The following is a 72,089-nucleotide window of genomic DNA, read 5'->3' as shown; positions in this document are numbered from 1 at the left end:
TGCAAGTCGGGATTAGCGATCACGACCTGATCTTTGTTGTGAGGAAACAAAAGCTACCGAGACCTAAGGCAAGAACAATAGAATTCAGATCCCTGAAGTATTTGGACTCGAACACATTTCTTTCTGATCTCAGAAACGTCCCCTGGGACAGCGCTTATATTTATGACAACATCGATGATATATGGGCACATTGGTCTGGCCTATATAAACAAGTCCTAGACGAGCACGCACCTGTAAAACGAATACAGCTTCGTAATAACCAATTGCCGTGGATCAGCCCAGACATTCAAAAGCAGATTCGCATACGAAACCGACTCTACAAGAAATTCCGTCGCGCGCCAACAGACTCAAACTGGTGTAAGTACAAAGAACAACGGAACAGAGTTACAGGTCTAAAGAGAAGAGCAGTCAAAAATTTCTGCGCCGATGCAGCCTCAGGAACATCATCTGCTGGTTTATTCTGGAAAAAGATGAAACCTCTTCTTCCGAACAACAAATCTAACACTGATGGCACAGCTAACATCCATCTTCTGGATGATGGGAAACTCGTATCTAATCCCAGCAACGTATTTAACGACTTCTTTGTAAATCCAAGAATACAGGACTCAGCCTTGAGCTTAACGGAAGAGAATTTCGGCGACCATCCTAGCATAGCAGCAATTAAAAGCAAATCATACAACCTTGACTTTGCTTTTAAGGAAATCAACAAGGAAACCTTAACCAACTACGTATTAAAAATGAATGCCAAGAAATCCACTGGCCCCGACGGTTTCTCTCCAAAGATTGTTAAACTTTCCGCTATAGCCGTGGCTACTCCGTTAACGTCTTTGTTTAATTACTGTATTCGCACGAGTACTCTGCCCAAAGAATGGAAAATGAGTAATGTCACCCCCATCCATAAGAAGGGCGATGTGACCGATAAAAACAATTACCGACCAGTCAGCGTTATCTCTGCAATCTCTAAACTATTTGAGAAAGTGCTGTTTGACCAGATGTACGCCTCCTTTGCACCAATTTTCTCGCCCAACATGTTGGGTTTTCTTAAGGGACACTCCTGCGCTACAGCGTTGATCAAATTAACAGATGATTGGAGACACGCACTTGATGAAAAAAAAGAAGTGGGTGTAGTTGCTATCGATCTCTCCAAGGCCTTCGACTGCATTTGCCACAATCTGCTGCTAGCAAAGTTAAAAGCGTATGGCTTGCAAGAACCAGCCCTACAACTTTTAAGATCATTTTTGCATGACCGTAAACAAAGGGTAATATGCAATAATACATGTTCTAGCTGGTCACTTTTACAGTGCGGCGTCCCGCAGGGAAGTCTCCTTAGCCCCTTACTGTTTAACATCTTTATGAACGACATGAACGAATCTGTTTCCGTCTCTTCCCTCCGCCTCTACGCGGATGATACAACCGAATATATGGCGGACGAAAGTCCTCTTGTGCTTCAACACGTCTTAAATCAAGACATGGAAAAACTATCTACCTGGCTTAACTACAACTATCTTCAAGCCAATGGGGACAAGACACAAGCAATGATTCTTGGGAATTCAACATACAATTACGATTTGGAGTTTGATGGCACCTTAATCGATATCAAAGAACATTTAAAGATCCTTGGAGTATGTCTGGACAATAAGTTATCTTTCAAAGAACACACAAATGTAATGCTGAAAAGAGTATACGCTAAGATTGCCGCACTTTGTCGCCTCAAGCGCTTAGTACCCATAGATACTTTATTACTTTTATAGAGGAGCTTTATAATACCGCATTTTGAGTATTGTAATTCTTTACTGATTGGTACAGGTAAAACGCTCAACAAAAAAGTGGAAGACGCTAACTACTACGGTCTACGAACAGTAATGAACACGGGGAAAACTTCTAATTATGAGTCATTACTCAAACTGCTGGGCATGAGAACGCTAGAACATAGACATATTGAACAATCTCTGATAATATTTTTTAAGTGTTTTAAAGAAAATGGCCCACGTTATATCACCAACTTATTCAAGCCCCGGGTCACGCCATACAATCTTAGAAGCAGCGGGCTAAACGTAGAACAACGCCCTTACAATAGTAGATTCTTCCACGGCTCGTATTCTTATATCATCTCTAGAATTTGGAATCAGTTACTGCCGGCAGCAAAAAATGCAGCAAACATTCCAGCTTTTATCAATCATCTTAATACAATAAACTTTGGTGGCTGCCAATGCAGTTCTTGTCTTAAATGATTTCTTTACATGTTGTATTTTTATCGTTTTTTAATATTGTATTTTCAGTGCTTATGTTTAAGATATTAATAGTATGATAATTTTGTATTTTTTAATATATAGTTTTTAAATCTTTTTTTTTAACATGTGTGTCAAACACTTTTATCATGAGCCCCTGGCTCGGGAGACTTGGGCAACCACTCCCCGTGTTTTTGACGTAAAATAAATTACCTTACCTTACCTTTACCTTACCTCCCTTCGCTTGCACTTGCACATTCGTCACTCAGTCTGCCTTTGGCTTCGTGAGAGACTGAGCAAAGGTTTCTGCCTCTCACTTTGTGTGTGAAATGACTAAGTGAAGGTCGACTTGCAGCAAGTCTAATCATACGACGCAATGGCGAAAGCCCTCCAAAATTAAAAAGTATGTGGGGCCACGCAAAAGTTTTTAGCCACAACAAAGATGTTGTCAACCATGAAGTGGACTGCTGTAGCCAAGGAATTTTGGAAGAGCATAAGAAGAAAGGCCACGGTGGAGTTTCATACCTCTATACAAGTGTGGTGAGTTATTCTGCACAGTGATGAGCGAAGATTGACTTGTGACAAGACTTGGGGTGCTTTCCATTATCCCAAACAGACCAGTCAGAGATCAGTGGGAATACCCGAGGAAAATGGAACATTTTCTGATCAAACTGGGCCAACCAATAGGAATGGCTCTTGCCACTTTTTACTCCTTTTCCGCATTCCCTAATTAGGGCAAAGAACCGGTTTGTCAAAAATGGAACGGCGAATTTTGGTCAAAATAACTGGACCACCTCCAGAGGTGATCCCAAATATTCTGGTCTGAAGAAACTGAAACGGACCTTTCCATTTGAATTCCGACCAAAATTTCCAGAACCTTTGGCATAATGGAAAGCATCCTTGCATTTATATCCTGCAAAGCATAGATTTTATAATCAGAAGTTTCGACAATTCTCTTTTAGGGTATTACAAAATTACGAAGTCGTGAACAACAGTGTCACAACCAACAACGACATTTTTGCTCATGCAAATCGAGAAAAAGAAAAACTTTTGATGATAAGTCCAGTTGATGAGATCACGTCCTATATCATTTTCCGTGCCGTGCGTGACCTTTCTGGTGGTGCCGTCAAAAAGGTCAACAAAAGGATAAACAAATCATTCAAAAGAGCGTTATTAAATAAACAAAAACAAGACCAAGTGCTCGCCAAATCTGATAATCAAATCGACGAATGGGAAAAAATTGCAATCAAAAGTGTCCATCGCCAAGGAAGTAAGAGATGATGGTAAGTGGCAAGTCCTGGTCAACAACAAAGAGTCCATCAGCTTTCTACACCTGGAAAATACTTGGTGTGATGGCCATGTTATGGTCAGTGAAGTCAAATTGAAAAGAAACATCAGTGAACATAAGATCGGGGCGGAGATTTGGTACAACCAGCTCGCTGTCAAAACCCAATTGACAGACAACATCAATGTTCAGTTGTGTTTTGAAGATATTGTAGTCCAAGTGAGAAATGTGCTGTCACTAGGTGAAAAATCGCACGTATGTCGTGATCTTCCCATGTGCGAGATCAATGACTTGCTAGAAATGTACCAGGTTAAAGTTGAAAACTACTTCATGACATATGGAGACATCAATGAGGAAAGGTGATTATAATAATCTTTCATTATTGTTATTATTATTTATATTATTAGTATTATCATTAGTATTATTAGTATTAGTGTTATTATATTATTTGGCCATTATATTTTATTTACAAAATTGACATAAATCTGCTTAAGAATATAGCAATATGTAACATTATTAATGGCCACAGATCTTAGTGGACTCTGTTGAGCTTTTTTATTGAGATCCACATATGGGCATAATCATGTTGTTAATGTAATTGAAATATAGCACTAGGGTTACTTAATTTTAATACTAGCATAGGTTTTTAAAAACTGATCATAGTCGAGGAATATACGTTTATTGGCACATAAACTTTAGTATCATTTTTTAAAGAGTATATGAGTAGATTGACCACCTAATAAGGTTACAATATACCTTTGGAGAGGATTTTCTCCATAAAGTTATGTCCAATGTTATCTATTTAGGCATTTCAGTTCAAAGTGTGAAGTTTTCACTAATTCAGGTGGACTGATTTACTCAAGATGCAAATACATTAAAAACACATATAAAAGGAAAGAAGAAAGATACAAAGAAAAACCATTTGTGAATGCCAAAACCAACCATCAATACATGACCAATGATCAGCTTGTTGGAAAGGTAATTATAGTAATGCTGAACTGTGAAATCATGCCTGTTTAACAAACACCATTAAAAAAAACAATTCTCCAACTTCTACAGCTATGTACCTCACTATTTGATACAACACATTTTGATAATGGAGCATTCCATTGTCAGCCCCTTGGATGCAAACTTCAAAGGTGCTAACAACAAATTCATGGCTGTCAACAAATCGGCCCTCCACGGGGAGAATGTTTCAAAATAGGTTTGAAATACCTCGCTTATTTTACTTTTTTCTACAAATCTGATAATGATCAATTCTCTTCAACGATATATTTTTTAGTTGTATGAAATATTTATTAGAATTGCTTTGTTTCTGAAGCCTGAATTTTATTAGAAGCATCCTACATTTACAAATTTAACCTACTATTTAATTGGTTAGATTTGTACTCTGCTGTTAATTATATTTCACCATTATTGTTAAAATTAATGTAAATAGTTTTGGAGGACCTTGGACTGATGTGAATGCTCAGTTAGCCTGAAATGTCAGTCATCTCCTGTTGCCAAGGCATTAGGATGAGGGCGGATTTCGGGATAAAGCTCTGTACATAAATTGTTACTGCTATTAAAATGGTTCAACTTGAGAAACAGCAGAAGGTAGCAGAAAAAAGAACTCAGGAAAAACTGGAAGCTGACATGATTGAGAATATTATTATAACACTGTAGGACATATTTTTCAAAATTTGCTCAAATCTCATTTAAACTCTCCAGGATGAGAAAAAAATGACACTGTTGAATGTTCAAGAGTGTTTATTTGGTAAATTACCTATTTGTTGATTGATTTCAATGTCATCTTCTAATCTCCATAGACTCTTATATTCTATTTCAACACCAGTCCTACTCACTAGTGAGTCACCTGAGATATGTGCAAGTAGCCCGAGCGATCAGTTGTGCACGTAATCCCAGAGCGGTCAGTCGCATCTTTTGAAGTTCGTTGGTAATGGCAAATACGAGCAAGCAAACACTTTCCACTGAGGCAGAGGATGCCCTCTTAAACAATGACCACGATCCTAAGGAGAAGACCCCAACAACTGCCCACTAGGTTCCCATGGTCAGTATGCTTCAGAACGTCAACAAAACTCTCAGAGCGATGACAGACTTGATCCTCAACATGAACCAGTCACTCAAGCAGCTTCATCCCAGTAACACAGATGATCAACTCGACCCTATATGATGAAAATACAGTTTCAAAGATTGAGTGGTTCCGATGGTTCAGATTCTGATGGAGATGACTCGGACGTGGAACTTTAGGCCCTTTGTGGCACTGAAGCCAACAAAACCTCCAAAGATAAACCCCATGCTCCACTCAAGCAAAGCGCAAATCACAGAAGATCTTCTCAATGCAGACGAATCAGGTCTGGCTGCTAAGAAACAACTGGCTGACTTTATTAACAACTTGTGGTCTAAGAAATTGCCAGACTCAAAACTAAAGGATAAGTCAGGGATATATTTACACCCAGTGAACTGCGAGACTCTCGCAACACCGCAGGTTAATCCCGAAATCTGTGATAAACTGAGCCACTCAGTAAAACAACAGGACCTCAGGTCCAGCTTAACCCAGAAAACGGTTGGTACTGCTGGCACTGTACTGTGCAAATCCATTGAGCTGCTGCTAGAAATGAAGAATTTGAAGCAGCCGAGGTCAGACTCTGACATTCAGAAACTTATAAAATTGAACACAGATGCAGTCACTCTCCTAGGGCACGCACATGTCAACCTGTCCCACTGCCGCTGGGAGTCAATCAAACCGCATCTAAATAAAGATTATGCGGGCCTGTGTGCTTCGCATGTTCCAGTAACAGCTCTGCTGTTGGGCAACGACCTGCAATCCCAATTGAATAATATACCAGCATCCAACAGGGTAAGCAACATGTTTCCTTGACAAATGGAAGGAAATAACTTCTGACTCAGAAGTCCTTATTGTGTTAAGGGTCAATATATTGAATTTTCCACACAGCCCACAAAGAACTTGGGCCTGAAAAGGAAAACTTTTAACATCAGTGACTCACTGGTTATAGAAGCTGAAATCCAAAAATTGCTTGACAAAGGTGTCATTGTACCCAACCCAACATGAAAGTGGGGAATATATTTCGCCAATTTTTCTGGCAAATAAAAAAGATGGATCGTATTGAATGATCTCAAATTTAAAACGCTTTAACCAGCATGTTGAATACCAACATTTCAAAATGGACTCAGTCTGGACAGCAATTAGGTTCATTACCCCAAATTGCTTCATGGCATCCATTGATTTAAAGGACACTTACTATTCGGTCCCTATTGCAAAGCCACACCAAAAGTACCTCAAATTTGAATGGAACAACATGTTATTTAAGTTTACATGTTCCCCCAATGGTTTGGCTTTCTGTCCCAGAAAATTTACCAAGCCAGTGAAACCAGTATTTACCACCCTGCAACAGCTTGGTCACTTGTCTTCAGGTTATATAGACGACTCTTGGTTAATGGGGCCAATCTAGGATTATTGTGCAAAAAATGTTGTTGACACAGTCAAACTATTGGATACTTTGGGTTTTGTAGTACACCCTGAAAAGTCGGTGTTCATCCCAGCTCTACAAGGATGCAACCTTTGACTTAGGACAATTTAATGTTACCATTATTTCCTACAAGCATCTCCTGTTGGAGAATCGCTGAAATGGCAAACACCCTACCCTCACTGACTCGGTGCTTGTACATCATAGAAACACTACTCAGTCATAAAAGTACCTTTGAACTAACTTGACATCCTCAAATCCTGCCACAAAGAATCTTTTGGCATTTGGTACCAATGATGAGACAGCGTTAATCAAGGCGTTTGAGGAAACCTCTGACTGTGCTGTTTATTTATTGTGTGAGAGGCACATACAAAACACCCTCAGACGAGGTTTAAAGCCCTCTAGTTTCCTTCAGCCTACCAAGCAGTTTCTCCACAATACCTTTGGTGGAGCATGTGACTGGGAGTATGTGCTTGGACTGGTTGACAGTAGAGATATAGAGGAATTTCAATGCTGCCTGGATGCCCTGGAGAAGAAATGGAGTCAAGCTGCAGAGCCAGGTAAAGAGGCCTATCGCTGGTTTCTGAAAAACAAAGCACAGAAAGTTTTTTGTTCTCTTGGTGCTGGTGTTAAAGAGCAAGCCGGCTAAAGATGACCACCTGCACGATTTACAACCAACCCATGTGAAGGGAACAATAATGTTGTTCAAGAGTTTATTGATAAGACATGAAGAAGACACACCTTGGTGAATTCAAATTCGTTGAATCACTACAGAATCTGATACAACCTCTAGAAAACGACCTTGAGACAGCAGTTATCAACCAAGGGCCCTACTGAATTTGAAACACCTTCAATCACGTCATCACATTCCCCAATGACTGGGTGAAAATGACGCCAAATCAGTGGTAGAGAGCTTTGCAGAAGGTGCATGGGACAAAGATCTCAGAAGCAAGCAGTGGTAATCTGACTTAGAGGCCACAGCCTGCAGAGGACACAAAAAACCCAATTCTTAATCGTCTACTTCAAGAGAGAATTGACTGGATTCCCCTCTCCACCTTAACTGGAATGACAGGGAAAGCTGAAAAAATCCCCCAGGTTTCAGAACATGTTATTCCAATTCCAAACTCAGAAGGATCACTTCTTGTTCCAAACAAGACTAACGCTCACAACCCACACGTCATAAGCACGTACAGTACAGGCCGAATTCTTTGCAATTGCATAAACAACAAAACTCTGTCTATTTCACTCTCCATTGTCTATGCAAAACACCAAAAAGTGCAACCTAAGTTCTACAAATGGCTTAAAAAGCTCAGGCGCAGTCAAGGTAGCAATACTATCAATTTTTCAAACCTTGTATCAGGGGATATGCCCCATGGAAGGGGTCAAAAGGGCAAGAGGCCTCCCCGAACAGCCAAGGCAAGAGTAACTCACACCAACACTTGGATGAATATATCGGCCTGCACTTCACAGCAGCAGCAGCAGATCCAAGCATGACAGCAACCACACGAAATTTGGTCAAAGCAGCGGACACAGGTCAATCAAGAAACATGTTTGTCATATCCACAGCTCGAGATACAGAGCAACCAGCAACTGCATGTACTAAGGCCACAGCAACAAGGGATAGGTCTTCAGCAGCTGACAGGTTTACACCAGCAGGATTTAGCTATACAGTAGTAGGTAGCAAGTGCACTACAGCTATCAGAAGACCCACACCAGCAAGCAGCAGGTCCACATCAACAGGGAAAAGCTTTGCACCAGCAGAAAGAAGCAAAGCAACAGACAGCAAGTCCAGTGCAGTTGATCGCAGCCTCACAGCAGCAGGTAGCAGGTCAACACCACCATGCAGTAGCTTCACAGCATCAGGTAGCAGGTCAATACCAACAGGCAGTAGCCTCACAGCAGCAGGTAGCAGGTCTACACTGGCATGCAGTAGCTTCATAGCATCAGTTAGCAGGTAAATACCAACAGGCAGTAGGCTCACAGTACCAGGTAGCAGGTCAACACCAGCACGTAGTAGCTTCACAGCCTCATGTAGCAGGTCAACACCAGCACGCAGTAGCTTCACAGCCTCATGTAGCAGGTCAACACCACCACGTAGTAGCATCACAGCCTCATATAGTAGGTCAACACCAGCACACAGTAGCTTCAGAGCCTCAGGTAGCAGGTCAACACCAACAGCCAGTCACTCCACAGCATCAGGTAGCAGTTCTCCACCTACAAGCAGGAGGACCACACCAGCGAACAGCTTTACCACAGCCATACCATAACAGAAATCCATTTCTGATAGAGTTCCAACATGGAAATATCCATAAATGTACAGGATGTGGAGGGGAAATTTCGAAGCAGGTCGTAGCTCATGATAATATGATTTCAAAACACATGGAACACTACCAGCAAAGAGAAGGCACAGTATTATCACACCCGTGCTGTGTGCATCATTGGTCGACATCCTTATTTTACGTCAAATCTTGCAGATTTGTCTAAAGTCGCGAGCAAGCTTAGTGAGGGGCACAAACTGCATCTTGTTATGGACCTTGACATTTTTCTACCGTAATGGGATTGGCGATTACCTGTCGTGAAACATTTGGGTTATATCGCTCCCTGCCTTTAGGTCGCTAGGTTTTAAGGTCTCTATGGGTAAGGACCATGGAACCTGTAGAACTAGCAGAAACTCTGCAACCTGGAAAAGACTGACAAATGAGAGTTTTCACTTTACTTTCACTAAGATAGATAAGATGGTTAGAAACAAGTACATTTAACAGTGGTAATCCACCTGATTTGCTGTTTCTGGTGATTTATTTATTACTGGTATCTGAGCCATGTTTTCCTATTTGCCGCCAAGAGGTCGACTCTCGACAGTTTAAACACTAGGTAAATGTAACAATGTTCTCAGTGAGTTACATTGCTTGATTTTAGAAGCAGAATCAATGCTAATCTTTCTTGCTAAGATTCCTGCTTTTGTTAGTGGACCGTACTGAGTTGTAAGCAATTGCAAACTTTCTTCCGCAATGGCTGCCCTGTTGATTAATAATCGAGTATGGCCTACAAGAAAGAACATTTACTTTTGGCACCATAAGGAAAGCATGGGTCATTGTCTGATCACCGAAGTTAGTCATAAGGGATTAGGACTTGGATGACATTACCCCTTGTTTAACTCTTTTTCTTTACGTTTTTTGTCTTTTCTTTCCTTCTTCATTTGCAATCGGTTTGCAGAAATTTGACAGTTCAAGTAGTAGTTTTGCAGGTTTCACAGTCAGCAGTTCCTCAGATTAGAATTACTCGGTTTCTATAATGTTCAAATTTCATGTAAAAGTTTTCATTTTCTTAAAAGAATATGGACATGGTTTTTAAATAATTCAAAGCTGGATCGAAGTTATTAGACTTGTACGTTCAGTAGTTCAGTAGGAATTTGTGCATTGGAGAAATTAAATATGCTCTTCATAGTATGGCTCAGCCCAAAAGGCGATGTTTAAATGCTTGGGCTAAAGGAGACAACTTATTTGTAGCCTCTACCAGGCGTTCAGTTAGTTGGGGCACAGCACGAAAAACTGTTGGCGAAAAATAGGGGAGAAGCACTTTCTCTCGCCGCGCTTGTCCCCTATTTTTTCACTTGCCGTTTTTCGCACTGTGCCCCAGCTAACTGAACGCCTGGAAGAGGTTAACCTATTCCTAGTTCCCCATGAGGGTGTTTTGAAATTGAAAAATTGGCAAGAGTGGTCAGCATTATAACCACAGAAAAGTTGGAGTGGGTGCATTGTTTCAAATACTTTTCTCCTTGACGCACGTGGGTGTCAGCTTGGCGGTATGACCAGCATGGAAGGTAAGAGTACAAGTGACCAAAATTAAGCAAAGAATATTGCTTTTAGGTAAAGAAAGTGACCATATGGATGCTGTTGTCATTGACATGTGAGTAAACTTGAAACCTTTGTCTCACTTTTGAGTACTGATATGATCTTATAGTTGAGTGCAAAACTCCAGCTTAAGACTCCAGCATGGTTCAGGAGCCATACTTCACATGGGTCAAATCGAATTGGAAGTTATTCCGACCCAGATTAATTTACACTGATGTAACTGGTTCAAAAATAATGCACTACTAACAAATTTACTCGATCTTTACTTGCAATGTTTTAGCGACTCTGACATTATGACAGTTACAGATGTTGAAGACAATGTTGGCTCTAGTGATCCAGAGCCTATGTGGGAAAGCGAGAGTATAAGTGCTTCAATTTTTCATGGGCTTTCGAAAACAGTTTGGTTGTCACTCCAGTTGGCATCACCATACCTTTGAATCAAATGGTAATCACTTTTATCATTCTTACGTTTGCTGTGACCATATGGACATCAACACACACTGATTTAGTTCAAGATACTCTTTTGTTGTCACTATTGTGAGAACAACACGAGCGGGAAAAGAAATGCACTGTATGTCAAATTATGGTCACACTTCAAACAAATGAACTAAAAAACTTTGCTTACAATACAGAGGTGACACCATCCATATTCCAGTGCTTCGGAAATCTTTTGTAATACTTGAATGACTTATCAAAGTAACGTTGAAAGAACATCAGTACTACAGTTCAAAGTAAAAGGATTGTTTTGACCAATTGAAAGTGACATGAAACTGTTATGATATGGCTAGTCACCAGTTTCCTTGCTACTTATGGACCACACAGTCTCCGCGCATGTCAAACTGAATGCCTCCATCTTGGATTACCGTACGAGTAAAGTTGTTTTTAGTAATCCTTGTTGAATCCTGGCTCATCCCTTAAATAGTTATTACATCTCTTTACATGGTGGCAGCGGTGGGATGGACAACCACGGCCAGCATTGTTTTGAGCAGATAGAACATTGAATAAACCCAATGGACACGGATTTTGACATCTACTGTTTGTAGCGTGCAGCTGGTTTGCAAGACCGAGTACCTTGATATCTTCAACCAGTCATCACTTCACTTACAAATATGGGCGAGTTATCTGGAATAAAACCGCCTCATATGGATTGGAATGACACCGACTTGCCAACAGCGTTTAAAACTTTCAAACAGTATTGCCAGCTCATTTTTAACGGGCCCTTAAACAAGAAAGAAGAGAAAGAGAAGGCCACATATATCCTACTCTGGATCGGCAAAGAAGGCCTTAAAGTCGTCAACTCCTTTGAACTGAGCGATGAAGACAAAGCGAAAACTGATACGATTTTCGACAAGTTTAGGAAGTATCTGGAGCCCAAGTCGAATTTTCGAATTGCTCGTTTCCAATTGCAAGGCTTCAGACAAACAAAGGACGAGTCTGTCGATTCATTCATGGCTAGGTGCAAGCTACAAGCTCAGAAATGCCGGTTCACTGAGGCTGAGATGGAAGAACGTTTAATTGAACAGTTAATTATTGGTACTCGAGAGCGGAAAGTACAAGAAAACGTCCTTGGAAAGGATGAGAAACTAAAGCTCAACAAGGCAATGGACATTGCTCGAACAAGAGAAGCAACGGTTAATGACATGAAATCCCTAGAGCCGCAAGGTGCCTCTGCTGGTACTGATGAAGCAAATATTGATGCTGTCAGACAAGATTCCCACCCACAATGTGGGAAATGTGGACTCAACCATGGAAAAAAATGCCCAGCATATGGTACAAGATGCCGGAAATGTAAGCAGTACAATCATTGGGAGCAAGTGTCCAACAGTAACCAGGCATACAGCCGGCAAACCAGGCCACCACCCCAACCGCAATTTGATGGCCGGAAAAGCGTGACAAAGAGAAGCAGAGCAAGGTACATATGGTAGAAGAAACAAATTCTGACTTTGAGGAGTTGTTATTTGAGAACATCAAAATTGATAGCACTGGTGCTGATGTGGAGAGAAATGAAGCTTTTGCCCATATTAAAGTGAAACTACCGAATCTTGGCAATCCAAATGCTTTGCTGAAAGTGAAAGATGACTGTTAACAACAGGCCATCCAAGTAGGCAGCTTCCTTGGTTAAATATCAAACCACTGTTATGTAGACCGACTGGTCTTTGTACAGTAAATCAAAGCTTCAAAGTCTGAGCGAGAGCAAATTGGCTGTTGAAACTCACATTCGAGAACTTGAAATTGATGTAGTTGAGCTGCCACACATTGGCAGCTACACAAGCATGATTTGCAGGAATTGCCACATTCCTGGCCGGAGGAGTTGAGGAAACCGTGGCAGTTTGTGTACATCTCCTCCTTGTCAATCATTTATTTCTTGTGGACAAAAGAAGAAACACCCTGAACAAGAAAAACTCGCTCACCTTGAGAAAGAAATGAAACAAGTCATGTCCCTCATTACAAGTAAGCAACTCCACAACACAGCCATCGCAGCCTATCAGCCCACATCACGAGATAACTAAACTTGTGACAGCACAAACGGTGATAAAAATCAACCGCTTGCGAGAAGAAAACTGCCAATTAAAGGCTGCTTGAGAGATCATGCTCAGTGAGGAAGAAGTATTGAGAGCTATGACAGACATAGATCATCACCAGATACCAACTCTAACTTGTCTCACACGTTAGAGGAGATTCAAAGAATGCAATCATGAATGGATGGATTTATGCGTACATACACATCAAAGAACACATGCCAAGATCAGCCAAGGGTATGTACACGAGATGGGAGACCTATCTGCGACATTTGTGGATGAACCAGTTACTTGAGGGAAAACTGCTTCTCAAGAAACCAGCCGAGATATCCAAATCAAGGACAACCTGGCAAGCGGAGTAATTCACAATATCCATCACAACATCCACTCATTGCTGTTATTGATTCAGGAACTCCCTGATCCCATAGTAGCCCAGTTTGACCACCAGGCCTCTATTAGACTGCCACCACCTGTTTCAGCAACTCCACCACCAGAAATTGCGATTGCTGTCATTCAGCAAGGCAACACCTCATGTAATCAGCCATCCCATAACCAGCACAACCAAAGAGAGGGAACGGAGCCGCTTTACTATGTTAGACGAAGCCAACCAATATCACCCACACTCATGAGCACACACATGTGCCAACAATTAACACTATTGAATCAGCCAAAGTCAGCAGCCCAACCACAATGAAATAAAACTGCATGCCACAGCTTAAAGTCAAGATGGATCTTGGTGCCTTTACAAGACCTTACACTGAAGACACGTCTACAAGACTCCTCAGACTAATTGACAAACACAAAATTGATGTCCGAATAGAGATTTGTTCCCAAAACAGGCCTAGTGAAACAACAAATGAAACTGTCATGTCTACCGTAACTGAAGGAACTCTCGCAGATAAAACTACGTCACTAGAAAGTGACAGTTTAGAACTGGAAATCCAGCAGTTAAGGAGAAGCAAGGGTGTAGCACCAGCCAAGTAAAATGTCTGCTCAAGCCAACAGCAACCCTACACCCATTACAGAAACTAATAAACACAGAAAGGAATACCTACCCTGCAAGAAGCAAAAGTCTTCCTCTTAAACAGGAGCATTGCAACCCCTTCATAACAGCAGAAATACTTGATTACCCTGTAGTTGATTTAGGAGCTTTTATTTCTGTAATTCATGCTGAATTCGTAAAAGAAGCATTCTTCCAAGAGACCACCCCCATCATGGCTCCAAGCACTTATCCCAGAGTGGATACAGTCAGCTGTGAGAAACTGCCACCAATTGGGAAGATCGACACCACCTTATCATTCGGTGGCAGGAAGATTCCCTGTCAGTTCCATGTTGTACAAAACATGACTACCAATGCTGCGCTTGGCGGAGATTTTCTGTCCACAAATGGCGCTATCATAAACTTTGCAGACGGAACCCTGAACCTGAGTAACTCTCATCCTGTTGAGTTGCCACTTACAGCAATCTGTTCACCACCTATGGCTAATTTCCTGAAAGTTCCAGACCAGTACGACCAGGTCGCTCCTTCTCTCAATAATGGAGAACCAGCACCAATTTCCCCCAAATATTTCTGTTTTTCTGACCGATTTACACAACAGTGTGAGCAGTCAACATTTTCCTTTCTCAAGTTCCTCATCATTCTTCTCTTGATGTAACCTCATGGTCGTGCTGCTACAGAATGCATCATCAGTCAAGATTGGCCACCGAAATCTACCCAGTTTTCCAGACTCCTGGAAGAGCAGATAATTCACATGTCCAGAACAACTCTCTATTGCCTCATGCCCAATCAGGTCAAGTTCCTAATCCAAAGTTCCTGTTTCAACTCATGCATGTCCACACAACCCCTCAACAGTGGTGACCAACAAGTTTCATCAGAAGATGTAGGCTTCCTTTATCAAGCACTACATAGTCAAAGTATATGCCCCTTTCTAGGAGATGGGATGGACTGGTCAATAACCAATCAATGATAAATGGATCAGGAATAAATAATAATAAAGACGATATCATCCATTTAAGTATCCCTCGGTGAGTTCCCACCATATTCTGTTGACATGACTAGTTTCAAGCAATAAGTATCACTATATCACACAGCCATAAGGTAGCTGAAGTATCGCTAACCGATCATATAGTAAATGGTTTTAATCCAAAAACGTTCAAAAAAGTCAAACCCAATAGCTGAAAACAAAGATAATACCAAGTTATCGTCACTACTGGGTTAGTGATTTTCTGACCATGCTGATCTCTGGAGTGGTTACAAGGGGAAGAGTTAACCTGCCTGCCAGGGTAACCCGCCTGCCGGGTAACCCTGGCTGCCTTGTACACATGACAAAGAAAAAAAGGGGAAATGTGAGAGTGCTAGGGTAATCTGCTTGCTAGGGTAACCCTCTCTCCTTGTAAACGTGCCCTTATTTGATATTTGTAATTAAGGTCATTTAAAGGGGAGGACATATTTATCAAAGCCTGTAAAGGTTTCTTTAGCCTGCTTCCATGCATTCATATTAAAAAAAATTAAACTTGATTGATTGATTGACTGATTGATTGACACACAGAAAGTCGAGCAATATTTGTTCTGCTAGACTACAAGCAGTCAGTTTTTATTCATGAAATCCTCCCGGCTCGCTTGATCACTTTAAGAAACGTCAGGAAAAGAAAGAGACCGCCTGCAGTGTACTATTCTGCAGTACGATCTAGCTTTGTAATTAGTTGTCATGACCACCAAGAACAAGGTGTGTTACTAGATATCCAATCACATTTTCGCTTTCATGAAAACCATCATTCACGTGATTTAAGACGAAAACTATGCTGTGGCTTATGATAAGCTCTTCAAACAATCATTTTCAGTTGGCAGAGAGCAAATTATGGATAAATACTTCGTATATTTTTCACATATAAGAGCATGGAATCAAGTAACACTTCATGTAATGTACATTGAATTATAGCCTCTCTGAGTGGACGATGAAACGCGATAACGAAATGATGAAACGCCATGACAAAACAACAAAACGTCAAAATGACAATGAACCGATGTGGTCAGTGATAAGTCGAACTTGTAAATCAATGAGTGGAAGAGGCCAGCCAACGAATCAAACTTACAAGATGACAAGACGAACTCACAAAGCGATGAGTCAACTTCTGAAAATGGTGAGTCAAGCTGGCAATTGGCTGAGTTGAACTCAGAAAACAACGAGTCAACTAGAAGAATCAGTGTGCGGAAATGGTGAAACGCCATAATGAAACAACAAGTCGAATATTTTGTCCACAATCTACTGTCATAAGAAACACATTCGAGCCACAATACCACAAATTGTTACATGCAATTCTCATGCAATGCGAGTGAGAAGCTTTTCCTGGATGGGTCGGGGAAGTTTGCTCCTAGCCTAAAATGTCAGTCCTCGGATGGCCCTTGGATGATGATTGACGTGAATTTCAAGCTAGAAGTATACTGTCCATGACCTCAGTATGATTTAGCACAAAATAGAATGCAGGGGACTGATAAACAGAAAGGTACATTTGTTACAATATAATTCTAACACTGTAAACAAAATGGCACATTGCTTACCGTAGGTTTACGTGAATTCACGTGACCCAAATACAGCTGTTCTTGTTCTCATTCGACCACCACTGTTTTTCATTTTGATGTTTTTACTTTGATAACAGAAGAAAATAAAAATATGTACTAAGCAAGCTAACTTTAAAAACTCAACCTGCAACAAAACATAAGACATAAGAAAGTTGTAAATCAAGCGTTCATGAACGAGACACCAACTTGATTTATTTAATGTGACAGTCTTCATATTATACATGCAAACACAGACAAAAACACGCGAGTTGGGCTAGGAAAGACAGTTTAATAGGACAACCTATATACTGCCCGGGACTGGTGGGGATGGGTAAAATACAATTGTACGAGTCGCCGATCACGCGACCTCGAGGAGAATATGATACGCGTAAAGATAGGTGCGGCCGAAATACGATCTAAGAATACAATCCATTAAACCTAATTAACTAATATTAATTTGTACTTAATGTCACAGTCTTCATGTTATAGATGCAAATGCAAACAAAAACACGGGAGTTGGGCTACAAAAGACAGTTTAATAGGACAATGTGTATACTGCCCAAAGAGAAGTTTGGCCCAAACTAATAATAAAGTTAATTAAGGCAAGTAAGTAGGACTTGTATACACATAGGGAACATTTGGCAGTTTAGCCAGAGTTTCTCAAATCGAAATGACAGAGTTCAGTGGAGTACGAATGTAGCGTTGATAACAGTCCGAGGGCCAGCGCCCGATGGTTTTGATGAGATGGTCTGGAAGGCCAGCGTTGGCAGCGGAAGTGGCGCCCCCAATTTGGAAGCTGTGTCCACCGAAGAGGGTGGGGTCGATTCCCAGCAGGTGAAGACATGAAGACAAGCCTGCAAATAACAGTCGGTCATCGGTCAATTGTCCGGTAAATTTGAGGTTTTGACAGCTAAAAGCTTAGTCTGGTCGGACACTCTGACCGGGCATTTCTGCTAAATGAAAAATAATTTAATTGGAAATTTGTGGCCGAATATGGAGCAAGTTATTTTATTATACTGCCACACAATACTACGCAAAAAGGCTTTGTTATCAGTTTCGTTTTTATTCCATTTCTGAGAAATAATTTTATCATGTCAAATGTGTTGTCTCAAATGCCATGTCGAATTGTAAACATGCCACATCAGCACCACTATTCAGGCTACGTGTTAATTTACGCATTTTGCGGTGGTGTCTTGAAAGATTTTGAAGCCCCACTTAGTCTGAATTATGTTCGTCTGAAAAACTACTTGAATCTGAGGTCTCAAATGTTGTTACTCGTTGTCTGTTATCTGCAAGTGTTGTGGTTTTTAGTCGTAATTTGACTCGACTGAGGCCCAGTTCAGACGCCGAACTTTTCATGAGCCAAACTTATTTTGAATTTGGACCGACCCAAATTATCAAAAGTACACCTGTTGATTCAGACGTCAAACTTAATTCGCTGGTTGAGCTAGGCGGGAAGAACGGCTGGGCTGTTCCAAATTCAAATAGCCATTCTTAATTGATTCAAATGCCGACCTTTAAATGTACTTAATTCAACGTATTTGGTTCAGCTCATGGAAAGTTCAGTGTCTGAACTGGGCTAAAATATTAAATATTTATCGTAATGCAATCGCTTTCAGAAACTTTAAAACCTCTAAAACGAAACCAAATGTATTACCAGTCCATATGATCAAAAACCAGTTTTATAGCTCTATAAAGTTTTTTCTTACATCTGTGGTTCAATATATTTTGAATTAGTTTCTGTGCCAAGCGTGAATGTACAAATTAGTCACGCTTTGTAGTCACGACCACTTCCAATTTGAATTTCATTTAACTACGCAAATTTATTCATTCAATTGACCCCAAAAATTGTCAAGGGAAGCTTGCTTTCAGAAAAAGTCGAAGAATTCATTTCAGCCAATTTTCAAGTCTCTGAATATTATTGTGAGTGAGTTTTGGTCAGTTTTTGCACTGACAAGCTGTCCACGTGGGAAACTCGATCAAGTGAGTGAAGGCAAACTAGGGGTACAAACGTTTGTAAATTTGTCAATTTTCAAGCAGTAAAATAATACCTGACTTACTGTAAAGGTCCCCTTTCTGGTGCTAGTATCGATTTTACACTCAGTTGACTTTACTTTTAAGCCATTTGAATTTGCAACGAACATTTTGGCAAAGGGTCTGAAATACCGAAACATCTCAAATGTCTCTTATTTTAAGTTTCTAGTGGCAAAAAAAATTTGTCTGATCAGACTGGCTTTTTGTCAGGTCAAAACTTGTCCTTGGCCTGACAAATGACCTGCTTATAGACAAAAATTATTTGCAGGCTTGTGAAGAAGAGAATGATAAGAGACATGGGCGGGTTAGGGGGGAGCCATCTTGTAGTGCGAACAGAGGGGTGGTATTGTAGTCGTGTGAGCTTGGGTTATAATGGCATATTAGCGTTTGAAGGTAGCAGACAGGGCAGATGTCACTTTTGCTGTGTCTGGAGACGAGAGTGTGTGATCTCCGAAACTAATCCGTCTTGGAAGTTTTAAGCCTGAGGGCGATAAACTCGGTACCGTCAGGCGAGGTATGAGATTGAACATCAGCAAGAGTAAGGTGCTGATCCGGACAGAAATCTTTTGGGTGTAAGACGGTAAACTCGCCACACCTGAGCAGGAAAAAATGCGCAGTGACCATGGCGGACCACTTTACGTAATCGTCATGAGAGCTGAGGGAAATGAATTGCTTCATGTCACAGAGCAGTTCGATGGTGATGGCTAACTTTTGCTTTGCTGTGATCCCATGTAATCTGTTTATTCCTCGGACAGTCTGACAAAGTTGCAGTGTGTCATCCAGCGGGTTGGGGTAGCTGTGGGCAATATGAAGGGCACGTATGGCAGAGAGATACACGGGTATAGATTGCGGTTGAATTCTGCTCGCTAACTTGGGGACGAAAAGCATCAGCGTCTGCTCGCAGGCTGGGAACGGAGAAAGGTCCAGCCAGGAACAAAAGGTGAGGTACTGGCGTTGAGGGGCACTGTAAGTTCGTTGCGTGGAGTCGGCGAGGCAGTGGGCGAAATACTGCCCTGCTTTCACTTGAAGTGTTTCCAGTTGATGACTGGGATGGGTGTAGGGTGTTGGTCTGCCTGTGGTGCAAGGTGATGAAACCTTTCGAACTGGAAGCGAGATAAAGCATCAGCAATACAGTTCTGGGAGCCTGGGACGTACACGGCCAAAATTTCAATACAGTTATTCACACACACAAAGAACATGTAGCGTAGGAGGGCCATTATGTGTGGCCATTTGCTGGAGCCCTTTTGGATGATTTAATGATTGTTTCATTGTCACAGTGAAATGTCAGGCGTTTTCCACAAAGAGAGGGGGCCCATGCAGAGAGTGCAGCTGTGATGGCGTACAGCTCTTTGAAGGCAATAGAAAGGCGAATAGGGACCTGGCATGCATTAAACGTACTACAGAACCAGGCACCATTAAAAAACGCACCAAAAGACGTTCGCAGGCGTCAGTGAACAGGTGGCAAGATATGTTGGTGGACCAGAAATCATTGTAGAAGAGCGACTTGCCATTCCACTGAGGAAGGAAGGTAGACCACCAACGGATATCCTGTTTGCTCTGACGGGTGAGATGTATGTGGTGTGATGGAGAGCGGGGCTTGCTGAGAAGATCGATGAGACAACGCATGAAAGTGCACCCCAGGCGACACACATTGCAAATAAAGTTCAGGGTGCCAAGAAGCGATTGAAGCTGGCATTTAGTGCAATGAGAACGACTCTCCCATGCGGCCAGGAGAGCAAGGGTATCATTTAGACATGATGCCTTGATCCGTGTCTCTTGAAAAATGGAGTCGATTTCTATGCCCAGTAGGGTAAGGCAAGTTGACGGGTGCCTAAGTTTAGAAGGGTTAAGTGTAAAGCCAAGGTCAACGCAAGTTTGTGTCATAATGTCTAGGTTTCGAGTGCATGGTGACGTGGCGGAGTCGCATGTGAGAAAGTCATCCATATAGTTCCAGACAGGATCCGCCCCTCGGTTGTGCATAATGAAATTGAGGGCATCAGCAAAATGGAGAAATTGAGCGGGTACACTGCGAGCGCCGAAAGGAAGTAATAGGTTGACAAAATAGCCGGTTGTCAGTTCACCATTGACGTAGATTGGCCAGGTGGAGCCGAGGAGCTCCCAGTCCTCTGGGCGGACCAAGATATGCTGGTAGGCATCCGATAAATCTAGTTTAGCCATCATGGCTCCGTGGCCAGCTTGCTCGAGGAGTGAGATGGCCCGATCAAGAGTGTCATATTGGCAACAGAAACGTTCCACTGGGATAAAATCATTAACAGAATGGCCCCGTGGCCACAAGAGGTCGTGGATGACCCGGTATTTCAGAGGATTCGAACACTTTTTGGGTACGCGCCCATCAGCGATCCGACAAAGTTGCGAGTTGGAGAAGAAAGGAATGGACTGGCCATGTGATTGAGGTCGAGTTCCTGGCGTAATTCTTTGATAATGTCTTTGCTGGCGTCCAGCGCAGAGAGGTGATTGGGGTAGGATTGAAATATTGTTGGTCTACTGTAGCCAAGTTCTACCCTGTGCGTGATGTTGTGAAGGAGCGCCTTGATGAAGGCATTGTCCAGATGCTTGACGAGCGCTGCACTCCACTTGGCTACAGAGAGTGGGGACCAGGGTTCAGGCAGATTGTGTGCTTTCAGTAACGCTTAGTGTCGCTTAGCAAAAGTGGCAAACTTACTGTAAATAAAGGCTTAGTTAAATTTTTTTCATTCTTTTATTTTTCTAATCTGAAATTTCTGTTATATAGGCTTAAGATTTTCTTTCCAAATTTACCATTCAATTTCTTATTCCGACCATATTTGAAGACATTCCTTCTCATTTGATAACTGTAAAACTTTACAATCACATATCTTGAGGAAGTTCAATATTTGCCTATGTCGTTGAAGAAGTCAAAAAAGTGTCAGATATTTATTATTTACTTGTTGAAGTTGTACTCTTAATAGTTTTAAGATGCACTTATCAATACAAATCAAACATGTTCACTTCCTTATAAAGTTATTGCGATATCTGTCAAGAACAGCATGACATTTTGTGTGAAAAATTAAACAAACATTCAATACATAATCTTCAGTTACAGCAGCACAGAGTTCATCCGTTTTAATGCTAATATGGCTTTTTAAAGTATGTCCAGGTAGATTCTTTTACAGCAAATGGGATTGGGTGTTTACACAAAAAAAACAAGTGGCAAAAAAAGTGTCATAAGTGACTGAAAGACTAAAACACAGAAACAGGCTGTGCCGTTTTAGTTGACAAACGCTGGTGATATACGGGCAGCGAGAGCAAAGCTTATTTTTTTCGCGCGAGATTCCCATTTTCAGCACGTGCCTTTGGTGCCTCTAAATCACGCATTCAATGCCAAGGAGATCTGACCCAGATAGTACCTGCTTTAAAAACCACAGGCGGTGGTGCTATCCAGTAAGATCATTTGCCTCCTTTGACTCACATTCGATATTTTTAACTATAAACCCCTGTAGACCATGCTGAATTTTCAAAATCAGGTAGTTTTCTACATGCCTTACCTCTGAAACGAAGTTGGTGAACCCCATTTTTTTTTGCATTTCTGACACAAGAAACTCATTATCTGACTGCTGTAAAAATTAAGAAAAAATCTATCAATTGGAAAATTTTTGCACGAACGTCCTTAAGAATGGCGTTATGCATGTAATGTGAAACCAGGGAAAAGTATCATCTGAAAAAAAAGCATGTTATTTTGTTTTTGTTGTTAAATTTACCTTTAACAAGTTAAAGCTTGTTCCACTCGAGCAAGTTTTCCTTGACAAGTTTTCTCTTGACAATTTTTCTTTGCTTGTGTGTAAAGAAAAATTTGGCAATTTTTTTCCTTGACTTTCACACGTATCCTTGTCAAGGAACTTTACACATGACTGATGAAAAATTGTCAAGTGAAAACATGTCAAGGAAAACTTGTTCATGTGGAACTTACAGGCTACACAGTCGTAAATTTCTGAAAACTGAGAAGTCTGTTTGACCATCAACAGAAATGGAAAAATTTGAATGATCTTGAGATTTTAGATGTGTCCAAATCACTAATGAACAAAGAAACAGCACAGCAGATCCTCTTGAATTTTGTGCCTCTGCTTCAGACAAAGATAGGTAGCTTCAATGGTGTAATAAAGCAAGTGGTTTCGATTCCATATCAATGGCACTACTACCGTCGGAATTTAAGGAATGGGTACAGCTTATAACACCTGGCGACGGCAACTGTCTATATAACTCAGTTTCTATTTAATTGGTGGGCGATACAACACTTGCGAATCTTCTACGTATGTTGACTGCAGCGAAACTATTCGCTCACTCAGTATTTTACGCCAAGCATCCACAACTGAAACATTTTGCCAAGAGTAGTAAATAGCGCCCATAGGGGCAGTAACCAATCAGGAGCCAGGGATCATACCACGTGACCAAGTTTTTCCCATACATTCTCTTAAATTTTAAAATCCAAGATGGCCCCTTTGGTAGCAAAACATGGCGCCCGTGACGTCACAGCTCGCGCATGCCCAAATAAGGCAACCTGAAATCGAGGTTGATCGAATAGAACCAATGAGAGGGTTTTGCATGGGAATAAAAGGGTGTTGAGTTGGTGGGTTTGGCATTGTTGTTTGGAGATTGATGCGAAGATGGCTTCAGAGGAGAGCAAGACGAAGGCGGAGGTGATTAGTGTTCCTGAAGAGGAGTTTCCAGACGACATGACGAGAGAAGAATTTGCATCGAAGGTGATGGATGCTGTTCATGAGGGTATTCTTGGAAAGATAATGAAGAATGCCGTTTCTCACGCTATGGATGTCGTTCTGAGGAAAGAAATTACGAAGCTGGCGGATGAGGTGCTGAGGTTCAGAAAACTCCTGGCTGCTAAGATGAGTGCTGACAATTCCATATCGTTTAAAGACCCAGTGTGTTTGGAGAAGTTGCCGGATGGATTTTTGGCCGGATGGAATGAGTGGAAGAGCAGTTGGGCCAACAGAGAAGAGTTAGCGTACCAAGCATTTATCAAACAAATTGTAAAACCACCACCATCAGAGGAGTGAAAAAACATTTTATTTATGCCTGTGACTAATAAAGATCCTTTAACGAGAGAATGTACATGGTTTGTTGTGATTTTTTGCATCATCTTGAGTGCTTGTACGTCGTTGGTTCCCAGGTGCACGAGGGCTAGCATCATGGTTTGTGGGGTGATAAATTCTCCGTGAAAGCCTGAGGAGGATTCGAAAACGCGTCCGAAGGGCCAGACCTTGGAGAGGTCTCTTCTCATGTACCACGGGTAGGGAAAATGTTGGGTGAGGAAGAGGAGCATGACATCTTCGTCGGGGTGGGGTTCGTCCAAACGGATTTTACAGGCCAGGGGTCTCTATGGAAAATAAAAAAGAATTTTTAATGCCCCGACCAGGAATCGAACCTGGGTCTTTGAGGCCACAACTCAACGTCTTAACCATTAGACCATCGAAGCGCTTACCTCTTTAGGACTTGGTTTTGGGGATGTCATCGGGAGGAAGTCCGAAATTCACGGTTTTGCAACGAGGGCAGAGTCTTTGGGAGGGTTTCAACCACCAGGTGTGGAGGGCTTTACAGCTTCTGTGAAAGAATTGGTCGCAACACGGTGTCAGGAAGTAGTCTTGGATACTGTGATTGGGAGTGTATCCTTCCTTACACCATATACATTCGGGTTTAGGAAATCATGACATGGAGTCTGAAAATGGAACAAAAACAACTTTTTATTGGACACTACTTGATTTACATGGTGGGACGTGTGCTCGGTCTTGTTGACCGGCACCCTCTTCTTCAGGATAACAATCAATAAACGATTTGACGTGATTGACACGTGACAGGGCCTGGTCGTAACTGTTTCCCAGGAAGACGGGTTCGTAACAGTTGGTTACCACGTTGTGGTACATGCCATAGATGACACCGCAACAGGTTGCGTAGACGCACCCTAGCCCCCAGTCTTTTCTCAGTGTTCCCGAGAGTGTGCGTACGAATCGGGTGTGGTTCCCTTTTCTACTCCATTCTAGGATCGGTTGGCGGCAGCAGGGTCTCAGCTGTTTGCATACGTGACAATGTAGGGGTGGTTCCATGTCTAAAATTGAAGCAATTGTTGGTAAGTGTTGCGGACCCAGTCTACATGAATCACCAAATCATTGGTATCGTCCTCGTCAAGGACCCCCAACCTCTCTTCCAGACACAAAAGGTCTAGTTCGTCCAGGGCCACCCCGATAAAACCTGAAAGTTGTTCTAGGTCCCTGTACAAAGGGGTCTCTTCTTCTTCGTCGTTCATCCACTCTCTCACCCGCTTTTCCCAGGTAGTCAGCTCTACGTTACACCGCTCTAATACTTCCATGCTATACTCACTTGGTACTTTGAGAAGCCACAGCAACGATAGTATCCACAGTCTTCTGTAATGGGCGCTCATACAAGTCTTTGACTGAAAAAACTCAGAGTGAAAAGTGAACGGTCTGACTCGCTTATTTTATACACACAGTATAATGGTGTCCAGTCTCCTACCGTGAGTGGGTGTGGTAGGGGGATACCCCCTATCCCTGGGTCTGTGGTAACATGTGACTTCGTCTTGATCTGTGATTGGTTGAACGGATCTGCATAAAGCGAATCCGCGTCGCCCCGATCTTCACTCTGAGTTTTTAATTTGTATTGAGCGCTATCATGGCCTTGAGGGAGAGACAAATCCAGAATAATTTCAGACCGAGAAAGCCTGATACTACTTACGAGGAGGCGATTGACCGAATGGACTATGCCTGGACCCAGTTTTACGAGTCCATGAATTTCCCCATCCGGGATTTGTTGGCGGGCCGACGTTGGCTGACGAGGTTCAAAGACTCGAGCCAGCTCGAGGTAATGCTCCACCAAATCTTGTTTTTTCTGGACGAGCAGAGAGAGAACTGGACCCGGAGTCTATTCCAGTACCGGAGTATTGAGAAATGTTTCAGCAGAACCTTGTTTAATGCGATCCATGCTATACGCAAGAACCTTGTATGGGAGGTGAAAGTGAAGCCGCCTGTGGACCGGATCATGTTTCATAGACTGATGCTATGCTACGGTTTTGAGCCTTTTCAGTCCACATGGACTAAGAGACAAAAGAATACTGCGAGACGTTATGTCAGTGTCATCGATTTTTATTATAGTACTTTTAACCAATGTAATCAAGTGACAATGCGAGCGATGATCGATGCGGAAGATAGATTACCCAACGTGTAAATATGAAAAAAATAAAATGTCAGAGTGTGTTTTTACAAAAACTGTGTCTGTCTTTTCTTAGGTTGGGTTCTGTCCATGAATCAGTATGTCTTGGGCGATCCCACGTGGGTATTCGTCGATCCATTGGAAGAACTTGCAGTTACGCTTGGGACACTTGAGATAGAGCCTGTCCGGGTTGGACTGGGAGTGGGAGGTGGCTAAGACCAGGGACTTGTTGCATAGACATCGGAAACAAGCTGGATCGATGTTCCTGTAGCAGGGGTGGGTCTGTTCTTCGACGCGTCTCAGGTAGGTGCTCACCTCTTTGGCACCACAGGTCACATAACACTTGGTGTAGAATCTGGAAGAGGGGCATCGGTAATACTCCCACCAGGTACCACCTTCGGGGGTTTTCACTCTTCCAAATTCCATGGGTATCATACAACGCGGGCAGGTGGGATCTTGTGTTTTCAGTTGGTTCAGGAACTGATCGGGGTCGAATTCCTGCAACACTTGTACTTCGGTGAATTCTCCTTGGTCATCCACTTCAGGTGGTAATTCTACGAGGTTGTCTTTCTTGAATTTGTCGAGTCCCATGGGTTCCATAACTTGAATGGTTCGAGGAGGTGATTCTCTTATCACGGTCAGGCATCCGCCTTGAATGGCAGGTAGCTTCGAGTCTATATGAGGAAGATAGAGATTGAGTTAGTATCCCAACAAGGTGTTTTCTCGTAGCATGGTTTCTAGGATGTGGGTGGTTTTTCGCACGATTTTGGGGGTCAGTCTTTGCCTTCGCCTGTGATGGTTACTTTTCATTTGGCTTTTGACTTCTTGACGTTTGATCGAAAAGACGCTCCATGGCTGCGAGAAGCCTTTTAGAGGGACGGTGGTCCAACTGACAGAGTCCGGTGTGATCTCTTTGAAGAGGACGCATTCATTGAAACGTAGTCTGGCACGAGGTTTTTCGAATAACCATCTAAGGTGGATTGTAGTTTACCTTCTCCTTCCGCTCTCTTGGGTAGGAGCAGTTTCAGTTTCTTACGCACCTCCTTCTTTTTGGACGATTTTTTCTTTTTCCTGTCGGGTTCGATGTGTGAATCCATGACGACTGCTGAAAAGTGACTCGTGATGGAATGCATGGTTCGACTTTATGGACGATTGGTGGATCTGAAAAAGGGCGTGTGATCCGTGAAAGTACGTGTACTGAGTGAAAGTGGATCCACGGCGCGGGTATAAAAGGAGCCCGTTTGATGCGGTGAATCATTCTCGACTTGCTCTTGGTGCGGTGATGACTCATAGGATTTTGGATGATAGAGACGTGAAAGAGATCATTGAAGATCTGAAACAGCAGTTGAATCTGGCTTCTGGTATTTTGGCTAGACTCGAGGAAGGCGAAAAACTGTTGCATGTGAAGATATTTGACTTGGAGTTACATCTTGTCTCCCCTTTGTACTATAGGCTCCAGAGGCACATGATTGACTGGTGCGACAGAGAGAGCTATCCTCATTTGTCAGGCTTGGATATCACGGGGCTAGCGGATCGAGAAGGAAAGAAGTTTAACGAGGCTGTCGGAGAGGGGTTAAGATGACTTACTATAGCAACTCAAACCAGATTCGTGACCTAGTGGAGCAGATCGTGGATCAGAAGGTACACACTTTAAGAGATCTCGATGCCATTCCGGATGCAAAAGTGGACATGTACATTTTTGACACTCTCTTTGAACCGTTAGGTCAAATACCCGATTGTCTGTGGTCTTTTGAGCTCTTGATGAGACGTCGTCCTGACTGGGGTGGTACGATTTTGGAGATGATGAAGAGGAACGAAAAGGTGTATTTGTTCTGCGGTGAGTGGTGTTGCGTGATGTACAGAAGTTGTACCAACCAATTCAAATTCATTCATTGTCGGGATCCCGCCCTGGACGCAGAGCGTTCCTGTTTGATCGCCACGGATAACCTCACGTACATGATGAGCGATGCCATCCGTGACCTGTTTGAACCCTTGCGGTTCGCTCGTGACCTGTCACGACGGGTGTTGGAGTCCGACAAGAGTCCCAGGGTGGAGGAGGTACTGACTTTCAACAGGTGCGCTCACAAGGAAACGTGTCTGAAGTTGGAAGAGTTGATCTATGATGTCATGCGTCAGCGTAATATGTGGAAGGATCGGTTTTTCTTCCGTGCCCTTGAAGCTGATGAGAATGACCTATGTGGTGAGTGTAGAGAGAGTATGCGACAAGCATTCTATGTGAAGGGGGACGAGGAGGAAGCCCTGAAGTGGAGACCCAGTAAAGGGGAATGTTGTTGGAGAAATTGTAGATATTATGCCATGGATACCTATGAGGAAGACTGTGATAATGAGTATGGTCAAGATTGTAAGAACACGGAATATGTTGCATACTTTTCGGATTCAGACTAGTCTTTTAGCCTTCTTTTTCGTTTAGCCAATCAGAGTCGATTTTTCGTAAGAACCAAACAGGCACGACGTTTTTGTACATATAAGAAAGTTGAAATAAAAAATTGGGTTCAAATCATTATGTCTCATGCCTTGAGTTGGTTGATCTCGAGAGTGTGTGCGACCATGGCTGATCGATGGAGTTGGACAACCTTGTGTTCCAAGTGCGCTAGAGTCTACGAGCAATACGGTAAAGGTGAACCCATCCCTGACCATTTCAGTGATTCGCCCTTGGAGGTGTTTGACTATACCGACGTCGAACCCAACGTGATGCGTTTTGTCGTTTATATCTTGTGGTTGAAACAGCAACCCGATTCATTTAAGAAGTATTTCGAGGTACGTGAGCAGCATTTCGAGTTGTGGAGACAGTGCGTTTACAAACTTTATCGACTATGAAGAAAGGTCAAAAGCCGCTTTCGACCGGGATGTTACTGGGACGGTATTGGGATCCTTCTAGACCCGGTAGTCTGGACGGTCTGACGCGATTCGCCCAGGCCAATAAGATCTCGGTACGACGTGCTCGTGAGGTCCTGCAACGGGATTTGGGGTACACATTGCACAAACCCAGACGTCGTCGGTTTCCCACGGTCCCGGTGGTGGTGTTCGGAATCGACGAGCAGTGGACGGCCGACCTGATCGAGGTGATCAATATTTCAAAGTACAATCGAGGGTTTCATTATCTCTTGACGGTGGTGGACGTGTTTTCCAAGCACGCCTGGGTCCAGCCCTTGAAGAGCAAGACGGGTAAAGCGGTGACGGAAGCCATGGCTAAGATCTTGAAAGGAGGTAGAAAACCCATCAATCTCCAGACGGACGACGGGAAGGAATTCTACAACAAGACGTTTCAGGATTTGATGAAGCAGAAAGGCATTCATCATTTTTCGATGCGTGGGGATACGAAATCCAGTGTGGTGGAACGGTTCAATCGGACCCTGAAGGAACGTTTGTACAGATACTTCACCGTGAAGAATACGATGAAGTTTGTGCCCGTGTTACAAGATCTAGTCCGAGGGTACAATCGATCGTATCATTGCAGTATCAAGATGGCTCCCGATCAAGTGACTTTAGCCAATAGCGAGGACGTGTGGGAGACTCTTTACGGTAAAAAGGAAAAAAAGGTAAAAAAATCGAGACGACTTCCACTGAAAGTCGGGGATCGTGTGAGACTGAACAAGAAGTTCCGACAGTTCAAGAAAGGGTATTTACCCGGTTGGACCGAAGAGGTGTTTGTGATACGCCATGTGCGTCCTGGGAAGGTCACTACGTACAAGGTGGAAGAATGGGACGGCACGGCGGTCGAAGGTACGTTTTACGCGCAAGATTTGCAAAAGGTGTCCGTGAAAGACGACGATCTGTTCCAAATCGACAAGATCGTCAAAACGAAAGGGGATAAAGTCTTGGTGCGTTGGAAAGGCTGGCCAGTCAAGTACGACAGTTGGATTGATAAAAAGGGATTGTACGTGACCAAAAAGCCAAAGATGAAAAAATGAAAGACTTTTACGTGCATTTGTCGAGCAATGCCAGCACGGACGAGTTTCCTGACAACAAGGCCAACAGTTTCAAGAACCGTCTACCGTATCCGCTCCTATTTGGCTCCAACAAGGAATGGAAGGTGGGCTTGGTGAGCGTGTCTTACCCGATACCACCTGCACGACCGCATCAAGTACCGGTCACTCAAGCGCACGACTTTGACGATGACGACTATGTGTTCGGTATTGAGTGGACCATTGAAACGTTCATCTTGCAATCCGACGGGATTACGTGGCTTCCAGGGCGTTACCACGTACCATTTGACGTCTACGGGAAGGAACTGAACCGTGACCGACACAAGGTGACGAGTGGCACATCTCTCATGCAATACCTCATCAATCGTTTTCACAAACACCTGTATCATTACATGGATCGTGCCAACGAAAGTCTAAGAGCACCAGACGGGAAAAAATACTACCCCGTGTTCAGATGGGAGGGAAAGGATTTGATTATTGATAACACCGACACGTTCCTCAATGAGTCCGGAGACAGAAAACGTCACAGAGTGTTTTTTGGTCCTAAACTGATCAAGAAGTTGGGTTTGATTAACGAGGAATCGTTTTACTCCGTTCACATGACTATTAATATGCTCAAGATCTTTCCCAATGACACCGTCCCGCCTGATTTCAAGAAAGACTGGGTCAACGAACACGACCTTCGTTCTCGTAACTTTTGGGATTTGAGAAGCAACGGTACATTACAGCTCAGTCCCTATTGCAACTGGCACTTCAGTTACTTGGACGAGGAATACGCCAAGACCTATCGCGGAGTCGTCGTTCATCCGGACCTCCCTCCGCCTCGAAGTCCCATGTACCTGTATTCGAATGTGGGTCGTAGCACGATCACAGGGAATCGAGTGACGGATCTCTTGAGAGAAGTCCCCCACGACTCCACCAAGACGACGCACGAACCGACTCAGATTCAATATAAACCTGTGCGCAGCAATATTTTGGATATAGTGGAGGTGCAATTGGCCGAGAACAACGGAAGACTAGTGGACTTTGAATCGGGCGTGACCTCGGTGACATTACACTTTAAGGATGAATGAGTCTCCCGACGACTTCTACGTGCAACTGCTGAGCAATGCCAGCACGAACGAGTTCCCGGACAACAAGGCCAACAGTTTCAAGAATCGTCTGCCGAACCCGTTACATTTGAGAGAACCTGGCTGGAAAGTGGGTGTCAGCGACCTCTCGTTTCTGTCCGCGGTGCGTAAGATGGGTTTGAAGGATTCTATTCTGTTTGAAATCTGGTGGATCGATATGGTGAACACGTCTAGAAACAGATACACCCAGGTCTCTGGAGTGACGCAAGAAGGTGATTTGGAATTCACGCCGAGGAATGGTACTGAGTTGCTGAACATGATATGAGATCGTTACATGCGTAGGTTGAGATCTCGAACGGATGTCGACGTGACCATGTACAAGAAAAAGAGCAAACCCGACGATCCCACCGAATTGCTGTACACGGTCATGCATCGGGCCGAGAATGGAGAATGCGTCCTCGACAACTCGAGAACGTGCATCAGTCTCCTGATCAATGGTAAACGCGTCTACCCGCAAATGTCCGTCGGCATCGAATTGGCCAAGAAGATGAAATGGGTCAAGATGGGAACATTGCAGAACGGACAACCGGGTTACGTCTTGGGACCCCACTTGAGGAAAGAATTTCCCAAGGAAGTCGTACCCACGGCCACGGACTTGATCATAGGACAGAATGACGGGGACGAACTATTTTACAAGATCGACCCGGACACCTTACATTTGAGTTGTTTCATCAATTGGGTTTTCACGGACCTGGATCGCAGTTACGAAGCGTTTGGTCACAATCGTCGTTCCTTGTTCGTGTATTCGAATGTGGGACAGAATATGGTGACGGGGAATCAAGTCACGGACATGTTGAAACAAGTTCGTTACGATCCGGAGGTGGTCGACCTTCAACCGAGACACATCCTATATCTACCTGTGCGCACGGCCGTCTTAGACATTGTCGAGACAGAGGTGTCGGAGGAAGACGGACAACTGGTGGACTTTGCATTGGGTGTGACTACGATCACGTTGCATTTCAAGAAAGGATGAGTGATTTTTACATCAGCTTACCCATTCACAGCAGTAAGAACGAGTTTCCGGAGAACAAGGCCAACAGTTTCAAGATCAGGTTACCCAATCCAATACGTCTGGAGGGACAAGGATGGAAAGTGGGGTTGTTTAGCATCGCTATGCCAGATGCACACGTGACGCTTCCTACCTTCACAGAGTCTAAAGATAAAGTCACCTTGGCACGTACCGAATGGAGACGCATTGAACCCGAAACATCCCATGGGTATACGTTTGGAGAAGCTTCGTTCGACACGGATGACCTCAAAGAGGTTTACAGTAACATGAACGGTGTTGAATTCATGAAATCCATTCTCAGCTACTTCGAAAGGGAACGCGTCTTCAATAACTCTGGACCGAGAATGAACTCGAAATATGTCACGAATGATAAGAGAAGAACCTACGTCAAGTTCAAGTGGGAAGGCGAAGACCTGGTCACGGATAACAAAGACACCCATCGTCCCAGAAGAGAACCACCTTCATTACAATTTGACCTCGATCTGGCTTTGAAAATGGGATGGTTGCTGGAGAAGGGAAATAGTTACGTGATTGGCCCAAACTTGCGACTCGAATTTTTTGATGTTGTCATTCCAGACATTCAAAGCAAAGGAGACATAGTTGATTCGAGTGGAAATCATCTTTTTTTCCAGGTCGTGAAAAACCCCATCAAAAATATTTCATTCTTGGAACTCAGCATCTTTTGCAATTGGCGTTTTCTGAACCTGAACAGAGCGTTTGAGAGTGTGATCGGAAGCAGTTCGCGTTCCTTGCTCGTTTACTCCAACGTGGGAGGTGGAAGTGTGGTGGGAAATCAGGTCACGGATTTACTGAGAGAGGTCAACTTGATTCGAAGAGGCGACGGTGTTCAATACTTCGAACCCACCCACGTTCAATATATTCCCGTACGCAAGGAGGTGATCGACATTATAGAGGTGCAAGTGGCAGAGGCAACTGGAGAACTGGTGACATTTGGAGTTGGCAATACAATCGCGACATTACACTTTAAGAAATTATGATCGGGGGAACTTTGATACGGTTTCATCCCGACGGATACCAATCGGGATCTGGCATGTTCGGTCAGATTTGGAAAGGCATCAAGAAACGAGGTCCCGGCATTCTCAAGGACGTTCTGAAAGAATCGGCCATGGAGGGTCTGAAAGGTTTAAAATCGGGTGGCAAAGGAGGAAAGCCCAATTGGAAAGGTGCACTTGCCGGGTTAAAGCAGGGAGCCATACGCTCCGGGAAATGTAAAGCAAAGCAAGAGCTCCAAAGCTTTTTGGGTAGTAAAAGAAGAAAAGACCTGTTTGGATCATGATTCCCATCTACTCGAGACGCGTGAGACGTCTACCCGGAGGGATACGCACGTATAAAGGGGGTTCGCTCTTCCGGAGACGCTCAAAACTACGAGACTACCGTTGGGTACAGTCCGCCCTGAGAAGGAGACGAAAAAGACGACGTAGACGACGATGACGGACCTAGTGGCTCATGCTAGGTTGGCGGGGGTTCGTAACCCTCGCCTGGACATGTTCACCACTCCTCCCACGGATCTCAGCATGTCGTCTCGACGTGAGGTGAGAATCAATCCGTTCAATACAGGGATCAACCCAGTGACCTTCCAAATCGATCCTCAAGAAGACTTTATCGACATGAACGAGAGTTTCTTCGAAGTGGAGTTGGCCATCAAGACAGCTGCTGGAGGTAATTTGGCACAAGCGAGTACCGTCGGACTCGCCAACAATCTGGCTCACACCCTCTTCAAACAGATCAATGTGAGATTGAATGGTACTCTCATCAGCCCCCAGACCGATACTTACCACTACAAAGTCTACATCAAAGCGCTGTTGAACCACGACCGAGACAATGGTGAATCGATCCTGAAACCAGAGGGTTGGTACAATTGTCTCAGTGTACCCAGTCATGGAGAGGCCGATGTGATGACAGGCAATAAGTTGGATCCGGCTCACGACGATTACAAAGCTTTATCCCAAGATCTCAAGAACATGGTTCAAAGTCGAATTCAGTTTTTTGGTGGAAAGAGAGTGACTTTGAGGTTCAAACCTTACCTGGAAGTGTTTTATCTCAGCAAGTTACTGGTACCTGGTGTACAGATACAGATCGACATGTACTTCAATGCCCCAACTATGTGGACAGTCCAATGGGCCGGTGCAGATACTCTCAGACTGACTGAAGCCGACGTGAAAGTGAGATTGTTCCTATCTCAAGTGAGAGTGACTCCCTCGGTGTACCGAGAACTCATGACTAGCATGAAAGGCAGAAGAGTGGCCACTTACCCCACGGTGAGAGGTGAAATTCGCACTTACTCTCATCCCAATGACAATCGTCATTTCGAGTGCAACAATCCTTTCCACAGTAAGCTGCCTAATCGGTTGGTGGTGGTGTTGATGAGACAAACAGCCTTCGATGGAACTGTGACGATCAATCCGTTCAGTTTTGAACAATTCAATCTCTCTTCCATCAAACAACTGGTGAGAGGTGAAGAGTACCCCTACAAGACCTTGGAGCTCAAACACGACGATGACAGTAAAGATCTAAGAGGTTACCAAAGATTCCTCAAAGCCTCAGGAGTCTTGTGCAGAGGAAAAGGAAACATGATCCGAAAAGAGGACTGGGGACACGACAAGAGATGCAACCTGTTTGTATTTGATAACACGGCCAATGGATGTTTGGACAGTCCAGTGTTGAACCCCAAGCAGGAAGGTGAACTGCGTCTGGTGATCGATTTTGGAGACGCACCAGGCTCAAACCTGACCATCTTGTTGTACGGCGAATTCGAGAACATGCTGGAGATCAACGAGAACCGAGTTGTCCTCTACGTGTACCAATGAGAGAAGAAAAATGGAGAAAGTAGCCTTGAATAATTTACAGTTGGATTATTTGGCACGGACGAATCCGTCACTCTGCTGTGTTTTTCACGGCACGGTACCTTGCGATCGGCTTCCAAGGACGGTACCTCAAGAAGGACCGACCGCTTACATCGTGAACACGGACCCTCACGACAAACCGGGATTTCATTGGATCGCTTTGTGGGCTGACAGGGACAAGTGCGAGATCCTGGACAGTTATGGTCTGCCGTTGGACACGTACGGAACTGCCGGGCCGATCCAAGCCTGGTTGGACCGTCATTTCAAGTACCAGATTCACAACGGCAAGAGTCTACAGTCCCTCTTCAGCCAGAGTTGCGGCGGTTACGCCCTGATGTTCCTGATTGACCGAGCCGAAGGTCGTGACATGAACGAGTTCTTGAATTGTCTTAAGAAAAACGAGTTTGTGGAGAACGATCGTAAAGTAGGACAGATGTTGAAACGTTTGATCGTGGACGAGTTGGATTGGCTCAAGATTTGTAAAACCCCGTGTCACCAGGACACGTGCGGTTCCTACAGAGGAGTGCGTCATTTGTTATAAAGTAAGCTGTTCGAAATAAAAGATGTTCATTTTGAGAAAAGGATGTTGCGTAGTGAAGTCAGATGGTTCCATCGATTCATAGAACTGTGTCGAGAAGAGTATACGAAATTGTCCTCGGACGATCCTCTTCGACAGGTCATGGAACGCATTTTGGATTGCGACAGTTACCGTCAAGTCCGATTCATACTGGACCGGGAAAAAGATCATTGGCTTGGATACGTTCTGTTCCACCTGAGCATCAGAGCCAGACTTCAAACGAACGCTAGTAGAGATTACAAGTGTTACCCGTATTGGCACGTTCTTCACTACGGAAATAAGTCCTTACGCCATCACTTTGTGAGTGCATAAAAAGGTGCGACGGAAACCCAAATCGTTCATTATGGAGTTACTAACAAAACAAGACACGTCATGGATCTTCCGTTTCGAGGGCATAGACACTTGGACGACGTGATAGCCAGGTTAGAAAAACGCTACGGAAAATCGGGTAAAAAGACGCCTCAACCGAGTGCGGCTCATTTCAAGAAAAACCAACCGCCGAAAAGACGGCTCGATCTTAAAATACTTCAACCTGCAAGAAGACAAGTGTCTTTTCAACCGACGTCTGTCCTTGACACCGGTGAATTACCAGCTACTGTGACCACTTGTAGGAAACGCAAGAGAGCGCCCACCATGCCGGGGCTTTCCGAGAAGGAAGATAGGAAAAGAAGAATGAAAGAGGCATTGGTACGAGGACAAGTTCGGAGATTTGAGTAAATTCGCCAAGAAACCTCGAAAAAGGAGATCGGCGCCTGCCAAGCGTCCCAAGAGAGCCGCGGCCAAGAGAGCCATGACCAAGATCAAGAGGGGAAAAGCGTGGTACGCCAGGAAATTCCAAGTGGGAAATTCGCGAAAGCACCTGCCAAGAGTCGTGCCAAGAAAAAACCCATCTGTTTCAATCGTAGAGTCACCCTATTGGGTCTATTGAGATGCATCCCAGCCATCAAGACCCCCATGGCCAAGTTGTTCGGATAAAAACGGAGCGTCTCAAGACCCTGGACCATTTCAAGATCATGGAACGGCGCAAAGCGTTTCAATTTCACACTCCGTCGAGTTTGTTGATAGCGGGTCTGTCGGGTTGCGGCAAGACGGTGTTCACCACCAAACTGCTCTTGGAGAACGACGACTTGTTCCAACAAACACCAAAGAGTATTCATTACTGCTACGGATCGTGGCAAGATGGTTTTCAAAAGCTCAAGAAGGGCGGGGTTAAGTTTTACGAGGGCATCCCCGACAGCGAACAGTTACCCCGATGGTTTCCTGGAGGGGGAGTGTTGGTCTTGGACGACCTGATGGACGAGGGTGGTAATGACAAGCGCGTGTTGGATCTCTTCACCAAACATTCGCATCATCGGAACATCACGGTGCTTTACCTGTGTCAGGATCTATTCCCTAACGGAAAATTCGCCAAGACCATTTCCCGAAATGCTCATTACATCGCGGCCTTCAAGAACCCTCGGGATCAGTTGGGGATACGAAATCTATTACTGCAATCGTTTCCCACGCAATGGCAGGAAGTGTTGGACACGTTTCGAAAGGTCACCGATCGACCTTACGGTTACATGCTATTGGATCTTCATCCAGCCAGTCAGGACGATCAACGCATCCTCAGCCATGTGTTAAAAGACGAAGGATTCATACGATGCCATCAGTTTGCGACACTGTCATGCTGAGGAGCGAAGTTGAGTGGTTTCTGCTTTTCATTGTCCTATGCAAGACCAGACTCAAATACTGCATGAATCCCCACAAGCTGGACTACGAACCGATGAGACATGTCACGGAATGCGAGAGTTATCGTCAAGTACGGTCCATAATAAACGCATATAATGGTGAGCGTTTCGATGATTTGGTTCATAAGCAACGAGAACTCGCTGAGAAGAAGATAGAAAGAGAAAGGGGAATGGATAAAAATGAGCTCTTATGGTAGTGACGATTTCAACCTCTCGGCTCTGGAAGATTACTCGCCTTGGACTCCATTGGCTCGAACGAGTACTCCCATTCCACCTGCAGCGGGTGTAGGACTAAGCCTGAACACTCCTTCACCACTATCGTCACTGCCGACACCACCCCTGCCAAATGTCTCGCCCGTCGGAGTAGGCACGCAGGCTCGGGTGCGCCACAGACCAATGTCACGGTGGGGGTCGGTAGCGCCGGTTCGGGTGCATCACAGACCAATGTCACGGCTGGAGTGGGCACGTCCAATTCGTCGCGTCGAAGAGTAAGACGTTCACCCACACCGACGGATGCCACACCCTTGTCACAAGCTGTTAGAGGAGGGAAACGACCGAGACGCGTCCCACGTCAAAACACACCGACGTCCCCCAGTGACTCAGGGAGCCGCAGAAGAAGTAGCGCTAGTGGTAGCGGTGGTGGAAGAGGCAGAGGCAGGGGCAGAGGTAGAGGCAGAGGTAGAGGCGGAGGCAGAGGTGGAGGCGGAAGTAGTAGTGACTCCACACCTCCTTCGTCGATTCAATCGGGTCGCGGAAGAAGGCGAGGCACCCGTGTTCTCGACCAAGCCCAGATGCAGCAACAATTGGAGGAGATCTTGCGCCAACAACAACAAACAGCTGCGGGTCGTCGAATCGCAGGCATCACGACCACGAATACGATCACGACTACCTATAAGAACGGACAACGTCCTACAGTGACTCGCAATTCGACCAGTGTGCGAAACTGAGAACATCATGTTGAGAAGCGAAGTCAAGTGGTTCCCCTACTTCCTGCATCTATGTCGATGCTCTCGCTTACTGGGATGCGACCAGCATGGATCACGAAGACATGAAACGTATCGCGGACGAATGCGATAGTTACAGACAAGTCCAGGATATCCTGAACCAATCCGTAGAAACCGCCTTCAAGGACGAGATCTGGGAGTACGCGCAACAAGCTAAAAGGATCGAACGTCCCGACAGAAAGTCAGACTACGTTTGGCACTGGTTAGAGAAGAGTCATGAGTACTTCGGTCTGTTTATTGGATGAACCTTTTACCACCGAGGTGGAATTGGACTTGTTGAGACGTTTGGACGGTTTGTACGCTTTCTATCACAAGTATTGGTGGTGTCGAAGGCAGATGTTCGGTTACTACAAATTGTGCAACGCCATTCTCAACGGACTGGCCTTACTGGTCGTGGCGGCGAGCATCGTCGTGGGATCTGTGTGGAAAGAAGGGTACACGGTGGTAGGATTGACAGCTTTCGCCACCGCACTGAAAGGATGGAACGATTTCAAGAAGTATTCGCTCAAGATGGACATGACCCAATTCGCTTACACGACGTACGAAAAGACATTGACTGAACTGAGGAACTACGCTTTGGGTGGCGTGGAGGAATTGGATGGGTTTTTGATAAAGATGCAAACGTTGGACGACGTGGTGACGGATTTCACACCTCCCACGTACGACCGATACTTTCGAGACTACGAAACACGATTCGTTCACGCGCCTCTATAAAAACGGACACGTGATCCCCTTCGTGAATCATTCAAGGTGGAAACCCGACATGGTGAGGAGAAGGCGAAGGAGACGGCGAGTGGGAAGAAGGAGGGTCCAAAGGGGAAAAGGTTTTTTTGGCAATTTGAAAAAAGCATGGAAGTTGTATTCAGATGTTCAAAGAAGAATGAGGCCACAAAGTGGAGGTGGTATCGGTATGAATAATTGGCAGTATTGCATTCCCTGAAACGTTCAGACGTGCCTCTATAAAAAGGACATGTGATCACCTGCCTACGTCATTCAAGTGGTAAAGTGTGTGCGTGTCAGAACACGTCATGGTGGTGAGGAGGCGAAGGAGACGGTGAGTGGGAATACGTCGAGGAGGAAGAAGGAGGGTCCAAAGGGGAAAGGGTCTTGGTAAACTGGTCGGCACCGTAGCCAAGACGGTGTTGAGTCTTCTCGAAGACATGTGAATAAAAGAGCGTGATGAGTCAACCGGACGTTAGACGTGAACGATGAAGCAGTTGCGACGACGTCGTTTCTTGACGAGCGTCCTGAAAGAAGCCAATCGAAGTAGACGTCGACAGATGTTGCATTACGCCGACAGAGATCAGATCAACGCCATCAGCGAGATGGTTCTCAATTTGCTGAAAAAGAGGATCCTCATCGATGCAACGACTTATGGGAAACTGAAAAGACATAAAAAGGTTTTGCGCGAAGTGGGTAGACAAAAACTCCCTCAAGCGTCGAAGAGAACATCTCCCCACCCAAAGGGAGCAGGGTTCTGGAGCGGATTACACGGTTGTTTCAAAGCATGTTGTGTACGGTGAAAGGACGCAGCGAAGACGGTTACCCGCTGGAGGGGATCGACGTCATACCCAATTTCCCGCCGAGAGAAGATGAGTCCAATACCATTCCTAAACTCGTGCAGTTGTTGCAAGACGCCAATCGTCGCGAAGCCCGATGGAAAGACTCGTACGATTACTTGAACAAGAGGTACCACGACCTGTATCAAGAGTACATGGCTTTAAAGTTCGGTGACTTCTGCCAAACCTGTCAAACGAAACGAGATACCACACCGCCCGGTGGGTGCATCGAGTTGTGCAGGGAGTGCGGTAAAGGCAAGTGAACCGTTCAAAGTCTTGAACTCGAGTTGGAAAAGAAAGACGAATCCATACGGTACTGGCAAGATTGTTACGAGACGGCCTTGAGAGAATTGTCCGAGTTTCCTGACACGACCCTGAGTCAGCAGAAGGCATGAACGAAGTCATGATGGTACCCGTTCAAGAATTCAATCGTTTGCAAGATTATTACAAGGGTAAGATCACCCAGAGCGCCTTGTTGAACAAAGCGGGATGTTTGGCCGCCGAAGATCTCATCCTGAAAGACAAACGTATCCCCACCAGCATGGCCGTCAAGATGACCAAACCCATGGCAAATGAAGAAGTCAAACTAGTGAAACGTATACGGACGGGTATACGCCACACTCCCACGTACCAAGGAACGATAGAACCCGAAGGCATGGCCGACGCACCCGTCGAACGTCTGTTGAAACAGATCATCAAGGGCGTCAACCAACCACCCGCAGCCCCTGTGGTCATCAAGCAAGAACCCGCCACACCTTCCACGTCAGGTCTCAAAAAGGAGTTCAAATATACCAAACCATCCACAAGCAAGAAGCCTCCCGTTCCACCCAAACCGTACATGACAGGTAAAAAGAAACCCATGTCCGAATCGCAAAAAGAGTTCTTAAGATCCATCGGTGTCGCCGAGAAATACATAGACGACAACGGTGGTTACAGTCCCAAAGGCAAAGCCAAGGGCAAGACGTACAAGAAGTCCAAGAAGACAGAAGCAGAAAAGTTACAAGAAGGATGGGAAGATTTCGAATGTTGGAGAAAGGGACTGAAATATGACTCTGCCTAAGACAAGAGAAACGTTGGAAAATTGTAAACTTTATTGTTGATGTTGTAATCATTAAATTACACACTTTGTTGTTTTTTCAAAAAGAGTCTCTTTTGTTTTCTTCAAGTCTCGCACGCCATGCCATTGTGGTACAGAGTATCCGAGGCATTCGATGTCACAAACAAACGTTTGAACCTTATTTGGTCCCCGAACGTCGACGAAGATATGAATAACAACCGAAACCTAATTCTGGAGGTGAATTCGAACACTAAGAAAGGGGTGTTGTAATAAAACATGCGATACACCTCCATGCGTATATGATCGTACGAAATGACATTGAGGGGAAAGAACACGGTGCCGTGAATGTACATGGGACTTCGAAACTCCGAGGATCGCACAAAGTCCTCCATCTCGTGATAGTACTGGAACCACACTGTGACAGGAATTGGATAAGGCAAATGATTCCAGGAACGCGTCAAGGAATTGTGCGTGTCGAAGGGTTTTCCATGGTCTCTCATATAGGTAAGGGCGTCATGAATCATTCTGCGATGAGCGTCCACTGCGAATGAAAAAAGTGTCAGGTCCACAGTCCATCCTCATGGTAAAGCGAGGGACCCCCAGGAAAAGGTAGTAGACACAGTTGTTGAATCTCAATATCCCTTTGTCCTTCCACGCGTCTAAAGAGTCTGAACCTTTGAATTCGGATCAAGTTATACGTATAGTAAGGAGTATTGTAAATGAACAGACGGTAAAAAATAGCTCTGACCTCTCGGGTCGGTTCCACGGGGAGACACACACAACCGTGAATGTACAGGTCTCGATCCCGATACAGAGTCACGAAATTTCTTAGAAAGGTATAATAACGTCGCCAAACGTTAGGGTCTAAGGCGTACGGCAAATCATTCCACAAGTACGACCCCTCGCAATGGCAGTGGTTAGGTCTACCCTCACTACGATATCGCTCCAACTCTCGATCCATTCTAACTAAACGATCATTCGCACCTGCCGTTAACTGGGGCTCCTCATAATCATCTTCCTCGAGTTCCTCGTCGGTTTCCAACATGACCTCAGGCTGATTGTCGCCGATCACGCGTCGGCAGTTCCCGCAGTTCATAACCCATCTCTCCATATCCTGGTAACAACGTCGATGCATCCACACGCCGCAGCAAGGAGTACGTTGGCACGATGCCAGAGAATCGACGTGAATATCTCTCTGACAAATAAAACACACTTGTTGAATCGGTGTTTCTTCGGGTGTCTGACCCCGAAGGCGACGACTACGTCTCGGTGGTTCATCGTCATCGTGTGATCGTGCACGACGCCAACGATGACGTACTCGTCTCGCTGATCCTTCGGGGGACTGACTTCGAGGTCGGTGGCTGCGGTGCCCAGATTCAGTCTCCATCACCAAAACCGAAAAAATGTCGAATGCGCACCTTGCTTTATGTCAATCATGCACCAATCAAATGAAAAAGGCCGACATCACGTGTACAGCCTAGACCAGGGGGATAGGGGGTATCCCCGTCACGGTAGGAGACTGGGCCCAGGTCGAGTGCAACCTGGGATCCAGTTTTTACCGTAAGTATAAAAAGATCGGCTCGAACCGTTCACGGCACTGAGTTTTTGACTTGTATCGAGCGCTTAAAATCATGGTACAGGAGCCGACCGACGAGGAGATGAACCAACTGATGGATCAACATGAAGCAGTGAGTATAACGTGCACCCTATGTAAGAAAGTCATCCTTAGAACCGAAACCTGCGGTCGTACCAAATGCTGCCGTTACTACGTGCATTTCGATTGCTTCGTCGGGGCACTCGATGATCAGATGAACAACGAGAAGTTGCACTGTCAGATCTGTCACACACCGTGCTATCTAAGTACGGTCGTGGCTTCCCTAGACAACTGACGACATCTTTTTTGGCACGCCTTTGTTCACAGAGTTACTGGGATTGTCTTCCCACTGAGATGCAGGCCTACATCCTTCACCTCAGAGAGTCCCAGTCTCTCGTCGAGAGGCGCGAATGTGAAATGAGGAGAGAGCTTTGTAACGAGATTCGAGCCTTCGCTAAGGTCAAAGCAGAATGGGTGCTAGGTGCAATCAAATTAGTTCTAGAGACATGTCTGTTAGATTATTGTCCCAAAGGAAGAGTTCCAGGAATGAAAAACAAGCACATGGTCGTGAATGGAATCTACACAGACGAACGCAACCTTAAGCGAGCCATATTTTTAGGGTACGGGTTAAATCATGCTTGTCTCAGAATACCGGACGTTAAGAGATTGATATCCTCACCCCCCAGAGAATAGCAATTACTGGGATCGATTACCTCATGAACTACAGGACTACATCATGCGTCTAGCCAGGAATCAAATCCTACTCGAGCGCAGAAGAAACAAAAAGTTACGACGTCTTCTCAAGGAAATAATAGAATACGGCAAACTGAAAGAACAATGGGGCATAGGACACATTAAGATTGTGACAGTTCGATGTAATTCGTCATGTTGTATAAAAAAGAAGACAGATTCACACATTCGAAAATAATTGGCTGTTACATCGACATTGACGACAAACCTAAAGAAACGTATTTAGCTCCCACCATAAAAGAGGCCAAGAAACGCGTCCCCATAGAAAAGACTTTCCTCTACCCTGATTGCTCCACCAAGTACGCCCATAATAGGTGGTTAAGAAAGCGTTCCCACTCTCTTACAGAGCCACTGGGACAGGCTACCAACAGAGATACAGTGTCATGTGATAGACTTGGCAACCTGGCAACACATATTCGACCGCAGGAACAATGAACTATTGAACAAACTTCACGAACAAATTGTATATTACGATATACTGAAAAAACAATGGCAGTACGGTCACATAGAAATACGCACGAGTAAATGTGGACCAAACTTGTGTAATTGTAATAAGGTTTATGAAAAAGTCTCTCATCACACTGCTGTATATGGCCATTATGTCAGCAATCGTGACGAGAAAAGGAGAATCTATTTAGGATTTAGTTTTAATGACGCGTTAATCAATATACCCAACAAAAAATTGTTATTGCCAGATACTTTGCTTGGAAACCTGACAGTAAAAAACAACCAATAAAAACGTTGTGTTCATTGTCTTCACAGAACAGACGGACCCACGACGAAGCCTTCTTCGACGATGACGACTGGATCTTTGATCTGGCTCTCGACCGAGTGATGATCCAAACCGGAGGTGGAAGCAATACAAGACCACTCCTAGAATTTGAATTAAGACCCGTAGGCGCTCGATGTAACTGGAGAAATGTCCTCAACAAACAACGATTCGAAGCCACACTCAGACAACACAGAGACGTGACTCCCAGGGACAATCTAGGCCAAGAATTGACTCAGGCCCTTCCACGATCCATCGAGCAACAAATCGCTCAGGATCCTACCCTGACACCCAACTCCACGGTCCATTTCACCATGCAGTCCAGTGCCTTCACGCACGCCTTTCAATCCACCACTTTCACCGTGCGCGAATTCGAAGAAGGGAGTGAAAGACTAGACACCTATCTCCAGTCTCTCGCGGCCAAACTCAACTCCAACGAAGAATTCACCCCCGACGACACGTTCACCATGGAAACCACTTTCATACGCACCCCAGGTAGTGGGCGTGGTCACGGAAAACGATACAAACCGAGCTGTGCCGCCGTACGGGGAATCGTCAAATGGTCGCGCGTGACCATCAAAAACAAAGACAATCTATGCTGCGCTTGCGCCATCGTCACCATGAAAGCCCTGGTAGATGCCGACATGAATCCGCGAGACCAAGATTACCACAATCTCAAACAGGGGCTACCCGTCCAAGAGCGATTGGCCAAAGAACTCCACCTTCTAGCCAACGTCCCCGAAGGACCTTGCGGCATTCCCGAACTGCAGCAGTTTCAGACCGCGTTACCTGGGTACCAGCTCAAAGTCCTTTCCATCGACCCACCCCACATGCTCATCTATGCAGGACCCGAACCCTCGGACAAGATCATTCGACTCGTCAAAGAAGACAGTCACTACGACGGATGTAACTCGTTTAGTGGGTTCCTCAACAAATCCTACTTCTGCGACGAATGCAATCGAGGATACAATCACGACGACTTTCAACGTCATCCCTGCAACGGTAAATGGTGTCCCGCCTGCAAACGAAAGGACTGCCCCGATTTCCTCGAAGCCAAACGACCCCTAGCACGTGGCAAGTTTCCTGCACCCACCTCGATCTGCCGATTGTGCCACAGAAAATTCTTCGGAGACCAATGCTACAACTACCACCTGCAACGGCGGAGCCTCAACATTCCATCCATCTGCGACACTTACAAAAAGTGTCCAGACTGTTGCCACGTCTACGAACCAAAAGATAGGAACAGGCGAGGAGGTGACCGTTTCACCCCAGATCACGTATGCGGATGGGGCGAATGTCACATCTGCGAAAAGAAAGTCTTTCTGCCGATGCACCGATGTTACATCCAACGCATACCCGAAGACGAAGACGAGCCCAAAAAGAAACGCGTGCCACGCGACGAAGTCAAAGGTCATCCCTTCAAAGAACCCGAACCCGGTGATCCAGACACACGCGTCTGGGTGGACAGAGATCCACCCCTTCAAGTGTACTGCGACTACGAGGCCATCACCAACGCCGAAGGGAATCAGACACCCATTCTACTCTGCCTGGAAGACGATGAAGAGGATCAATTCTGCTCCTTCTACGGTCCCAACTGCACCGCTGACATGTTCGACCACCTAGAATCCCTCGCCGTCGACGTGGACGGAGACGATCGGGACATCATCGTCCTCTTTCACAATCTCAAAGGCTACGACGGGATGTTCATCTTGCAACACTGTTACGCCACGCATCGACAAGTCACGGATCAGATCACCGTAGGCACCAAGATACTGTCACTGAGATCCGACAGACTGACTTTCAAAGATTCCCTATGCTTTCTCCCGTTCCCGCTGGCCAACTTTCCAGCCACCTTCGGAATCCACGAACTCTGCAAGGGATTCTTCCCACACAAATTCAACACCCTAGAAAATCAGGAGTACGAAGGACCTATGCCGTCGCGAGACATGTACGATCCCGACAGCATGTCCGCCAAAAAGAAAGCCGAATTCGAACAGTGGTACCAAGAGAAAGTCAACGACAACTACCATTTCGTACTAAGACAAGAAATGGAAGCCTACTGCGAGTCGGACGTCAAACTCCTCAAAGCAGGCTGCCAAAAGTTCCGGCAAGAATTCAAACAAAAAGCCGACTTTGACCCCATGGAGAAATGCGTCACCATCGCCTCTGCCTGCAACCGATTCTGGCGCAAGAAACTCGTCCTGCCCAACACCATCGCCTCCAGACCACCTCGAGGATAGCACGGGGCCCGATCCAATCAGTCCGTCAAAGCCCTGAAATGGCTAGCCTGGCAAGAACACTTGTTACAACATCACAACCAAGGCGATCGTATCCACACCGTGCGAAACGGAGGTGAAGTCCGACTACCTAATCATCTCGTGGACGGATACGATCCTACTACTCGAACCGTCTACGAATTCCACGGATGTCTATGGCACGGGTGTCCTCGATGTTTCCCTCTAACGAGACAGATATCCCATCTGTCACGCCGATCGCACCCTACACGAAGTCTACGACTCCACACTCCGCAAACACGACCTTCTCAGTCGCCAAGGCTACCAGCTCCACGTCAAGTGGGAATGCGAGTGGGAACTGGAGGTCAAGACCGAGCCAGATCTCCGCAAGTTTCTAGACACGTTCCAAATCGTCGAACCGCTCGAGCCCAGAGAAGCCTTCTTCGGAGGGCGCACGAACGTTGTCAAACTGCATCACGTGACCGACGTGGTCCAAGGAGAACAAACCAAGTACATCGACGTGACGTCGCTCTACCCCTGGGCCAACAAGGAAGGCGAATACCCCATAGGACACCCACAAGTCATCGTCAACCCACAAGATCAAGACATACACCACTACTTCGGAATGGCCAAAGTGGACATACTGCCGCCTCACGAACTTTACCATCCCGTTCTACCTTTTCGACACGGGGGTAAACTCACCTTCCCACTCTGCCGATCGTGCGTGGAACACGAAATGCCTAAACCCCTCCTAGAGAAATTGCATCGCTGCCCTCACACGGCCGAGCAACGCACACTCTGAGGGACCTGGTGCACACCCGAAATCCAGAAAGCCGTTGCCACAGGATACACGCTCAACAAGATACACGAAGTCCACCATTTCCCGCCAGAACAACGCCGTAAAGGACTCTTCGCCGATTACGTGAACACCTGGCTAAAAATTAAACAGGAATCCGCTGGCTACCCTAACTGGTGTAACACCCCCGAAGACAAGGCATGGTACGTGCAACAATACCAACAGAAAGAAGGCATCGCTCTTGATCCGACCATGATCCAGAAGAATCCCAGACAGAAAGCCACCGCCAAACTCATGCTCAACTCCTTCTGGGGCAAGTTCGGCGAAAACCTATACAAACCCACCACCCAAGTCGTCTACAACGCAGCACAACTCTTTGAACTCGTTTCCAATCCCTTCAACGACATACGACAAGTCAATCGCCAACGACAAAGCCCTAGAAGTCGTACACGCCGAACTCAAAGACAATCAACCTGATAACGGACGAATCAACATCTTCGTCGCCGCTTTCACCACCTGCTGGGCTCGGCTCAAATTATACAGCTACCTGGAACAATTAAAGCAACAAGTTCTCTACTTTGACACTGACTCCGTCATCTACTCGCACAAACCAGGTCAATACGATGTCCCGCTAGGTGATTACCTGGGCGAGATGACCAACGAACTCGACGACGGCAATTTCATCACCGATTTCACTGCCGCTGGACCCAAAAATTACGGTTACAGAACCCACCAAGGTAAAGTCTGCTGCAAAGTCCGAGGCTTCTCACTCAATGTACGAGGATCCAGGCAACTCAATTATGACGTCATGCGACAAAATCTACTCGACGAACTCACACAACCTCTCGAGGATGAACGACGCAACATCAACGTCGTCAACCCCAACTTCTGGAGAAACCCAGCCACCAAACATCTCAGAGTCATCACACGAACCAAACGCTACGGACTCGTCTTCGACAAACGCGTCGTAGACACGAACACTTTCATGTCGTTTCCATACGGATACACACCATTGTAATTTTTACTTCCTGTAATCAATAAAAATCAATTTTTAAACTCACTTCCTGTCTATCGCCTTATTTGGGCATGCGCGAGCTGTGACGTCACGGGCGCCATGTTTTGCTACCAAAGGGGCTATCTTGGATTTTAAAATTTAAGAGAATGTATGGGAAAAACTTGGTCACGTGGTATGATCCCTGGCTCCTGATTGGTTACTGCCCCTATGGGCGCTATTTACTACTGCCAAGGGTGCCAGATATACACTGCCATCCATTGTAGCCATCTTTCTTAGTCACACAAAACACATTCAGTGGAAACTTGAAAAACTTCCCCAAAACAATAGAGATCATGGCCAAAGAAACAGCAAAACTGTACATTTATTCTTCTCGTTACAACATACTTGCCCTCTCATCTGTAATCAGTCAACTTATTTCTTTGGTATATCCAGACGAGCCGTCAGCATTGTCAATGAAGTTGGCTACACATGGTTTTTATTATCCAAGGAATGCGGTTTTTGCAGGTTTAAATCTGGATGAAATAAAAAGCAATGTGATATATGTAATGTGGACAAGAACAAACCTTCTTCCCATCAAACTTTGGCATGCCAACCACTTTGTTCTCCTGAAGAATAAAAATCATTTTACCCCACTGAAAAGTTACGCTGCAGCTGCGGCTACGTACAAAATGCGCACATGTTCAAGTTCTTCCCTACCCAAAACTACAGATAGCCCATTCAAATCTAAATGGAAACGCAAAAAAGTGGTTGGTGACAAAAAAAAAAATTGCATACGCGTTCTACTGCTTCTGCCAACACAGAGACCTGGAACAATAGGGGAAATTTTGTTAGATTTTCAACACCTCTACAAAAATTCGCGATTAACAATGTTCTTTCGCCAGTAAGTACGCGAAATTTTGCAACACACAGAGCCAAAGTTCGACAGCGTATCAAGTAAAGTTAATCGCGTAACTGATTCCATCAATCGTCATGTAATTTACATGAAATATAGTTTGATAACTGTTGAATAAACTGCGTGCTGAAGGGTGCTGTATTTACTTATCGATCATTGATTAGGAGGGAATTATAACACACTACTAACACAAAGTTTCTTTGATCTTGTGCATGTAAAATTCGCTTATTTTGCCGCCTTGAATTCAGCTGTAGAGCAACTTAACTACAAGCACGAGCTCAGAGTTCGTTTTGGGAACAAAGCCAATACACTCAAGCAAAACACTTTGCCAGCAAATACGTGAAATTTCGTTTTGAACGGAGTCAGAGTTTGACATGTTGAGCCAAGTTCGTCACGTAATTGATTAAATCGAGCAGTCATGTTAACACCAAGTGTATTTAGATAACTGTTTGTGACTGCACCCCAGAGCTTGCTGTACTTACTTATCAATAGATTGGAAGGATAAAAATCGCAGCTAACACAATGTTTCTTAAATGTTGTGAGAATTCAACAACGGATCGAAGCACAGATTGATAGCATCTTACCTTACAACATGCAATTATTCATTATTATCAATATACGCGGCCAAATTGAAAACCGCCCTCTTGAAAACACGCGCTTTGCGGGCCGCAAATGACTCCTAGCGGGCCGTTAATGTATTAACGGCCCTGCAGCTGATTGGTTCTCGGTTCATCATCCGATGAATATTAACCAATCAGGTTGTTTATTGACGCGGGAAAACCATTCAGGTGCGAACAGCTTGCGTAGTGAACGTTTGCCGTTTCGAATTTCCTTTTAAAATGGAAGAACTCCCAAATTTTCAGCTTTTTTCTAGTCAAAACTCGGACTTAGACAACGAGCAACTGGATGAGATTGAGCAAAAAGCTCAAGCGAAAAACACCAAGAGAGCAACTGAGTGGGGAGTAAAAAAGTTTGAGAAATGGTGTGAGAAAAGAAAAATTACAGTGGATCTCAAAACAGTAAGTGCAACGGACTTGAGTGAAATTCTGCGAAAGTTCTTCGCTGAAGTGAAAACAGAGAAAGGCCAAGCATTAACTCCAAGTGCATTGACTGGAATTAGAGCGGCCATTCATCGCCATCTAACCTGTGTTCCACTCAGCCAAAACATAAACATTTTGCAAGACAGCGAATTTATGTCTGCCAACAAAATGTTTGAAGCAAAGGCCAAGCTATTTACGAAAGAAAACAATGCGAAACCAAAACACAAATCATCCATTCAGTCAGGAGACATGCAGAAATTGAATCGATACTTCATGGAAGGGCAGAACACGGACGGCATTTGGAAAGATGCGGAGAAGTTAGTTGAGTTTATTTGGTTTTCGTTGTGTTTTCATTTTGCTTGCCGCGGCAGAGAGGGATGGCGGGAGCTTACAAGGCAGTCATTTGAAATAAAAACTGATGACACTGGAGCCCGTTACATCACCGAAAAACTTACTGAACAAACTAAAAATTACCAAGGAGGTGCTAAACAGTCTGAGCAGTCATACTAGGATGTTCGTATGTACGAAACTTCAACTGCACTTGATCCAGTGGCTGCGTTTGAATTTTACCTCGGCAAGACTCATCCCGACTGTAAGGCACTGTTTCAGACTCCAAGCAAAGCTACCACCAAGAATGTAAACTTTGCAAGCACCCGACACTGGTACAGAAATGAGCCTATGGGAAAAAATACTATCAGCAAGATGATGGAAAGGATTTCCATCAAAGCAGAGTTATCGGAGCAGTACACGAATCACTGCATTTGTGCATCGACTGTCACTTCTTTGTTCCAGCGCGGTGTGGACGCAAGGAAAATCTGTGCAATCACAAAGCACAAAGATGAACGGAGCCTTTCCCACTACATCAGCGAGACAACAAGTGCACAAAAAAGAGTGTTCAATGATTTTAAGTGACACATTTCAGCCACAACTCGCTGTTCAGCAAGAAGCTTCAGGAATCACAAGGCAAAATGTCGTGGGCCCATCAGCCGGTTCTAGCTCAAACTTAAACCCACAGTCTCTTCTCCAAAACCAATTTATTTCCTTGGCACAGCCGTACCAAAATTGCACCCAACATATTCAGATTGGAACAATGAACATTTATCACGGAAAGTATGAAGAACCGTCGCCATCAACCCGCAAATGCCGCCAAATAATCGAGAGCGATGATAGCGACTAAAAGCTGTAACTTATTTGATGAAATTAGCAAAGACAGTCTGAGTCCATTGCCTGTGAACGGGAAGACTATCATTTTTTTAAATGTAAACTGTCTTTTTGCTAATCATTGTTACCAATCTTTTTAAAACTAGATTATATTTGACATTTTATTGTAAACAAAAAGGAATTTTATTTGGCTCTTGTTTAGCCGTTCGTATTGTAGCAACAACTTTCCATACCATAGTTTCATGCTACATCTCTGTTAAACATTTTTTTCTCATTAAATGAATTTGTACGATTTGGCCTTGTGTATTGATAATAATGATAATCGCATGACTTTTGTCGGTAATATAGTTTATTTGTGTCCCTCGTAGCATCATTTGCGCCCTTGCGCTTCGCGCTCGGGCGCAAATGATGCTACTCGGGCCACAAATAAACTATATGCCCTCCAAAAGTCATGTGATTGTCCTAATATGCCGCAAAGATGAACTTAGTTTGTTCCAGGAACAAAGCCAAAACACTCCAGTTTGGTGTAGTTAAATCGCTTACGCAGGTAGTCACCGATAAACCTTTAACACTGATTGTCAACTTTGTAAACAAGAGTTCGGTGAAATGCTCTTATTTTCAAACATTCTGTGACCTCAAAGCATCGATCAGTACAGGAAGATCCTCGTGCTTCACAAAGGCAATTCCTTTATCCAATTTCAATCACTTATTTTTCAACCAGCTTTGATCTTAAATGGTCATATAATCTAATACTTTCCCTTATCCTCTGGAAATTTCCATTTGAGACACAAGTAAACAGTAGTAACTTGACCGACATTTACATACTGAACGCTCCACAAAATATCCGCGCTTCTTGTAAGCTAGATACCAGCCTCCCCGCATTGCGCCATAAATATTAGCCACATATGAGGTACACTAAGACTTAATTTTATTCGTTTTTTTACATTGGAGAAGTATAATAAATGGTAATGCTGTAAAGATGAAAATGAAAAACCCTATAAATACTACAATGCTTTTTTTCTATTTCAATATTGATGAAGTATTACAAAAATTAAAAACATAGCCTGGCTAGCAAAAATGGACTAAAATTCAGTCAATTGATAGACAGTCTGTCACGGAAAAGAACTTAGTCATCTCAATTTAGTCTGGGGTTTTTCCTTAAATTTTGGCATCCGCTGTAGAGTCCAGCCTTGCTGCTTGTGTGATCTTCACACAGTTGATGAGCTAACGGCCACTCCATGTTTTGCCAGCTTCTTCTTGATCTGGGCACTCGTCATCTCGTCATTACTTCGCATTTGCTGATCTATAAAAGCTTTGGCTTCTATAGACAGCTTTTGAGGTCTCCCGGAGCGCGGAAGATTTGTCACGGAACCGGTAATGCGCAGCTTTTTAATAATGCGAGTAACACTAGAAAAGCTTACAGATAACCCTTCGCTTTTCAAAGATGTAAATATTCCAGCTGGGTGGAGACCTTGCTTGCTAAGGAGCTCGATTCAAGTTCTCGTGTAAGTTGAAACCTTCGGCATGTTAACCACTAGATTGCTTCAAAGCGAATGACAATTGAAATACGGCATGAACCTCAAACAAACTGTCACTATGGTAGCAAACAAAACAGACGTTTAGGGACTGGGCTTAAGGCAGGAAACTTTGTGTGTTTTATACCAAGGGAAAGTAGGGGTCTCGAAACGCGTGGAGTGAATAACAACAAGGAATTACTACAAGTTTGCTGCAACTTTAATGCTTTTAGGTGTTGGAATCACCATAACAGTTAAGCATTAATTGGACATTAAGCAGGTGAGTTTGGCAGAACAGCTGATCCAGGTTATGAAGCAAAACTCGGCAGTTGTAATGCTGGTTTTACAGAGAGAATATTCACATACATGTTCTAGTGAAGTCACAAGTGATAAACAGAGCGAATGTGTACTTAAAAATTTGCAAATAATTTCTGGGAAGAGTGAATTACCACTTGAAAATTTGCAGTGCATTTTCAGGAAGAGCGAATTATCGTTCGAAAAATCATGTGGATTGAAACAATAGGCGTCTTGAAATTGTGGTGAAAAATCAGCAAAATATCGTTTTGAACAAAATTGCCTCGAAAAGCCACAAAAAACCAGGAATTTTGTCGAAAATCACTTGCATTACTTTTGCACAGTACTGTACTCCATCAACAAGTTCAACGAATCCATGCAGTACCAAAAGCCCATCATCCAGCAAACAGAGCAACGAAAGTAAAGCAGCTACTCCATCACCAAATTCCACGAATTCTTGCTGTACAAAGAGCCCATCATTCAGCAAACAGACCAACGAAGGCAAAACAGCTACTCCATCCACGGGTTCCACAAATCCTGGCAATACCATGAGCCCGTCGTCCGAGAGGGAGACCAACGAAGATAAAACAGTCAAGCCACCACTTAAAAGGTTCGTTCATCCTGTCAGACACTCTTGTTAGACACTCACAAGGAAACAAGTTTACTGAAAACATTGAAAATGTAAAACTGCCGCCAAACAAGAGGGCCAAGGCCAGACGTCATCATGTGAAACACCCACAGAGAATCCATCTGCCTCTTCCTCAGCTCCACAGAGTGAACGCAAGTCTGGAATTCCTGTAATGTTTTGTACACCATGAGTGCGATGACAAAAGCATTCTAAAAGCCCTAAAGTTGAAAAAAAACCAATAGTGAAAATAAAGAAAATAGATTCGTTTTTTACACCTGGCAAACCTAGGCTTAAAGAGGTGAGAGTGGAGAATGTTGAATCACTAGGATCTGCATCTCTTGGGACTGAGATAGATTCAGACAATGACAATGAAACCGGATACGTTTTACCACTCAAAGGACCCGGGTTTTAATGGTATACAGAAATGGGTATCAATTTTACAGCGAACTTGGCAAGATCAGAAGAGTGAACAAGAAACCCTGTGATTGTGGAGGATAACCAGATGAAAGGGCTTGTATGTGGAACTGCCAACAGGACACTTGAACAAAAAATGTTGAAGACCTTATTGCTGGATCCTCAGAACAACAAAATCACTTGAGTGCAATGATATCTCTTGCGTACCACATCATGAATAATGGGTTACTTGTCCCTATGCAAGATCTTGTCAAAAAGTACAAGGAATCAAAAGGTTTGAAGGAGCCTTCCCACCTTGAGTCATCCCGCTTACTCAAGATCATGTTGAAACATTTAAATGTTGCACAAGTTTACATAAATGGAAAAGGCTACATTGTTGAGAACCATGGCAAGGAAATAGTCAAGATTGTAGAGTCATTGCAACAAATCGGAAAAGCAGATCAGACCATAGTGAACCAGAGTAGAGGAAGCGATTGGAAGCATGTACGATACTTTATTGCAGTATCTTGACAGTAAACGAGAGAGGGACACTGTCAAAGCAATATTAACCCAAATAACAAGTGCAAAATTCATGGGCAAATTTGCCAATGTTTAAGACAAAAGAAGTTTCCAGTACTCAAATGGTACCGTTGCCTGTAATCTACAATTGTTTGAGGACACGAAGAGTGAGATACAGGTAAGAGACCCCTCAACGACTGAAGAAGCGAAAAGGAAGAAATGCAGCAGGCTGCTTCAATCAACGAAACTTGAGAAATTATGTCATGTATTCAAAGGGAGAGGAAGACAACTCAAATGCGAAGAATTTCCAGATCTTACAGGAATTCTGGAGTTTGGTTTTGGAGAATGTGATCGTGTAGAAGGGCAGGGGGAGGCCTGGAAAGTCATCCCAGACTAACAGACACTGTGCTTTACAGAGCAGCAGACAGTAACACCATAATGCAGCAGGCAAGAGAAACCATCCTAGCTTTAGCTCCAAAGGGATTCAGTATTAGTTTATCTACATGCTTCAATTATACTCAAAATTAATGCGAGGACATACCAGGCTAGAAGGCACCATTCAGGGCGAGGTATTAATGCATGTTTATCCCTGCATAAGCCACAAAGAATTGGAGTAGAGCAAATTTGTTATTAACGTGCATTGGTCCACACAAAATGTAAACCTCACTTTGGATTTAGCACATTTGCTGCCAAACTGTATTTTGGTAGACTCGAAAGGATGCCAAAGCAAAAATTCACTCTGACGTATCTTCGGTTCAAAAACCAGGAAAAACCTGGCGTAAAGTAATCTTACCTGATCACGACTGGAATAGGTCTTCTCAGAATGCAGTTACACCGATAAGTCACCTGCTTATGGAAAGAGCATTATATCTTGAAGAGAAAGGGGAACAGAGGCTTGTGTGCAGTGTTCGTAGAATGAGAACAGCAGCAACTCTTCTAAACCTATCTCATGTTGAACCAGAAACAGTACACCGTGTCGTCAATGAGATCTTTCTACTGTTAAGAAATCCAGCACTTGATCATTTGTTCAGAAACCCTCACACTGGGAAATTGAAGGAACATTTTGCATTTATTGTGGATAATGGACCATCTGAGGCCCTGGCGAGCCCTTTGCTACAAATGTGGTTGGTACGTTTGGCGAGGATACTGAAATTGAAGTCAGTAACTCAAAAGTCTTTTGCCGAGTACCATAGCAAAAGGAATCCGGTGGAACGAGTCCATGCTGCACAAAACCACGCCCTGTCCAATGAAAAATTCTCAAGCAAGGGGAATTTATCCAGAGTATGGTACAGGAGATGACAAACACAAGGCAAACATGGAACACATGGCAGAGGAAGTTAGGCAGTGTTTAGCCAATACACAGTATGGTGATGGCCCATGTGTTGTGACGCGTGGAATTGATGGGCAGGAAAATTTCGTATTTAATGAAGAAAAAAAGGAAGGCTGATGACATCCTACAGTACCATCCCATTAAAAACGATTTGTGGAGGGAGGTTGCAACCGTATGGGACTTGGATGAAGATTACACAGGAAGCCACAGGGAAGACTACCAAATTCTGCAGAACACGTTTCACGAAGCAGGACAGAGGACCTGCTGGATTGATAAATATTCCCCTATAATATTCAACCCAAATATTGAGTGTGAGTTGGAAACAACATTATTCACTGTGCAACCTGTGCCTGACTATGTCAGATGGATGGCCACTGGTGGTGAAATGTATTACCTACCCTTAGAGAAGATCCAAAAATTAAACGCAAATTGTTTCAGACACACCTGGAGCATTTCTTCCTTCAAAAATTTGGAAATGACATAGAAAGTGTTTCCTAATGGTGTTGAAAACATCTTGCCTTCCATATTGTTTCTAACCTGGTGCACCGAAACAGATGTGACAACATTCTGTCAGGAGTACAAAGAAAAGGTGGATAAATCATTTGCAAATGACAAAGAGAGTATTGGTCCCAGGAACCGCTTTATCAGGAGAATGATAAAGAACACCTTCAGCAGTTGTGTCGTAAAGAGGGACCATCGATCGAAGGGAAAAAACACGTGTGTAAAGCATCTATCAGACAAAAGAGACTGTGCTAAACCACCCCCTCTTGTAGAGTACGGTGCTAATGTCCTCTGCATTCCAGATTTTGTAACGGAAATTGCCAAAGTGTCCGTGTATAGGCTGAGAGAAATCTTATGAGTCCACAATGTTTTGGATAGTGGCAACAAAGATGAATTGGTTGCTCGAGTTAGCATGGTTTGACGAGGAAGAAGCTATTTCGCCTTCCATAGGGAACTTGAAGCCATAAGGAACATCATTAATGCAACAAGAACCCTCATGATTGCAGAGAAAAGCCTTTACTTGGAAGATCCCAAAGTAATCCTCAAGAGGAGAAAGTTTGCCATGCTGTCAGGTACCTCAATAATTTTGATGCAACCAAGAGATAGGGCGTCCACTCCTCCGCAAAAGCAAAATGCATTCCTGCCAGTGACGGATGGTCTATCACTGGACAATCTCAAGGAAGCCCTGACTCCTCTAAGTGATGAACTTTCTATTTACCAGAAGTTGCAGCACGAAAAGAACCACCTTCGCAAAAATGTCCCTGTGACGTTGGAAGCCATGAGATCAGTGGGTGCTAGGGTTCTAGTATCATGGAGCAAGGATGAAGTTGGAACATCTGGATGGAAATCGGGTAAGGGAATTTATAACTCATTTGAAAACAAGTTACAGGGGTATATGACAACAATGTTTAATAATAGTCAATAAATCAGCACTCAAAAAACGATTTAATGCTGTCATTGACAAGGAGTAACGATGATAGTTATGTATTTTATGAAGCTAAATATTTGCAAGTTGACCAACTTATTTGAATGAGACATCGATAATTGACATTTCAGAGTGTTTTAGTCCCTTGCGTAATGTTTGCAACCACTTTGTTCAACACAGACAGTAGGAAGAGTATAATATAAATACCAATTCCATTTCCCTCAACCCAACAAAACAATAAGAGAATGTTTTTTTGTTCTAGGGTGGTATGTTGGAACTGTCAGACAGTACATAAAGGACAGTGACACAATGGTGGTGGAATTTGACACAGAAGTAGGTGTCACTTACAAGTACTGCATAGAGAAAGAGGCCACCGCAGGAAAGGTCAAACTTGCACTATCCACAGAGAAAAAGCTTGGCAGCTATGAGGAAATATGTCAGATTTGGGCCATTGTTGAATTTAAATGGACAAAAGATGACCTAGTGGACAGGGAGTGGCCAGCTGGTATGTGTGTTTGTTTTGTTTCATAAGATCTATATTTAACAAATGAACAATCATCAACTTGAACTCAACTTGAGCCGTTTAGAAAAGAACGCCAGAAAAAATTTCAGGCTTGAACGGGATTCAAATCCACGACCTCTGTGATACTGATGCAGTGCTCAACCAGCTGATGAATTGGGAGCTGTTCACTTTGCGAGTTTGTAATATACTCATACCCTATACCCTATCACCCACAGTGCACATATAGTGATTTTCATGTATTCACTATCAAGAATATATTATATCGTCATGTCCAGGCTGATTATTGAGTGAATGTCCCCAGTAATTCTGTTAACATGACACCACATACAGAAGAAAGTCAAGAACCACATAAACTGAGAACTTATGTGACTTGGTGCTACTATTCCCTAATTCCTTCTGCATTTACAAAGCTATTAATTTTTTTTTCAAGGTTGGTACGAGGCAGAGGTGCAGTCATTTGACTATGATGACGATGATATCGAGCTGGTTTTTTTGGATGAACCTGGATATGTGTACAGTATTCCAGTCCTACCAAGCCTTATTTCAGGGACGCTCCGTCTGAAGAAATAACTGTTTTGATAGCCTTCTATATGTAGCTTGTGTCCTCCAAACAATATGATAACTGCGATACAGACCATTTAACCTTGGACAGAGTGAAAAGAGCCAAAAACAAGCCTTCTGATCAGTTCAACATTAGTGCAATTTTAGTTCGTTTGAAACTCAAATGACTATCACATGAAGCTTTCCAAATTGGGTTACGTGGTACGTCCGTAATGTGATCAGGAAAAATGGCTAGAGAGGGTAGGGTGTGGGGTTTGGGTACATTAACCTGAAAAAAATCCTGCATCTGAAAGAAAAAAAAAGGGAAATGGTGCACAACTCCCCACCCCGCCTGTTTCATTGGAGTGATACCCTTAAACTTGCTTTGAGCTAAGTGCATTTTTTTGTGACATACTAGTACACAAGTGAAATGAATGTTATACAGCTTGATGAATATATATTCTTCCATATGCCCTGATTTGCTTTGCTATTTAAAATAGTGGAGCAATCAAAGTAGTTTTGTTTTTTTTTTTTTATCTACAGTGGAAATAAGCATTACACATGGGTGAGGCATTCCACAATATATTATCATAATATTGTTGGTGTTGTAAGGAGCATGAGGAACTCTCATAAAAGAGGCATGGGGGCTCATCGTACCCACTATATATAAATTATATTAAGGGTTAAACTTAATTGTGTTGGTTCGAAATTAACACTATTGAGTAATTTCAGTATCTTCTAGCTAGGGTATTAATGTGAAAATAACTATGACAGGAGCTACTCTCCGAAATTAAGTATCTTTTAGTGGAGAGAGTGAATTTGAACCAAGCCCGTAAATCAAGATTGTGGTATTCTATACCTTCTAGGGAATCCCCCCAAAAAATTTCTGACAACACCCCTATCAATTTTTTATGAACGTTCCCCCTCCCCATGGGAAAGGAAGTGTGAAACATGTATAATATTGCAGAGTTAGATTTGGAAGAAATGTTTGAAACCTTCTTAAACAGACTGGGCAAATAATTCTGTTCGAAAAATACATTTCTGGGTGCAGAGCTTTGCTTAATATGTACTGGAGGCCTGGCGGCACAAACCAAGAGAAAATTTTGTGTAAAGAAATCTGAAGTGGAACCTAAGATGGCATAATCTTGTTATCATCCCTACAACTCTGCTTATTGTCAAGGCAACTTGATAAAAAAAGTAACGTGTTTATTGTTTATGTACATGTTACTGTAACTGGCACATGTTATTTTAACAAATTGGGGACCAATCCATACAGCCTCTTGAGAGGGGAATAATAGAAAAATGAACTCATTTTTGTTTAAATAGACATTTCTGAGGGGTACATAAGAAAAATAACTTCATCCATAGACATTTCTGAGGGGTATATAAGAAAAATAACCTCATCCATAGACATTTCTGAGGGGTATCTATCAAAATAAGCTCATCCATAGATATTTCCGAGGGGTCGTGGGTGAAAGTGATTTTCTGAGGGTTGTCCAAACAAAACAGCTCATCCATAGGGGGGTGTGGATATTAAATGGCGCTCATGATTCTAATTACCCAAAAATTTTATTTCACTAATTTGTAGAAGAAATCATGCTCTTTCAGACTATATAAGTCGTTTTGGGGAAATCTGTGTACCACGGAATTATCACCATAAATTATGCGCAGTAAGGACACACAATGCAAATGTGAGGAATGACCTTAATTTCAGGGTTAGCCTGTGGACAACAGTGCTGTATTTTTAATTTATCTTCCTACTATGACGTAGTTTCTATAGTATTTACTTTATGACAAACATCGAATTCTTTGAATGATTTTGGACCCTGTGATCCTTAACACTGTTCAAAATGTTAAAATCTGTATGTGACATGCCCTTTATAATTCTTAATCGAAGATAACATTTTTTCACAACCATAAGTCTGATGTGAAACACTAACATGTGGTAACAACTAGCAACCACCCATTGTATTTTGATTGCTGTAGGATTCACTATTTTGAAGCCACTAATGCAGGCAGGTAATAACAGAAATAAAATAAATTAAGTTTTTCCATCATATTTGAGAAAAACTCAGCTTCATAATATATCCGTTCTTAAATTCCTTTTTGCACTGAACAAAAAAAATCAGACCACCCCTCACCAGTGAGCCCTACACAGCCCATGATCTGAAAGTAATACTGATGGCTCTATTTTAGGGAGTAAACTCCTGTAGTGGGATTTTTTTTTCAAGTATTCTTCTGCCATGGACTATTTAATTTGAAACAGACCCTAAGATGGACTATCCGAAGGGTCATATACCCTCCCTCCTGTCAGGACTACAGCCAATATGAGGGACTCTTGGGTTAATCACAAAACCAACTTTAAAAACAGACCCACCAAAATTTTGAGCATAAAACTGTTCAACTTCATCTTCATGTTGTAAACCATACTTCATGCAGCTGTTTGTATTTTTCTTCCCTTTAACAATCTGGTTGCAAGAGCTTCAAAATCTTTTTGCCTAGAGTAAATAATTTTAACATTTGATGCAGTGAGGTGAAATTTCCTTAACCGATACCAGTCTTTGCTGAATGATTGCTCCCTAGTTTGAAGCTCAAATTCCTTTGACTGTTCATCTGTAATTTGAAGACTATCAAAATGGAGTTGCTGATTCTCTCCTAGCACAATGGGTGCCTGGTGGTATCAATCAATGAAAATCAATCATTGATTGCAATCAATATCATCAATAATAATCCATTGATTATTGATTGGTTCAATCAATAAAAATCGATACTCACTCACCAAATCATCTTAAGAGTCCCTGTCCATAAATATGGAAAATAACTTGGCAAGGGTCAAAAATTCAATTTCACTCATATTTTTATGGTAGATAGGCGAGGGCATGAATAGTTTTTTTGGCCAAATACCCATATATTTCAAAGAAAAATGCAAATTACTAAATTCCGATTAAATCGTCATTTGACGCACCATTTTATTAAACAAGTTTGAGAGCCTTGCATGCAAAACCACATCATTCTTCTGTCTTTAAAACACTTAAATTTGTGCATGTTTAAATGTGTACTAGGTTGATTTTAGGGAATGTTGCGTTGTCTTTTTGGGTGCAAAATAATTAAATTTCGAAGGAATGTATTTCATTCATTTAAAAGTACTTTGTGAATATACCGTAAACACCCGCAGATAAGCTCCACTCACAGATAAGCCGCACCCTGAGTTTAGCAACTTGAATTTTGGAAAAAAGTTTTTTGAAAGAAATCCAAAGTCGAGCCTTTAGGAGTCTTGTTCATCGAACGTAAACTCACTTTTAACATTGAAATGAAAAATACTTCAAAATCTTACCCACAATTTTAGCTCTTTAATATAATGAACATTGTTTCCACCATTTTTGACATATGTTTGACCTTTTTCTGGAATTTGTTGACAGGTATTTCTTCATTCAACACCGTTTTTTCCATAGATTTTTGCTTGAGTGTTTGTCGAACGTGTGTAGCTTAGTAACCAGGCATTCAATCGGATTGGAAGATGGAAAACTTGACACCGGAAGTAGCGCGATGTTTTTAAGAGTTTTGTGGGTATTACACAAAGCACCGTTTCTGTAACTTGTCTTGCAATGGTTAAACAAAATTGAGAGATAAGAATTTCTTTACATTGTAATATAAAAAAAGGCAATAACCACCAGGTATTTACATGTCAACGGAAAAGTTCTGGAATGAAGTGTAATAAACTCATGTTCAGCTGTAAAAAGCTATTAGAAGCCATAGAAGTCCTCCTCATCATCACTGCTTCCAAACATCATTTCATAGGTTGCTGGATCAAGTCCTACTTGTTCCTTCTCGTATGCATCAGCGTAGTACAGCTCACCGTCAATCAGCCCTGCATCGTCCACGTCCTCGAAAGGGTCTTCACTTTCCTGCTCCCATACTTCATCATCCTTGGTTCCGTCAATTGCATTAGTGATACAGTACTTGCGGAAAGATTTCTGAATCATCTCGGTTGGAATATCATCCCATGCTTGCTTGATCCAGTTGCAGATCACATTCAACTCAGCTTTACACATACGGTTGGTAGCAGTCAAGATTTGTTCTCCAGATATCATCCACTGCTGCCACTTGCTTCTAAGGCGATCTTTGAACGGTTTGTTGATGCAGACATCAAGAGGTTGGAGTAAGCCTGTCTTCCCTCCAGGAATAACTGCACACTCTGTGTTCAGTGACTGCAGTGTCCTCTAAATTGGTTGTGACAGATGTGCACAAAATGAGTCCCATGCAAGCATCGACTTTTGGCAACTCAAATCACCGACTTTGCTCCAAACCATTTTCAGCCCGTCTTCCACTAATTCTTCATTAATCCATGCGTTTTTGGAGGTTAAAAAGAAATATGGATAGATTTTCTTAAATGAGACTCAAGGAAAGACTTCTACATTCACTAACAAATACGATAAGATCTTAAATTGGAAGGAAATGGTAAGTAGTAAGAAGTAATTCCTATTTTTGCGTGCTTGAAATAGGTAAACAAACCAGTATGTGTGTTGTTGACAGAATGCAAATAAGGCATTTTGTTACATCATGCATTGTCATAGCTTGTTACATCATGCATTGTTATAGTTGGTCTCAGCATGCCTTAGGGGGCGTAATAAAAATGTGGCATCCATCTTTGGTTTCTTTATGTTTTCGTGCAGCCACAACATGGTGTCAGAAGTGTGCTTCGCATTGATTTAACACTCTCCCCAGAACTCAGGAATGAAGATAAATCTGACGATGGCGTCTTCGTCCGGACAGGGAGTCGCGGTGGTCATGCTCCTGAGGTTTTCAACCACAGGAGATCCACAAAGAAATTGTGAAAAGTTCATTTAGATATTCAAAGATTGGTGTGAGCTCAATGGATGGTATGATAGTGAGCCTCCACCCGAAGCAACAGAAGAAGGAGCGGATCCTGTGCCTGTTGAGCCAAAGTGGCTTTCAAAAGGAAAAGCTTTGGCAGCTTTCCGTTCTGCCATTGCTGGTAACAAAGAACTCGAAAACCTTGTACACAGCTTTCAACTATCAGAGGAAGCAGCAAAAGAACCGAACATTATACTCAAGCACTTGCAGGAACACTTCATGGCTAGCAAAGGAGTCCTAAAGGAAAGAACAAAGTTTCGACCAAATGAAACAGGAAGACCAAGAATCTGTCACAGCCTGGGAAGGAAGAGTTAAACAACAAGGTAGGAGACTTGAGTACTGTGCTAAATGTGAAGATCAGTTACCCAGAGATAAATTCATATCAGGGATCAACAACGAGAGACTGATGGTAAAACTACTAGATAAGGGCCACAGAGATAAAACAATGTAAGAAATCGTCTCATTTAAAACAATGTTACAGGTAGCTAAGAACTTTGAGCAATGTGAGAAGGCTAAAGCAATAATGCAGCAAGCTAAAGGCCCCAAACAACAAGTAAACTACACCGGCACAAAGTCGCCCTCAAAGTCGGAGCAAAACTGGGGTCAGGGTCAGGGTAACTACAAAGGCACAAAGACACCCCCAAAGTCCGAGCAAAACTGGGGTCAAGATCTGTCTAAGCGCCAATTCAAAACTGACACCCATCAGTATTGTGCAGGTCCTCCACACCCTTGCTCTGTATGCCCAGCTTCAAACAAGCGATGCTCTAGGAAGGGCTGTGGGAGAATAGGACACTGCCCACACATGTTGAATGGGAGCATCCCCTGTAGCCAGCTCCAGCCTGGCACACCATCTTGATGCCAGTTTAGGGGACGAGTATGAAACTGACCTATTCGAGGTGGATATCTAACCAGAAAAGTATGCTCAAAGTGTCTACAGCACTTTGCAAAATCCTCATGGCGCCATGGTGGGCCGTAAGTTCTTCAGCCACTTGAAACCAGGTGTGACCAAGGACCTAATCAAATCTATCAGAGTGCAGTTAAATACTGCCTCCACTTGCAACACACTGCCAGAAAAACATGCTTAATCATTAATTCCTATTGGGCAGAAGATCACAAACTACCTCACCCCTAGTAAAGCCACCTTATTCACCTATGACAACTCTAGACTCACACCCATGGGTAAACTGCAGTTACTAGCTGAAAGCACAGCAGGGTACCACCTCCTCACATTCCATGTTTTGAGAGACTCGCACATACAAGGAAAGCCACCCCTCCTGTCTGGCTTGGACTGTGTGAAGCTGGGACTGGTGAAGATCCGTGCAGATGAAATTCATTCACTTGGAACATCACGTGGCACTGCAACACTTCAGAAACCCCACTCTGAGCCCCCAGTACAACTGCCAACAACACCTTACTGAGAACTCGCATGCCAGGGAGACGCCAGCACCGTGGATGTTTGATGTTCCGCATCCAAACACATCGTTGCCATCCTGCCCTGCCAATATGACTCTTGAGTGGGTTCTCAAAGTATTTCCTGATGTGCATACAGGATTGGGACAGTTTGGAAAGCCTGTTTCTTTTGATTTAGACCCGACAGTGACTCCAGTCCATGATGCCATCCACCGGCAACCAGTAGCAAGACATGCCAGAATCAAAGGGCAGTTAGACAAGATGGAAAGCGAAGGGAAAATTTGCCGACAGTATGAGCCAACAGCTTGGTGCTGTAACATGACAATTAGAGAGACAAAGGACAAATTTAGAATCTGTTTGGACCCATCAAACACCATTAACAAGGCGATAAGAGTCCCCAAGCATCCAATTCCTCGCTTCGAGGACATTTTGCCCTAACTGAACGGTGCAAAGTGTTTTCCAGTTGCAGATGCGATGTCTGATCTCGTCAATATACTTCTAGATCACGAATCAAGATTGCCACAACATTCCACACACCTTTTGGCAGGTACCGGTGGCTTCGGTTACCCTACAGTGTCTCCAGTGGACCTGAGGAGTACCAAGCAAGACAGCAGGAAGCCCTTGCAGGATTGAAAGGTATCTGCAACATTGCTGATGATGTTCTTATTTATGGATGTGGACAAACACAGGAGGGGGCCGAGAAAGATCACGATGAGAATCTTTACAATTCCTGCAGCAAATGGAAGAAGTGAAACTCAAACTGAACCTAGCCAAGTGGAGGTTCAAAACTCAAAAGGTGATCTTCATGGGACTCCAGCTCAGTCCTGAAGGGGTTAGCCCAGTTCCAACCATGGTGGAAGCTATCTCAAACATGCCCAAACCTGCAGACCCACGTGCTGCTCAGCGTAATTTGGGTATGCTCAATTTCCTTACAAGATTTTGTCCAAAATGGAGTGACGTGGTCAAGCCTTTAAGAGAATTAACCCACAAAGATGTCACTTTCCAGTGGACTGACTCACATGACAAAGCTTTTGGTGAGTCTAAGGAACTCATTGCTCACGCCCCTGTTTTGTGCTATTTCAATCCAGAATAGCCTGTAACCCTTCAGGTGGATGCACCTGGTGTTGGGATTGGTGGAGTGCTCTTGCAAAATGATTAACCAGTGGCATTTTACTCCAACACTCTAACAGAAACTGAACAGAGATACGCTGTGATTGAAAAGGAATGTCTTGCTATCTGCTTGGCGTTTGACAAATGGGACAGTCTCCTTTATGGAAAGTCAGATATCACAGTACAAATGCATCATCAGCCACTAGAGAGTATCTTCAAGAAACCTCTCAACAAAGCTCCACGGTGACTACAAGCCATGCGCATGAGACTCCAACGATGGTCATTTGAAGTGAAGTATAAGAAAGGGGCACAACAAGTCATAGCCAACACCTTTTCCATCATTAGGTATACCAAATTTACACTGCTTATACACATATTACATATATGTCTGAATTCATGAAAACCGTGTTAAAGACTTTGCACCAAAATAGTGGGCATGTTTTTGGAAAATCATTAGAAAATGTACACAAATATGGCCATGTCGTACACAGAGTGCTATCTGCCTTGTTTACTCTTAATAGAGTCCATACCATGCCTATACAAGCCTTTGAAGTCACTGCAAATGAGTCGAACGAGCCAAACAAAGTTAGATTAGAGCTTAAATTGATCATTTGATTTACCACAGCACTAATTTAGACAGGCTTAACCTCTGCAATTTCACCTAAATGACCTCACTATGTCTTTACTGTGGGTTAAATTAGCCAATCATGCTAACAGGGCTAACAAGAGCATGGTAAGCAGTGGAATCAGTTATTTACCTGTATATTTCAGCCAAAAAGTAGTCGTTACGTGACATTTCATTTCAATATCTGACCGGATTCACAAAAACATAGCCATAGAATTTTACCTGTCACTGATAACCTTAATACAATTCTGTCCTAAAGCTAGCTTTCCATTTTGCATATCGTAGCTCAAAAAGCAGCAAATAACTCTCCTGTATGCCTTTTGAGGCCAGGAAGATTGAATTCACCGTCTTTTCGTTGAATCATGAATTGTACCAGTTAATTAAGAGTGCTTTCAACATGAAATTGGAGTCTAAATCAACACAAACATACAGATATCAAAACCGCGGTGGAGAGCTAATCTATCGCTTTCTAAAGGCCTGCATTGTCCTAAATGGACTGAACAAGAGCTTCCTACATCGAGAATCGATTGAACCTCAAACAGACTAGGCCATAGTTAGCAGTAAGCAAACACTCAACATGTTGTCGTTACGTCAATTATCGCCCAGAAGCCACGCAAATAAATCTCTTCCACGCCAGCGAATCACAGACAGTTCTGATAATTAGCTAAGCTGAGAACGCTAAAAATTGATAAAACAAGGAAATTCTACTTACAATCAGCGCTTGAACTCACGTTCTTCTCTCTCCTCGTGGCCATGTTTTGCTCGCAAATAACAATGTCCCGGATGTACTTCAATTTTGTCAAGCGTGGAACGGCACATCCAGATTTCGACAGATTTTTTCTAAGCCTTTAGCTACATCAAAGTTCAGAGCAAATGAAGCCAACAGCAGCTAGAGATGTCTAGTCCATTGCACGTCTAAACCCTAAGTTGATGTGGCTAAAGATTTTTGCTGACACAAATTGAAAAGGAGGTGGGGGGGGTTGATAAATAATGAAAAAATACCTAAATAAATTAAACATGCGTCAAGGAGTTTCTACAGTTCATGCTAGGTAAGATTTCCAAGCTGCTGTCACAACGAAAGCAGAAAAAAAATGAAAAAAACAAATAAATCAAGAAACACTTGATTCAGTCTTTAACACCATTTTCATAAATCCAGACATATATATGAACACATGAACAATGAATAAATTGTTTCACTTATCCTGAGTGCTCTATACGAAAATAGATCAAAATGTGCAGCATATGCCATGACAGCATTGCATGACAAACAAATAATGGCTGTGATCCATGGTTTCATAATTTTCTACTTATTGACTCAGTTTGAAGAGTGTACTATTTGATTGTTTAGTGACATGTTTTTATTCTTTGCCTGCCCCCAACATATACATAAATAAACAAATAGATAAATAAATGCTTAAATAAAAGAGAATCCATTTTTTGTTTGTCTGGCTCAAGGCACTCTGTAATTTTACTTTGCCTTTTTTTTACAATTGTAGACTTGTCCTGTAAGACAAGGGTCCTGAAACACTTATACGGTGAATTATTTTCAAAGCAAACCACCAGTCCAAGCCACCATGCCTCAGTTGCCCCAAATGCAAGAAGCATTTACACTTTTGCCACTCTTTAGAGCATCCCCGAGTGTCAAGAGACTGAGGAATGAATCTCCTTTAGGGGAAGTAATTCCTCGTTTCATTAGCCTCTTTAAAGGACAAATGTCCAACAAGATGCAGCTGCAGTTGGTGTCCCATCTGTTTAAGCTTATGATTGAACAAGATCACAGATTAGAAGTTGTTCACTTTATTTATGGTGACAGCCTAGAAAAAGTGACCAAGGTTATTCTTACCCTTTACAGTGCTGGAAGAGAAACATTCTTTACCAATTGGCAAATGTTACTGCAGAGAAAAGAATGGATATAGAAAGGATGTCAGTTGGACTGATTGACTATAACATTTGTTTTTTCAATAGTGAGAGTGCTGTCAAGTTAAAGATAGAAGAGCACTATGCTCTCTGGCAAGAAACCATGTTCGCCCATTTTGGTTGCAAGTGGGTGTTGTTGAATCACGGGCCAATGTGGCAATATGATGAAGATGAGGATTTGAAGGAAAATAAAAATGTTCCACGTGCCGATATTTTGGCAAAGGTCATAAATTCTGCTAAAATTCTAGATGTAGGCAATGTCCTGGCAGTTGACAGTGCAGAACTGGGTCAAGTGGTTGCCTGTGATGAGGTTGAGGGTTTTGATACAGGGTCTGTGGCGCAGTGTGTCAAGTGCAGCGAGGTTCTTTTGAACAATGTTGCTGAAGCAGGTGTTGAATGTGAAGGGTCAGCCTCAATTTCGACCTTGTGGACCAGAGAGGATCAAGTGGTTGCCAATGATGCGATCGAGGGTTGTGATACAGGGTCTTTGGTGCAGAGTGTCGAGTGCTGTGAGGTTCTTTCAAACGATGTTGTGTGCTGAAGAATGTGCTGAGTGTGAAGGGTCAGCCTTGATTTTGACCTTGTGGACCTCTATTCCTAGACAGGATCAAGTGGTTGCTGGTGATGTGGATGAGGGTTTTGATACAAGGTCTGTGGCACAGAGTGCCGAATGCAGTGAGGTTTTTTCAAATGATGTTGTCGCTGAAGCAGGTGCCGAGTGTGAAGGGACAGCCCCTGTTTCCACCTTGTAGACCTCTGTCACCAGAGAGGAAGCAAATGAAATCATTGAGAGCAATGCAGTGTCCCACTATTGTTTGAGAGGTTACATGGTGTAGTCTCTCAAAGCCATGCAATAAAGAAGCACAGTGGTTTTTACAAACCAGAAAGGGGTGTATGAGTTCATTTTCCTACGATTGTAATAACTATCATTAATTTTGGAGGATTGTCGAATGAAGAGGTAACTCTTGTTCTCCTTGTTTTGAATGTAGGTCCATTTCTCATGAAGGCACCGTTAACAGGAATTTATAAATTAAGTTCATTTAAGAATGATAACTTTTCTTCTACTTTTGTGGTAAACTTGTTGGTTTTGATTTACAAGACTAAATAAGAGGACAGTAATAGCAATATTTTTGTGGTATTGTTTTTATAAATTTATTTGTTAGTAGTAAAACTAGCAACCTTTGTGGCATTATAGGTGTTGAAAATGTAGACTGTAGATAATAAATAATTTAGGTCATTGTCGTTTTCTCGCAAAAGAAAGGAAAAGGTAGTAACATGAAAACCAATTTAGGTAAAAAGACCATTTAGGTAAAAAGACCAAGCAAGATAATGAAGTTGAGACACCAGTTACATTTTGCTTTGCACCAGATGGAATCGTGGAAGCTAACAAAAGGGCCAGTAGTGTCACAGTACCTGTAGGATTTAGTTACCAACCGTCAAACATTTTCACATCTCGGCAAATGAAATCCCAGGATTGGCTTCAGGTAATGAGCAGTAATTGAAGGAGCTGGTTGAAAACCTTGCTAAGTGCTGGTTTTGGATGATTTTTTTTCCTCAGAAGTGCCTTAATTTTTGTGGTTTTCAATTTAATAGAAAAAAGATCACCCTATTTTTTTGCACTGGTTTGCTCTTCATTTTCAAGAAATGATGTATGCAAAAAACTCAGTTTTCCTTGCGGCATCTTCTTTACATCTTTTGTTGCACGAAAAACAAAATAAATCTTTTGTTTTAGGAAGCATCATATTAACAGCTAGTTTATGGTGTAAGCAAACAATACACTGCTTGGGCTTTGAGTGGCATGCACTGTATTCCCAACCAGTATTGATTTCACTCCCAAGTATACCGTATTTTCTCAATTAAACACTGGACCCCGATTAAACGCCGGCCTCGTATAAATGCCGGGTCCACAAGGCCAATTTTGAAATAAATGCCGGGGGCGTTTAATCGAGGCCCCGGCGTTTATTTGTGTTTGAACCAACAATTTGATTTTTCCCTTATTAAATAGCACTACTGTGCCATACTATTACGCTATGGTGTTTTGATAATCTTAATAAACGTTCAAAAGGAAAAGTCTGGCTTAACATAAAAAGAATAGTAGCTGTACAACAAAAACAAAATGTTCGTGTTTGTGTTGTCATTAAGTCTTATTACTAATGACGCACTTTCTTTCGTGTCTTATAGTGCTCACTGTCACTAGAATCGCAAGGATCCCTCCAGCGTTTGTTTATGAGCTGTTTCAATCTTGTCAAGTTGTCCTTTCTGAGAGGAAATCGCACATTGAATAGAAATAGGGACTTCAAGGCCGCCTTGTTCCAAGTTGCTAGCTCGGTAGGTTTCCTGTCTCACTTTAGCCAAAATTTTCCCTCCATGTTTTACAAAGAAGCGAAGAGCGGAAGAGAGTTCGATTGGGATGTGTCCGACATTTATATTCTCATTATCAGGGTCATGCACATGGTGAACAGCTATCGCATACGGATTGTACTTGTTGTTTTTTTCATGACTTACAATAAGACCTTCGCCGATCGCAATATCTTTCCAGAAGTTAACGAGTTTGTTGTTTATGACAATTAAGGTACATTAAAAATCGTAAATGCGGACGCTTAACTGATAGTATCGAGGAGAACGATGGTGACATTGCCGTTTATACGGAACTTAAAACTTTGTATCCATACCTGCTCCTATTTATTTTACATATTTTTGTGCTGTTCAGTGCCACATGTCCTGATTGTAACATACATGTGCTGTTTATAATGCTGTATCTTTTAGCAATAATCATCCTCCAAGACTCAGGGACAGTTTACCGAATGGACAAGTCATTTCGTGTTGACAAACTGCCCTAGGTTTCGGAGGATAGATGAATAAATCAATCTGAAAAAAATGACAGAATATTGCACTTCATAAATAAATTCCGGCTTCAAATAAACACCGGATCCACAAGGCCAATTTTGAAATAAACACCGGGGGTGTTTAATTGAGAAAATACGGTAAATGCAACTTTTAATAAAACTAGCTGGACCAATGTCTAAATGTGGAGTACATTATCATCTGGAAACCATGTACTGGCACTTAAACTCTCCCTGTATAATGAAATGTATATTCATGTGCTTCAGATGTCCACACATAAGTGTTGCTGACAAATAACCTCTTGCACATTTTGTTGTGACAGTTTCTTAAGAGCAACATATTCAAATAGTGTATCTTTGGTCTGCTGCCACAGCCCCAAGAAGCCACTCTTTGCAGGTTTCTAGATGCTATAAGCATGCTTTTGAGAGAGGAACAGTCAGTGCTAAGGCTTGATGTAATATCATGAAGGACACACATGGAGTAAAACGAAATACACTTTACTCGAGCACCACGCGATTACAACTGAGCTTCGAGCTATAACAGAATACTAAATAGGCTAAAGCACCGCGGGAACAGGTCCCTGGAGGCACGTGCTAATGCACATTATAACACCCTCCCTTTTATGGATAAGGAAAAGAAAACTAGCTTATAAATACACAATACGAATAAGCATGAATTGATAAAGAAAGTAACTGAGCTCTGTGATAATGCGCTAAAGGTCTTAGTGTTCCAAGTGTTCTTAGTGTTCATGGCTTCATGTCAAAACAAAGTCATTTAAGTGTTTTGGTGGACGTCGCTGACGCACTGATCGTCTAAGCATCGGCTTGGGTGGTGACG

The 72,089-nt window shown here is 43.3% G+C and overlaps 6 protein-coding genes and 1 non-coding gene across 7 annotated transcripts in view; 6 read left to right on the top strand and 1 right to left on the bottom strand.

Moving 5' to 3' along the window:
* LOC145498570 (uncharacterized) overlaps nt 1-1,751 on the top strand; it is a 3,054-nt gene extending 1,303 nt beyond the window's left edge. Inside the window, exon 1 of the mRNA XM_081478478.1 lies at nt 1-1,751. This exon is cut by the window's left edge and continues 1,303 nt beyond it. Within this exon, the coding sequence (XP_081334604.1) occupies nt 1-1,751 (1,751 nt within the window).
* Nucleotides 1,752-3,955: 2,204 nt separating this feature from the next.
* Nucleotides 3,956-6,394, top strand: LOC145498666 (uncharacterized). The gene has a single exon (XM_081478585.1). It carries the CDS (start codon nt 5,720-5,722, stop codon nt 6,392-6,394), a length of 675 nt encoding a protein of 224 aa, XP_081334711.1. The 5' UTR covers nt 3,956-5,719.
* A 17,965-nt stretch (nt 6,395-24,359) lies between these two features.
* On the bottom strand, nt 24,360-24,431 carry Trnah-gug (transfer RNA histidin (anticodon GUG)). The gene has a single exon. It is a non-coding gene; the product is annotated as a tRNA-His (tRNA).
* Nucleotides 24,432-30,030: 5,599 nt separating this feature from the next.
* LOC145497143 (uncharacterized) lies at nt 30,031-31,307 on the top strand. The gene has a single exon (XM_081476943.1). It carries the CDS (start codon nt 30,105-30,107, stop codon nt 31,194-31,196), a length of 1,092 nt encoding a protein of 363 aa, XP_081333069.1. The 5' UTR covers nt 30,031-30,104; the 3' UTR covers nt 31,197-31,307.
* A 5,409-nt stretch (nt 31,308-36,716) lies between these two features.
* On the top strand, nt 36,717-37,376 carry LOC145498437 (uncharacterized). Its single transcript, XM_081478369.1, has one exon. The coding sequence runs from the start codon at nt 36,717-36,719 to the stop codon at nt 37,374-37,376; it is 660 nt and encodes a 219-aa protein (XP_081334495.1).
* A 1,097-nt stretch (nt 37,377-38,473) lies between these two features.
* Nucleotides 38,474-39,597, top strand: LOC145498309 (uncharacterized). The gene is made up of 2 exons (XM_081478217.1): nt 38,474-39,330; nt 39,363-39,597. The coding sequence occupies exon 1, from the start codon at nt 38,654-38,656 to the stop codon at nt 39,149-39,151; it is 498 nt and encodes a 165-aa protein (XP_081334343.1). The 5' UTR covers nt 38,474-38,653; the 3' UTR covers nt 39,152-39,330; nt 39,363-39,597.
* Nucleotides 39,598-43,532: 3,935 nt separating this feature from the next.
* On the top strand, nt 43,533-46,406 carry LOC145498569 (uncharacterized). The gene is made up of 2 exons (XM_081478477.1): nt 43,533-43,802; nt 44,160-46,406. Exons 1-2 carry the CDS (start codon nt 43,533-43,535, stop codon nt 46,404-46,406), a joined length of 2,517 nt encoding a protein of 838 aa, XP_081334603.1.
* The last annotated feature ends 25,683 nt before the right edge of the window (nt 46,407-72,089 follow it).

This window comes from Orbicella franksi, chromosome 9, assembly GCF_964199315.1.
Source record: "Orbicella franksi chromosome 9, jaOrbFran1.1, whole genome shotgun sequence".
NCBI classification, from domain to species: Eukaryota; Metazoa; Cnidaria; class Anthozoa; order Scleractinia; family Merulinidae; genus Orbicella; species Orbicella franksi.
Note: the sequence above shows the minus strand (reverse complement) of the source record. Positions and strands in the feature narration are given on the sequence as shown.

Bases quoted from the DNA above. Each gene is read 5' to 3' on its own strand.
- LOC145498666 (XM_081478585.1), top strand. From the start codon at position 5,720: ATGGTTCAGATTCTGATGGAGATGACTCGGACGTGGAACTTTAGGCCC.
- LOC145497143 (XM_081476943.1), top strand. From the start codon at position 30,105: ATGAAAGACTTTTACGTGCATTTGTCGAGCAATGCCAGCACGGACGAG.
- LOC145498437 (XM_081478369.1), top strand. From the start codon at position 36,717: ATGGAACGGCGCAAAGCGTTTCAATTTCACACTCCGTCGAGTTTGTTG.
- LOC145498309 (XM_081478217.1), top strand. From the start codon at position 38,654: ATGAGTACTTCGGTCTGTTTATTGGATGAACCTTTTACCACCGAGGTG.
- LOC145498569 (XM_081478477.1), top strand. From the start codon at position 43,533: ATGTTGTATAAAAAAGAAGACAGATTCACACATTCGAAAATAATTGGC. The intron at 43,803-44,159 runs GCAACACATATT...TTGTCTTCACAG, and splicing joins GTGATAGACTTGGCAACCTG to AACAGACGGACCCACGACGA.